We start from the raw sequence: 70556 nt of genomic DNA, 5'->3' as shown, positions 1-70556 counted from the left end.
GTTATATGCATTTGGTCTTTTCTGGTCTTTCCTTATATTTTTATGCTACTGTCCTGCTAACCATTGAATGCAGCCCTTGCTTCGTAGGTCTCTCCCAGTGTCCCTGTCCCTGCCCTGTTCTTGCTGTAGCTGCTGGTGGGTGTGTATGTGGGGGTGGGGGTGGGGGCTGGGGAGTCAGGGACCAGAGCTTCCTCTGGAAGCTCAGAGGGGACCAGGCGTTTTCACCACAGCTGAGCAGGTGGGACAAGCACCCCCAGCCCTCCGGCACTCGGGGCCCAGCGGGATTTTGCCAAGGTGTCGAGGGCTGGCAGGGCCATGTGGCTGTTTGATTTCCCCCCACTTCCAAACTAGTTGAAATTACACACCAAGCATCGATTTAATTAAGTTTTCCGGTGTGTGGCATAATTAGGAAGACACACGACTGGAACAGGGTGGGCGGGCCCATCCCAGTTCCTGCCTGTTAGAATTCTCAGCCCTCAGGCCACAAAATATGGCAAGTCGTAGGATGGGGGATGCAGGAGATGGAGAGCCAGCCGGAGCTGCCACCTCGCTCCGCCAGCTTCTGTCTCCAAGTGATGGGAGGGGGGCAGGTGGCCCTGCCTCTACAGGGACTCTCCCCCACACCTGGTGCCAGGCATTGAACTTGAGTGAAGCTCAGGGAGCTTGTCACCCTCATGGGGACATCAGAAGGGACAGTATGGAGTTAGAGAGGGGCCTTGTTGTTGCGGTAGGATCAGTGCTTTATCTATAAGGACGTGCTCCCGGGACAGAGTCACTCGGGGCCTGTTTGCCACAGGGACTGACAGCCTCTTGGCCATGATCTAATCACAGATGGACAGTGCCACAGACACGGAGCCCTGTAGAAGCCTAACACTTTCATCTCTCCCACACATTCGGGCTGGACCACCACAGGGCAGACCCATGGCTTGGCTGGTGCTTCTCCATCCCTGGCAGGCACCCTCCCCAAGGAAAAGAAAGCTCCGTGCTCCCACCCACCTGGATGAGGCTCAGACTGTCCCCACGTCTGCCAAGCACCCTTTGGAATCTTCCAGTCCAAGGACATCTGCAGAAACTGAGGTCCAGAGTGTGGGGGGGGAGGGCACGCAGGTCCCAGATACTGACTGAGCGAGGGAGAGAGAGCTGGAGTAGCCTCCCTGTTTCAAAGCACCTCAAAGCGGAGTTCCCGTTGTGGTTCAGTGGTAATGAGGATGCGGGTTCAATCCTGGGTCTCGCTCGCTCAGTGGGTTAGGCATCCAGCATTGCCATGAGCTGGGTATAGGCCATCAGCAGCAGTTTGGATTCGACCTTTAGCCTGAGAACCTCCATATGCCGTGGGTGCTACCCTAAAAAGACAAAAAGTAGGTAAATAATGAAAAGCACTTCGGATGGCCCACCTTGTCCAGCCCGTCTCTTCCCTGCATGAACCACAATCACCTTCTTGCCCCAGCTCCTGGCTTCCCTCCTCCTGCCTTGGCGCCCCCAGAGCCAGGCCCTCCTCCACTTCGCCTGAACGCCGGGACTGCCCACTCCCTGACCCTGTCCTGAGCCCCCAGGAACACAGATCCCCAAACCCCGACTCCTCTCCACACCCCCTCTTCTCTCCCCTGACTCAGGCCACCCTGCGGGCCCCTCCTCTGTCCCTCCCAAGGGGCCCTGCATCAGGACTGTTCACTTCCCCAAGGCCAAGTTCAGGACACAGATTGAAATCGAGAGCATGAACATTTATGAAGCACTTACTGTGTGCTTTACAGGAACGGGTCCCCAAGTCACTGCTCCTTCTGCCCACTGCTCCTTCTGCCCACTCTGCCATCCACCCTCCTGTCTGAAACACTGAGGCTCAGAGAGGTGACACAACTTGTCCAAGGTGACACGGGCTACTAAATGGACTGGCTAGGGTTTGAATCCCAACACCTCACCATAGCCCACAAGCCTACATGGTGTGCAACAGCCCTTACCTCCAACCTCCCGCCCCTCCTTTATCCGACTTACGCATCTGCCCAAACATGTCCCATCCAACCTGCCATCAGCCTCCCACCCACCCCCATCTATTCCCTGGTCCAGCCCCCATTCATTTTCCCTCCTTGGTTGGCCCAGCCACTTACACTTGCCTGGAGGTCCCCTTCACCCTCTCCCACCTCCTTTCCCTCTGCACCTGGCCTTGTCCTTGCAGTGCCAACTCCTCTGCCCCCAGGAGGGCGCCTCCGTGCCCACCTCCCAGCCAGCCCAGGAGGGCGTTGCTGGTCCAGCATCTCACTGGGCTCTGCCATCCCCGAGCTCACTCTCTGCAGTGGAGGGAACAGTGCCACCTCAGGGGCACACGCAGTGGGGTGTGCCTTGGGGACCCAACTAATTTTAACCTTAGGAAAAAGACAAAGGTGTCCCTATTTCCCTCCTTGAGGAGGGGAAAAACACGTGTGTGCGCATGTGCAGGCCTGTGTACCTGCATGTGTGATGCAGAGCATCGGATATCAGAACGCTGCGCCTCAGGCATCATCCGGCCACATCTGCTGCAGCCCCGTGTGCTGACCTCCTGGCACCCAGCGCCCCGAGTTTGCTCAAACCCCCCCAAATGCTTGGCAGGGCCCTCACCTGCCTTCCTGTGCCCAGCAGCGTCTCAGTGACCTCTGACCCACCCTGGGAGGCAGCCGAGCAGAGAGAGGAGAGGGAGAGCCTGGCTATGGCAAAAGCCGGGCACCCTCAGGCCAGCTAATGACCCCTGTGGCCCTCAGCCACGTCCCCTGACAAGTGGGGAGGCAGACATGCTGCCAAGAGGAGGCCAGATAAGGCTGGGAGAGCACGAGGCCCACTGCTGGTATGTCCCCTCCTCTCCAGAGACAGGCTGACACGCCCAGACTGGCTGCCAGGCCAGATAAACGGGGGCACGGGACCCAGTTCACTCTCCACGGCCTTACCTTGGGGTCTGGGGCCCTGGTGGTAGCATGAAGCACTTGGAAATTCCCTCCTGTCCCCCCTCCCCATCCTTTTCCCTTCCTGGGCAGGATCCGGCCTCTTGAAATTCTGCACACTAATAAAATTGTAACTCATTTACATCCGAGATGGGGAGTGAGTGGCAGCGGTTGTCATGGAGACCATCTCCAGGGCCCCTGCTGCCTCCGCCTCTTGGTGCAGCCAAGAGATCAAGAGATTCTGGCTGCAGCTCCGCAGCTGGGGCCAGACCTCGTGCCTCCTGGGCACCCTGCCCTCCCTGCCGACACTGGGCAGGCCCCTAGGGGATGGGGTGGGGGCAGGCACCCTCAAGCACACACCAGACTCTGCAGCTGTTCTCCTAAGCTCGGGCTGAGCGTCGGCCCCCTGCTCCCTGCTTCTCGCACCCTGGGGCCTCTGCTGGCTTTTCTTACTTCCAAAGGAGGTCCCCAGGGACACGAGGCCCTCTCCCTAGCACTCAGTGATGGCACTCAGAGTGCGGTCAGCTTCCAGGGAAGGGACAGAGCAGCAGAGCCCTGAGTTACCAACAAACCTGTCCTCCTGGGGTCCCCTCTAGACCATCCTGGACCCCCAAGGGTCCAAAGATGAGGCAGTGCACTCCTCCTTCGTCTCCTAGAACTAACTTGCCTGACATCAGGAAAGATGTCAAAATAACCAGTTGGTAACTCTGCGCCAAGCCCCTCACATGGGTGATGGCATTTAAACGTCAAACAACCCAACGAGGTGATATTGTAATCTCTGTTTTATTAGTAATGAGAAGGTCTCAGCGAGTTCGGCAGACCACACCCACGTTCAGACCCCTGGCAAGCATCCGGGCCAGAGGCAAAACCAAGTCTCCTGATTTTGAAACTATCGTGGCAAAGATGAGAAACTGCCTCCAGGGGAGCAACCCAACAAAATAACTATAGCAAAGCAGGGCACGTGCCACCAGAGAAGGGGGAGAGGGCACAGAGGGGCCTTCCGGAATCATGGAACCTAAATTGGGTTTTGAGGGATGAATAGGAGTTTCCCAAGGGGACAAGCAGGAGAAGAGCATTTAGGCGGAGGGAACATGTACAAAGGCACAGAGGTGATAAGCTGCCTGATGCTGCCAAAGACCATTGGCTGGATGCCGGACAGTCATGTGGGGAAGGGAGGAGGTCAGGACTCAGCCAAGCTAAGCCCCCTGCAGCTTATCCTGCAGATGAGGGAATAAAGAGCAGAGAAAAAGCAGGACCACCCCTGGCATTTGTGGGTCCCAAGGCAAAATGAAAGTCCAGGTACCAAATGTCTAGACATTTACAGGTTAGTAATTTGGCTTGAAAACTACTTTCTGAAAACCTGTTCTAGGGAGTTCCCGTTGTGGCTCAGCAGGTTAAGAACCTGACATAGTCTCCATGAGGATGCAGTTTGGATCTCCGGCCTCAATCAGGGGGTTAAGGATCCAGCATTGCCATGAGCTGTGCTGTAGTCACAGACACGGCTCAGATCTGGCATTGCTGTGGCTGTGGTGTAGGCCAGTGGGTACAGCTCCAATTCGACCCCTAGCCTGGGAACTTCTATATGCTGCAGGTGCAGCCCTAAGAAGAATTTAAAAAAACGAAAACTCGTTCTAGCCATCTTCCTTGACAACACACCTTTGCAGCACTCTGGAAGGTCATTTATATCCGTGTGTTCTCTGGGTTTTGAGCCAGAATGTGAGAGTGGGAGTCAGCCGCGTCCTGAGCCCCTGTCCCGGGCCTGAAGGGGGATTTGTGACATTCAGGGTCCTGGATTGCTCCAAATGAGCTCCTCTCGACCCAGGAAATCAGCCTCTTAAAGGACAGGTCCCCATATGGCCACATTTGAACAGGGTCTCCAGGTGACAGTTGTGACTAAAAAGATGGAGCAGCCTCTGCTGAAGAGAGTGAGCATCTGGGGGTGGCGTGGGGAGGGTGGGGGAACAGGATCTGATTTGTTCTAGAAAGCTGTCTCCAGAGCGATCCAGAGTAGGCCAGACAGGAGAGGGGGCAGGACCAGGGTCCAGGTGGAGAGGTCGAGGCCAATGGCAGGTTGCTGGCAGGGGCAGTTTGAGATTCAGGATCTGGACTGGATGCGGCCGGGTGCTGCTGAGGTGAGTAAGGATCCAGAGTGGATTCTTGGGGATCATAAAATCGAATGAGGCTGCAGGAGGTCTGGGCGCTGGGCAGACTTCCTCAGGCAAGAGCCTGCTCCCCTCTGCCTGACCCCAGCCTCCCTGGGGCCCCCTCAGTGTCATGCTGAGGGTCGCCTCGGACCTATGGGGGGGGAAAAGAATGAAAAGCTGGAGTTCCTATCATGGCTCAGCGTTTAGCGAACCTGACTAGCATCCATGAGGATGTGGGTTCGATCCCTGGCCTTGCTCAGTGGGTTAAGGATCTGGCGTGGCCGTGAGCAGACACCTAGCCTGGGAACCTCCATGTGCCGCAAGTGCGGCCCTAAAAAGACAAAAAGACCAAAAAAAGAAAGAAAGAAAAGTAAAAAGAATGAAAAGCTGGTCCCTCTCCCCTCCCCCACCCAGTCCCCAGGAGCTCCCAGCCACTCTGCAGAGGAGGCTGGAAGGAGCTGAGTGGAGTCAGCAGGCAGGGTAGGCTTGTTCCAGGCCCGGGTTCAGGGCAGAGGGGAGCTTTCCCACGGCAGTAGGACTAGCCTCCCTTCAGAGAGCAGTGGATCCCCCCACAGTCCACGCCTGGCCACCCCGCTCTGGAAATCATCCTGGGAATGAAAATAACAGCCCCCCCAAACAACAGCAGCAACTCTTAACATTGATGATGGAGAGGGTTTTTGTTTGTTTGTTTGTTTGTTTGTCTTTTTAGGACCACACCTGAGGCATATGGAGGCTCCCAGGCTAGGGGTTGAATCGGAGCTGCAGCTGCCGGCTTACACCACAGCCACAGCAATGAGGGATCCGAGCCTTGTCTGTGACCTACACCACAGCTCACGGCCACGCCAGATCCTTAACCCACGAGCAGCGCCAGATTCCAAGCTGCATCTATGACCTACAACTCATGGCAATGCCAGATCCTTAACCCACTGATTGAGGCTGGGGATTGAACCCACATTCTCATGGATACTAGTCCAGTTCATTACTGCTGAGCCACCATGGGAACTCCCTGATGGAGCATTTCAGGCATGCCAGACACGGAGCCACCCAGCAAGGAGGTGGCAGAGGCGACAGAGGTGCCCAGCAGAGGGGATCAAACTCGGCCCCTGCCCTCAGAGTGCTCACAGTCTACTGGGGGCCGAGACCGCTCCCAGAGGCATCTCTGGCTGCATCTAGAAGGCTCTAGAAGGCCCGTGCCGCTCTAGAAGGCTATGCTGCCAAGCGCCAGCTTCTCAGACATATGGGACTAGACTGTATTTATCAGCAGCAGGAAGAGGGAGAGCTCAGAGGAGCTGCTGGGGAAGGCGTGACTCGAGCTGAATGCTGAACAGCAGTCATGTTTAAACAAGTCAGAAGTGGAGAGGCCTCCTGAGTCGCGGGTTACAGGCTGGGCGAGGGGTGGGGGAGGGACGCACCAGGAACAAGGAAGAGGCCAATGGGCTGGAGCCAAGTGCAGAGGCACAAACATGCTGTCGGCCCGGGCCTGGCACGCACCTCCATGCTTCTGCATCCAGACATAGATAATGCGACATGGAGGCGTCCACTGTCGTCAGGCCTGCCGAGCCTCCCATTGTTGGGGATGGGGAGATTAGGGCCCTCTGATCTCCCCAAAATCCTGGGAGAGAAGTTCACATGCCCCACCCCCACCCCATGCCCAAAGCCCCATAACCTCGTGAGAGATCAACAGTGTAGCTCCAGCCATTAGCTTCACCCAGCTGTGCCCCGCCTGCGCCTGGCAGAGGTCAATACCCCGGCTTCAAACCTTGCTCCTCCATCTGCTCTGTGACTTTAGGCAAGTTTCTTAACCTCTCTGAGCTCAATTTCCTTATCCATAACGTGGGCATAAAGACACCAGCATGTCTCAAAGTGTATTGGTTTCTAAATCTTAGTTCTTTCAAACCCTGAACAGGTCGGGTGTGGCCACAGACAGGTCTCATTCTCACCACTCCTCTTCCTCCAACAGAGGAGCTTGGCTGAGACTCTCCTGTGACATAGACGTGGTTGCTGGTAGCTTTTACTTTTTACATTCACATTTACGAGGCACTGAGAGTCATTCTTTTGTATAAGATATGAGATTTAGGTTAAGATATTTTTAAACTTTTTTTTTGGCTGTGCCTGTAGTATGCGAAAGTTCCCAGGCCATGGATCGAAGCCATGTCACAGCAGCAACCCATGCCACAGCAGTAGCAATACCAGGTCCTTAACCTGTTGGGCCACCAGGGAACTCCAAGATTAGGGTTTTTTTTTTTTTAAAAGAATACCCAGTGGTTCTAATATCATTTAAAAAATCCTTTATCCATTAAATAGAATACAGTCTTGATATCTCCCATTTTGCTAGCCTTACTACCTGATCCTTTGTGCTACTCATTCATCAATTTAATAATTACTGTGGGACAAACACCAAAAAAAAAAGAAAAGAAAAGAAAAGAAAAAGAAATATTGGCGTTCCCGTTGTGGCTTAGAAGTTAACAAACCCAACTAGCATCCATGAGGACACAGGTTCGATCCCTGGCCTCACTCAGTGGGTTAAGGATCTGGCATTGCCATGAGCTGTGGTGTAGGTCACAGACTCAGCTCGGATCTGGCGTTGCTGTGGCTGTGGTGTCGGCTGGCGGCTGTAACTCCGATTGGACCTTTAGCTTGGGAACCTCCATATGCCGTGGGTGTGGCCCTAAAAAAACAAAAGACAAAAGAAAAAGAAAGAAAAAAGAAAAAGAAATCTTGACCCTTACCTCACCCCATACTCAAAAAAGAATCAGGAGTTCCCGTCGTGGCGCAGTGGTTAACGAATCCGACTAGGAACCATGAGGTTTCGGGTTCGATCCCTGGCCTTGCTCAGTGGGTTAACAATCCGGCGTTGCTGTGGTGTAGGTTGCAGACGCGGCTCGGATCCCGCGTTGCTGTGGCTCTGGCGTAGGCCGGTGGCTACAGCTCCGATTCGACCCCTAGCCTGGGAACCTCCATATGCCGTGGGAGCGGCCCAAGAAATATCAAAAAGACAAAAAAAAAAAAAAAAGAATCAACTCAGAAAGGACCATAACTCATAGACCAAATCTCTAACATAAACCTTTTCGAAAACAAAGGAAGAAGCCTTTGGGATTGGGATTAGGCAAAGCGTTCTTAGATATAACAATAAAGTACAATCTGTAAGAGGAAAAGTTGATAAATTTTAATTCATCAAAATCTAGGAGTTCCTATTGTGGTGCAGTGGAAACCAATCCAACTAGGAACCATGAGGTTGAGGGTTTGATCCCTGGCCTCGATCAGTGGGTTAAGGATCCAGTGTTGCCGTGAGCTGTGCTGTGGGTCGCAGACACAGCTTGGATCCCGCGTTGTTGTGGCTGTGGTGTAGGCTGGCGGCTACAGCTCCAATTCAACCCCTAGCCTGGGAACCTCTCCGTGTGCCGAGAATGCAGCCGTAAAAAGGCAAAAAAAAAAAAAAAAAAAACAACAGTTTTTTTTTTTTTTAAAGTGACTGTTAGGAATGAAAAGACAAGCTGCAGATTCTGAGAGAATATTTGCCAATCACATTATCTGACAAAGGGCTTGTATCCAGAATATATAAAGAATTAGCAAAATTCAATAATTTCAAAACAGTCCAATTTAAAAATAGGCAGATGGACGTTCCCCTGTGGCTCACGACGTAACCACACGGCATGGCTTCTGCAGTGGCTGTGGCTGGATCCCGGGCTCGGGAGTTTCCATGTGCTGCAGGTGCCGCAGCTTGTTTAAAAATAAAGAAATAAATAAAATAAACATAGGCAGAAAACGTGTATAGACATTTCACCAGAGATATAGAGATGAGAAAGAAATGCAGGAAAAAATACTCAATATTTCATGTCCCCCATCAGGAACTTGAAAATCAAAAGCGTAATGCAGGGCCACTCCACACCCACGGGGATGGCTAAAATAAAAAGTACCGACACGATCAAGTGCTGACGAGGATACAGAGCACCTGGAACTCTCGTACATTGCAGATAAGATTGCACAATGGCACAGTCTCTCTGGAAAACAGGCTGGCAGGCTCTTAAGTTAATCAGACTTTTGCCATATGATGCAGCTGTACTATTCCGGGCCATTTATTCCAGAGAAATGAAAACTTAGGTCCATACGAAGACATCCGTGTTCATAGACCCAGAGGCATGGATGTTCACAGCAGCCTGATTTGTAAAAGCCCTGACGTGGAAACAACCCAAATATCCTTCCGTGGGTGAACAGAGAAGCTGAGACATCCAGACTGTGGACTATTCTTCAGCAACAAAAAGGAACAAACGATTGGTACCTGCATCACCTTGGATGGATCTCAAGCCATTATGCTGAATGAAAAAGGTCAATCTCAAAATAGCACATACTGCATGAGTCCATTTTCTAAAAGACAAATGGTGGGGAACAGATCTGTGGCTGCCAAGGGTCAGGAGCCAGGGGAGGACCACAAAAGGACACCAAGAGGGAATTTGGGGGGGGTTGGTAGAACGGTTTTGCATCCTGCTTGTGGTGGTGGTTACACATGATAAAAAGTTATAGACATGATAAAATTCATAGAAGAGTACTCTTAAAAAAAAGATATCAGGAGTTCCCCTCATGGCTCAGCAGTAATGAACTCGACTCACATCCATGAGGATGCAGGTTCAATCCCTGGCCTCGCTCAGTGGGTTAAAGATCCAGCATTGCTGTGAGCTGTGGTGTAGATCAGATCCTGAGTTGCTGTGGCTGTGGTGTAGGCCTGCAGCTGCAGCTCCGATTCGACCACTAGCCTAGGAACATCCACAGGCCACGCATGTGGTCCTAAAAAGACAAAAAAAAAAAGAAAAAAAAAAAAAGTCAATAAAAATGCAATTTCAAAAAAAACAAAAACAAAAACCATGTAAGGCCTGGAGTTCTCAGATAGCGTCTTCCTGAAGCTCACACAGGCCACAGCTCTCCCCTCGAGCTCCTCTGAAGGGCTTAGAAAAGGGCAGCACCTCCCCTGTGGAATGCAGCCTGGGAAGTAGAGGGCTGGCTGAACGGCAGCTCCACCAGCCACCTGAGCAGCACCTTTGTGCAGTGAACAACCTACGCCAACGTCCATGTGGGCCCTAGAACCCCCGTGTTTTCTTCTCAGCCTCTGTTCTCCCTCCCAAGGATGGGGCTTTAACAAGCAGCCCCCAGGGAGCGGGGTGAGGGTGGGGGGCGACGGGTGGGCTGTGCATTTGCCTTGACCGGCCCGGCTGAGGCCTCTCGCTAATGGCTGTGAATGCACTTAATGCTGAGGCTGCAGAGCAGTGCTTTCAGGGCCTGGTGCTTAATGGCTTACCTGCCAGGGAAAAAGAAGGATGGCCAGTTAGCCAGGCACACAGCCAGGACCAGACAGATAAGAGGCAGTGGGGCAACTCATCCGGGTCCGGAAACCTCCCTCAGACCGGGGAGGTTGTGAGCAGGTGCGGGAAGGACCTGCCTGGAGAGACCAGCTTTGCCTGAGCTTGGGCTGGGCTGGGCCTGACTCACTGCTCACCTTCTTTGCTCATCGACAGTGGAGGTGTCACCCCTCGGGGAAGAGGGCTTTGAGTGGGTCCAGCCACATCGTCTCCGCCCCAGGGAGCTCCCGCTAATGACCACGGTCCCAGCAAGTACCTTCTGGGCACCTGCTGGGTACATGGTCTTGTGCTCAGGGGCACCAAGTGGCAATAATGGAGCTCCTGCTGTGGTGCAACGGGATCAGCAGCCTCTGGGGAGCGCTGGGACTCAGGTTTGAGCCCCGGCCCGGCGTGGTGGGTTGAGGATCTGGTGTTGCTGAAGCTGCGGCTTAGGTTGCAACTTTGGCTCAGATCCGATCCCTAGCCCCAGAACTCCATATTCCACGGGGGGTGAAGGGAGGCAAAAAAGGAAAAACAAACAACAATAACCAAAAAAACAAAGGGATGATAACGACAAAGCGCCCCCCCCCCGCCCCGCCCCCAGCAATATGAACAGCAAGTAGTTTCCAGAATGCACGTGAGGGATGGGCCTTAACCCTCCTGAAAACCCCCGGAGACTGGTCTGGTCTGTTGCTGCTTTCATTCCACGCTGAGCAAGTTGAGGGTCAGGGAAGTGAGGCCAGCTTGCCCAAGGCCACCCAGCCTGAGGCTCTGGCCCCAAGCCTGTCTGTGAAATGGGAGCTTGACCTGCTCGACCTGCTGAACGGCGGCCCCTTCAATCCCATAACTTAACTTTTCTGAGCCACAAGTGTCGATGGAGGTGAAAGGGCACTTTGCACTCTCATACATAAAGGAGACCCCAACGCTTCCGACAGGTGATTCTTCAAGATCTGTTCAGGCCCCACCTCCTCCAGGGAGTCTTCTTTGACGCCCTCCAGACAGAGTCAGGATACCTCTGAGAAAGAGGATTTCTCTCTTTGCCTTGGGAACCAAGAGCAAGCTGATTTTGCCTCCTCTGAGGGTGCAGCGCAAGAATAATATCTGGGACCCCAGCAGCCAGTGCTGCCACCCTAACTGGACAAGGTGACACCATGAGGAGGACAGAGGAAAAAAGAACTGTGGAGAAGCCAAGTCAGAGCCTCAACATGAACCTCTAGATCAACCCATACCTGAAACCCACAGCCACATCTGTACTGTTCTATTATATGAGCCCATAATTTCTATTTTGATTGGATTTTCTGCCTTTTGTAGATGAGAGGGTCTGTACAGATACAAGAATTCACCACGTGCGGGCAACAGCTATTTCTGAGGGCAAATAATGATGGAACTTTCACTCTTCAATGTGTATATTTCACATCATTTGCAGTTTTTTTTTTTTTTTTTTTTTTTCACTTTTTAGGGCCACACCCGCGGCATATGGAGGGTCCCAGGCTAGGAGTCCAATCGGAGCTACAGCTGCCAGCCTACACCACAGACACAGCAACGGCAGATCCAAGCCACATATGCGACCTGCACCACGGCTCATGGCAATGCTGGATCCTTCACCCACGGATCGAGGCCAGGGATCAAACCCACAACCTTGTGGTTCCTAGTCAGATTCCTTTCCCTCATTTGCAGTTTTGCAATGAATATGCAGCAAAATCAACGCTGCTGTTTCTCCCTTGAGCAAACAAGTTGGCCATGAGCTTGTGGCTTGAAGAATCAGTGGGTGGCAACGTCAGTAATAAAAGAGGAGTGAATGGGGGGGGGATGGTAGTTTTAACTTGGTGCCCAAGAGGCTTCCGTTGGGCCCCCACATGGGGACTTACAGGGTTTGGCGCTTAGGAGGAAGAAACTGAGGCAAAGGAGAGCCAAGGTGGTGGGGGAGGCTGCAAAGGTGACACATCAGAGCTCACGGCCAAGGCCTTCCTCACCAGCAAAGGAGATGACGCTTCTCCTCCCAGGATACCCCCTTTGGGGGCTGTTCCAGTGCCTCAAGCACCCCTGTTGTTGGAACCGATGAGTGAGGCCAGCTGTGAGTGGCAGAACACATCAGGCAGAAGTACATTTCATAGAGGTGGCCTTCCAGCCACCTTCCATTAGCACAGGTGGCAGGGACCCCTCAGATCCAGCTGACAAGTTGATTCCTCGAGCCTGAGCTGATGCTCTGAGGATGGTGTAAATTACAGCGGCAACATGCTTCCATCTGATGCTTTTCGCTGCTTAGAGTGACATCCCACCCGCAATGTGCTTTGCCCACCAAGGATCTTGAGATGGAGGCCAGGCAGCCTTTGGCCTCAGCCTCACAGAGAAGGAAGTTTAGGCACAGAGAGGCCAAGCAACTTGCTCACAATCACACAGTGAGGCAGAGTTTGCTGAAGTTTGAACCCAGTTCTGCTGCCTCCTGACCTGGTCCCCTTTCTATTGTCCCCTGCTGGTCCTTACCGTAGGGGTTGGGGCAGGGAATTGTTTTAGATGGAGTTCAGCCAATGAGGCCTTGAGGAGACCCCCCCCACAGGACTGGGGAGATGGGTGGTGAGGAGGCTCCGTGAAGGAATGAGTGGAGGGACCCCAAGCAAGGGACTGGGCTTGGGCCCAATCCCCACATCTGCCCTGGGCCCACCAAATGTCCTTGCCTGTGATTCAAGTGCTTTATACTGGTCATCACCTGGAATCCTCAAACATCCTATTATGAGCCCATTTTACGGGCAAGGAAATGAAGGTTCAGAAAAGTTAGGTAATTTCCCCAAGGTCACACAGCTAGGGAGGAATGGAGTTCTCTGGCCCAGTGGAGACCAGAGCCTGTGCAAAGGCCCTGAGGTGGACCTTAGGCCCAGGGTGCATTAAAAGTGTTATAATGAGGCCAGCAGGCCAGGGCCAGAAGGGAAGAAGAAGAGATACTTCTTGGTCCCATCCGGGTCCCACTCTCTCAAGCAAAAGGCTCCAGCCTTCGCAGGATGTGGCTTCCTGCTCAGTGAAGCAAAGCTCCATCCATCCTGGCCTCGGGTTCCTGTTTGGAGGAGAGAGGGCCACAGAGAGGCCTCTGGTGTCAGGAGAAGCAGCAGCTTCAGGGGAGAATTGCAATTTTTTTTTTTAAGACATGGAAAGTGAGAGAGGTCGGTGATGGTGGAGGGGGAACGCCAGCACAGGGACCTAGCGATGAGGGCCGGCCTTGTCTCCTGTCTGCTCCACACCCCCCCCCCACGCCCCATCTCCTAGGGTAACGCGGGCTGGGGTGCCACTGGGGCCGAAGGAACCTCGGGCAGGGCTGAATTGGAGGCGGTCGAAACCAGCTCTTAGGCTCCTGCTGGGCACAGGACAGCTGGGCCACCTTGCGCCTGACGCCAGGCGGCGGGGCCCCGCACATCCCCGAGCGCCCTCTCCGCGGGCAGGGGGCGCATCCGCCGGGAGCCTGCGGGCACGCGCGCGCGCGGGCACACACCCTCCCCCAGCACACGCGCTCACGGAGCCGGCGGAGGAGCCGAAAGGAAGCAAGAAGTGAAAGTGAGCAACCTCTAGTGAAAGAAAAAGACATGCACAGACAGCTCGGGAATTTATGCCGGTGGCGGAGGCCTGGGCGCGCGCACGCGGCGCGTCCCCGGCAGCCGGGCTCGGGCTTGGCGGCCCTGGCAGAGGCATCGCCACCCGGGGCCGGGCCGTCCTACGGCTGGCGAGGCTCTGCAGCGACCCGGGCTTCCTCCTCCACCCCACCGCCTGCACGGACTGCCCTTCCGGGCGGCTCCCAGGAGCGCCAAGACCTGCAGTGGTCGTGGCGCAGGTGGCCTTGGCAAGAGCCGGTCTCCCGGAGAGGGACCCTCCCAAGTGACCGTCCAGGGGCACCAAGGGCCATTTGGCTGATGAGAACCGCTCCCAGGCAGCGGCCTTGGGGCCTCGGGAGCCCCCTCCCCCATCCTTCCCTTCCAGAACCCGCTTTTCCAGCTCGGCAGCAGCGTCAGGTTTCTGGCGTGTGGATTGTTTTCCACCCCTGGGGCTTGGGTGGGAAGAGCGAAGACAGGAAAGCGGTTGCCCACGTCGTGTGTTCTGCCGTTCCCGCACCGCCTCCTCCAGAGGCGCCCCGGGGACCCTCCTAGCTGAAACAAACACAGAAACCGGGCCGTCTTAACAAAAAAGGCGCAGATGCTGGGGCGCTTAGCAAGCCGGGCCTTTTGGACAAACATGAGGGAGAGGCCATGAACAGTACTGCTATTTGCTGGAGCTCTTGGTGAGCAGTAAATAGCAAGCAAGTCTCAAGACCCAGAGAAGGGCGTGGCTTCGTCCCAGTGCCGAGCAAACTGGTGGCAGAGTTGGAAGACCCATCTGCCGGATGAGGTCCCGGGGGGGGGGGGGGGGGGGGGGGGGGGGGTGTCCGGCAGAGTATCCCTCACTGAGCTGGGATGCAGAAAGAAAACACCCGTCCCAGGCCTCTCAGAGGAGCCAGAGAAATAAACAAGCAAAATACGGTGTGCTTAGAGCTGGGAAGAGGCGGGAGCCCGGGAGACATGCCAGGGGAGGCCAGAGAAGGTGCTCCCTGCAAAGGCAGGGCTGTGGGAGGACAGGGCAGGCGCAGTTGGCTGCGGACCCCAGGATCCCCACGTTCCCAGGCTCCGCAGACACCCAGGTTGCAGAGAGTCTGCGACACCACCAAAGTGGAGGTGAGGGTCCCACAGAAACATGAGACCGCTTTGCACTCTCCAAGGATGGAGAGACAGAGGTGGAGCGAGCAGCCCAAGGTCACCCTGCTGGCTAGACTTTGGGCTGGGCCCCAACAGCGCAGAGAAGGTGCTAAATAAATGGCTCGGGGAAGACTGGATCCCAGGAGCCACGCCCCTCCCTCCCTCTTTCCCTTCCTGAAAATCTTTGTTGAGTAGGTGATATTTATTTATTTATTTATCTATCTATCTATTTTAGGGCTGCACCCATGGCGGATGGAAGTTCCCAGGCTAGGGGTCGAATCCCAGGCTAGGGGTTGAATCAGCGCTGCAGCTGCTGGCCGACACCACAGCCACAGCAACATGGGATCTGAGCCACGTCTGTGACCTACACCACAGCTCATGGCAACGCCGGATCCCCCACCCACTGAGCGAGGCTAGGGATCAAACCCACTTCCTCATGGATACTAGTCAGATTTGTACCTGCTGCGCCATGGCAGGAATTCTGAGTACGTGATTATCAAGACACAAAAGTGTTAAGATAATTTTAGCTGTTGGTCAGGGGTGTAATAGAGAGTGACTCTGTGTGTGTGTGCACACGTGTGTACTGAGGAGAGGGCCTCTGAGCTGAAGGATGAGCAGGGGCCGGGGGAAGGTGATTTAAGGACCAAATACACGGGGCAGAGGGAATGGAAGTACACCAGGCAGAGGGAATGGCACATGCAAAGGCCCTGAGGCAGAAACATGCCTGGTGTGTTGGAAGAGCAGAAAGACAGCTACGTGGCTGGAGCAGAGGGGGCAGGGGGGTGCAGGCCACCGAGAGGAGTTGGGGTGTGATTTCAAGGACATACCTCACATGTGACGGGCGTGGAGCTGCTGGAAAGGCTGTGGTGGGAGAACCCACCCCCTGACCGCAGTGGGCCGGGGAGACCGATCCAGAAGGAGCACATCTGCTCCTCACTGCCCTGGCTCCTTCCGCTGCAGCATCTTTCTGGGAGCCCATGGCCCGGGAGGGAGGGCGCTGCTTTGGCTTACCTTCGCCTTGGTGGTGACGCCTAAACCGTGCGTCCTCTGGGTCACGCTGGTCTGCTGCCACCCGAGGAACGTCTCGCCATCGTCACCATCGGAAGCATCGTAGTGCATCTGTCCCGCACAGGTCCCGGGCCAAGCCTGTGATGTGTGGCTGTGCGCTCGGTCCCCACTGAAGATGCGGCAAAGAGGCCACGGCATCCAGCCAAGGTTGATGCTTAATGTGCCCTGAGTCCGCTTCAAGGCCCAGGGAACGTCAGAGCTGAAGCCCAGCTAGAGCCAGAGTCTTTGCTGGGAGTGGGAGAGGTGGGGGCTGGCACTGGATGCCGAGAAAAGCAAAAAGCAGAAGGTAGGCTGCAGGTCACAGAGAGAGAGCAAACGTGAGTGAAAGATGTTGACACTCCTCCAGCTTTGAGCAAGAAGTAGCATGCACAGTTGATGCAGGTGTGCACGCGTGCGTGCCTGTGCACACGCCTAAACACATACCTGCACGCACTGGCATGTTAAACATGCATGGATCCAAGTACATGCACATGTATTCACCACACACACACACACACACACACACACAGCCCCGAGGGCTTTGTGCACACACACACACACATGCTTGCGCACATGGACGCGAATGCACTGTACTCACACGTGAGTACACCTCAGCGCATGTGCACGTGGACACAAACGCAATCCGTGCTCACAGAACCTCATAATAGACCATCTGCACACTTCTTTTCTTAGCAGTTATTGTGGTTCATTCATTCATGCAACAAACATATGTTGAGCCATTTTCAGTGCCTGGCCAGGGGGTGGGCGCGACACACCCAGACGAGAGGACGCGCAGTCCCAGCCTGACATTCTAGGCTGAGAGAAGACAGACAGGAAGCTGTGGGCTAATAAAATCTTGAAGGACGGTGGTCAGTGGGGCCCTGGAGGAGAAGCACAGGGAGCTGGGGGGCTGGGGGACGGGACTGGAGAGCTGGTCTGTGGGGACTTCCTAGGGGAGCTGTTTCCCAGAGTGAGGGGACTGGGCTCTGGTCAAATGACGAGTCATGAGGGGGGTTGGCGGGAGGGAAGAGGCTAGGACAGGCTTGAAGAGCCTGGGGTTGGGGGGGGGTCTGCTGACCCAGACAGGCCAGCTCCCACCCAAGAGTGACCACATACTGGCTCCCTCCTGCCTCTGGGAGCCCCCAAGGCTGCTGTCACCACTCCACGCCCCCACCCCCAGCACCCAGCACAAATGTGTGCTGGCCCCTCAAACAGGATCCTGGTCCGAGGTGCCCACCTCTCTCTCCCCTTCCCCTCCCCTCCTGTCCCTCCCCATCCCCAGCCCATCCCTCCCTCCTTCTCTCCCTCCCTCTCTCTCCTTTTCTCACCCACCCAGCCCTCAGTTTCCCTGTCTGGGCAATGGGTGGATACCAGCACCTTCCTCAGAGTGGAGGGGAGCCTGCCACGGAGGGGGCTTGGGCCCCTCCCCGTTTCTCTAAGCAAAGATCAGCCCTGGCAGGGGGCCCCAAACATCCCCAACCTCCCCTGCGCCCTGTCATGCCCCCACCTCCCCCACACACCTAACTTCCCTACAGCAACCCCCACACCTGCCACACTCGCCACACCCGCAATGCACATCTCCCATATACCCCCATCACACCCATCCTACCCCACGCCCCACACACAGACCACCTGCTACACACACACACACACACACACACACACACACAGCCACAGCCACTTTGGGCAGCCCAGACAGGCTCTCCCTCCCCGCACAGCCAACCTCCCCCTCAAGTCCTGGGCTCCGGGGCAGGGCAGTGACAGCAGCCCGCGGACCCCCCCTGACCCTGGCTGCAGGGCTCTGCTCATTGATCCAGAGATGCTCTTTCCTTTTCCTCAGGCGCTTCTCTGAAGGATGGAAAAATCGATGCCCACGGAAGAGCGGGAGCAGCGCTGGGGAGGAGACCAAGGGCAGCGGGGGAGTCAGGCGCCTGGGGTCCCGAGGCTGCGGCGCTGGCCGTTCCCCACCGTTCAGAACAAAGTCAGAGGCGGGTGTGGTCAGCACAGGCCTGGCCGTGTGGGTTTGTTTTCTCTTATTTTGTTCAGATTTCCGAAGCTCTCTAGGTTCGTGTAGAAAATCAAGATGAGTGAGTCCACCCTCGGAGGTATCCTCCCTGCTCACGTGCATAGTAAATCCTTCTGGCCTTTTTCCTCTGCACGCTGAATGTGCTTTTCATTTTTGCAAAAATAGGACGTGCTTGACTGCTTTTTTTTTTCTTCTTTCCTTTTTTCACTCAACACTCTGCCACCAGCATCCTTCTGTGCCATTACCTGGTAACCCGATGGCTGCACCAGGAGTCGTCCCATTGCGTGGTGGACATGTGCACAGCACGGGGCTTGGGATCCACACCTTGGTCCCTCGGCCACGTCCCCTGGGGCAGGTGACCTCCACCTTCTGACGTTGCCATCCTCCTCTGTGTGGTGGGGCTTATAGCCTTGTGGTGCGAAATACATGAAGAAAGAGGCAGAAATTACTCCTTCCTTATGGAATATGTGGGAAGCCTTCCATCCCTGGGGGAATTATGATTCTTTATCTTTGTCCAGCTAAACCATCATTTACTTAGCTGACCCTTTATCATCGAACATGTAGGTTCTTTATTCAAACTCCCTTAAAGAAGGAGTTCCCATCGTGGCTTAGTAGTAACAAACCCAACTTGTATCCATGAGGATGCGGGTTCAAGCCCTGGCCTCGTTCGGTGGGTTCAGGATCCGATGTTGCCGTGAGCTGTGGTGTAGGTCGCAGACTTACCTTAGGTCTGGTGTTGCTGTGGCTGTGGTGTAGGCAGCGGTTATAGCTCAGATGAGACCCCTAGCCCGGGAACCTCCATATGCCGCAGGTGCAGCCCTAAAAAGACAAAAACAAACAAACAAACAAAAAAAACCAAAAACACACACAAACTAACTAAAAAAAAGGCTTTAGTGGATCTTCTTTCCTTCCCTCCTTCCTTCCTTCCTTTTTTTGGCACCTCTGAGTTCCTGGGCCAGGGATCCGATCAGAGCCACAGCTTCGACCTGTGCCACAGCAATGCCGGATCCCTAACCCACTGTGCCGGGCTGGAGATTGAACCTGTATCCCAGCGCTCCAGAGACGCCACCGATTCTGTTGCACCACGGCAGGAACAAATCCTCATTTATTGATTTTGACTAATTTCTAGGAGGGAAGTTACACATGTTAGGAAAGGTAGACTCGTTTTAGGACCAGCCTGTCTGCGTACAGTCTCACTGCCCTCCTGAAAACGTTCTGGTGGCACCGAGTGTCCCAGGACTGCTACGAGAAACGATCACCAACTTGGTGGCTGAAAATAACAGGAATTTATTCCTTCACGGTTCTGGAGGCCAGAAGTCCAAAATCAGGGTGTTGACAGGACCACACGCCCCCCAAAAGCTCTAGGGAAGAATCTGTCCTTGTCTCTTTCAGCTTCTGTCAGTTGCCTGCCTTCCTGGGCTTGTAGCCCCATCGCCCCAGTTTCTGCTTCTGCAGTTACACAGCCTTCTCCTCTGTCTGTCTCTTTCCCACGTGCCTCTTACAAGGACACTGTTCTAGGGAGTTCTCTTGTGGCACAGTGGGTTAAGGATCCGGTGTTGTCACTGCAGTGGCTTAGGTCACTGCTGAGGCACGGGTTCGATCCCTGGCCTGGGAACTTCCACTTGACATGGGCTCAGCCAAACAAACAAACAAACAAATAAAAAACCCCACAAGGACACTGTCCTAAAATCCAAGATGGTCTCTTCATCTCAGCATCCTTATTTTAATTATGTTGGAAAAGACCCTTTTTTTCCAAATAAAGTAACATTTGTGGTTTCCAAGTGTTAGGACATATTCATAGCTTTGGGGGGCTCCATTCAACCCACTGCATGCTCCCACCTAGGAAGAGGGTCATATAAGTTTCCTTTCCCCCCTCATCATATAGGATTTCCTCATCTTTTTGAAATGTTTGCCTAATTTGATAAGGAAAATTTTACTCTTATTTTAAAGGGCATTTGTTTCATTTCTTTTTTTTTTTTCTTTTTTTGTCTTTTTGCTGTTTCTTGGGCCGCTCCCGAGGCATATGGAGGTTCCCAGGCTAGGGGTTCAATCAGAGCTGTAGTCACCAGCCTACGCCAGAGCCACAGTAATGCGGGATCTGAGCCATGTCTGCAAACTACACCACAGCTCACGGCAACGCCGGATCGTTAACCCACTGAGCAAGGCCAGGGATCGAACCCGCTACCTCATGGTTCCTAGTCGGATTCATTAACCACTGCGCCACGATGGGAACTCCTCATTTGTTTTTCTTTCATTCTTTCTTTCTCTTTTTCAGCTTTACCCACAGCATGTGGAAGTTCCCTAGGCCAGGGACTGAATCTGAGCCATTGCTGCAACAAAGCAGGATCCTTAAACCACTGCAGCCAGGCCGGAAATGGAACCAGTGCTACCACAGAGATAAGCTGGATCATTAAGCCACTGTGCCACAACGGGAACTCCCTCATTTGTTTTTCTTATTTTTTAAACTAATTCTTGTCCTTTGCCCCGTTCCCTATTAGGTGTTAATTGTCTTCTGTGGGTGTGTGAGAGCTCTCTGTAGATTAAGGCTATTGAATCTTTATTATATCTTGTAAATATCTTCCTAATTGGTCACATCTTTTTGTTTTGTTTTGTTTTTCATAGTTCCTCAATGTACATAACTTTTAAACATTTTTGTAGTCAAAGCTTCGAGAGAATTTTACTATCAGTTGAATAATTAAACATGCTTTTCCCACTCCCATTATTTTCTTCTAGCACTTTTACAGTTTCGCTTTTATATTTAAGTTTTTGTTATCTCTGCAATTTATTTTAGTTATGGTGTATATTATAAGGCTAATTGCCTTCCCCCTTCTAATTATTGCACAGTTGTTTTAATACCATTTAGTAAAAAGTCCATATTTTCCCTATTGATTTTAAATAATACCGTTATAATATATTCAGTTTGGCTTCTGGTCCCAGTGACCTGGCAGATGAGCTAATGGTGACACTCCCCTCACTCCTTCTTCTGAGGAACATCAACCAAGTTCAGCAGCAACAACGAGAAGAATTTATCTTGAAAGACAGAATGGCAGATGCACAGGTCCTGGAAGCTGAGAGGGGAAAACCAGAGCCAGAAACTATTCCATAACTGAAGACCCCCCAAAAGCCAAGATCCTCAGTGGTGAGGTGCTGACAGCTCAGACTAGAAACCACAGGACGTGATGATCTACCATGAGGGAGCATTAGCACAGCCTGAAACTGAGTTCATAGCACAGTCTGAAAGAAACTGTAACACAAGTGTTCTATAAATTATTTAAAGAAAAAAAGGAGTTCCCATAATGGCACAGCAGAAACGAATCCGACCAGGAACCATAAGGTTGTGGGTTCGATCCCTGGCCTTACTCCATGGGTTAAGGATTTGGTGTTGCTGTAAGCTGTGGTGTAGGTCACAGATGCAGCTCAGATCCTGTGTTGCTGTGGCTGTGGTGTAGGCCAGCAGCTGCATCTCCAATTAGACCCCTAGCCTGGGAACCTTCATATGCCACAGGAGTGCCCTAGAAAAGGCAAAAGACAAGACAGGAAAAGACACCATAAGAAAATTAAAAGACACCTTAAAAAAGAGGCATATTTGAAGGAAAAAAAAGCTCTAAGAATGAAAATTTTCAGTGGGTGAGTTAAATGGCAGATTAGATACAGCTGAAGAAATGCTCATGAACTTAAAGATAGAACCAAGGAAATTACGCAGAATGCATCCTACAAAGATAAAAAGATAGAAAGACCAAAAAAAGAAGCAAATAGGATAGAGTGAGGAAGTCTGGCATATATCTTAGAGAAGACCTAAAAGGAGAGAGATTATGAGGAAAACAGAAGAGAGATCACATTCCTCATGATACTTTCTGAGAATATAGTGATGAAAGACGCAACTCCTCAGGTTGAGAGGTGTATCAACCCCAAGAAGCATAAATAACTGTAGAGCTATACCTAGCTATAGATACTAAATATGTAATACTAAAGACAAAGAAAATGACTTAAAATGACCAGGAGGAAAAGCCATCCTTTTAGCACTTTGGAGTCTTCAAAAAACATTCTTAGTATTATTGTTAAAGGCACTTTAAAGGTGGAAAATTGAGGCCCAGAAAGTTTGGCTAATCTTTATTACTTCATATTATTTCAGCAATTTTTTTTTTTTTTTTTTTTTTGCTTTTATTTTCAGGGCCGCACCCACGACACATGGAGGTTCCCAGGCTAGGGGTCATATTGAAGCCATAGCCTGCGGGCCTACACCACAGCCACAGCAATGCTAGATTTGAGCCACATCTGCGACCTACACCACAGCTCATGGCAATGCTGGATCCTTAGCCCACTGAGCAAGGCCAGGGATCAAACCCACAACCTCTTGGTTCCTTGTCAGATTCGTTTCTGCTGTGCCACAATGGGAATTCCACTTCAATAATTTTTGTTATATTGATGACCCCTGAAGAATCACACTCCCTTGTCAGTACCCTTTTGTGATGTGGCTTTATTGCTCCTCCCTTTAAAAGGACCATGTTGCCGCAAGGGAGAATCTATTTCCGCCCCCCTCGAGCCTGGTCTGGGCTTGAGACTTACTTTGATCAGTGGGATGCAGCCGAGATGATGTGGTAAGACTTCCAAAGCTAGACCTTAAGGAGCTTTGTAGCTTCTACTCTTGCTGTCTTAGATCACTTCTGCCATCTTGTCAAGAAGCCCAGTATAGACCTCTGGTGGAAGAGAATCAAGATGACCTACCTGATAGTCCTCACCAATTGCCAGGCTTTTTTCCCTGAACATTTTACTCCCGGCAAGTCCCGATGAGAGGAGCCACATGAGTGACCCTAGGCAAGATCAGAAGAGGAACTTCCGGAGTTCTCATAGTGGCTCAGTGGTTAACGAATCTGATCAGGAACCATGGGGTTGCGGGTTCAATCCCTGGCCTCGTCCAGTGGGTTGGGAATCTGGCATTGCCATGAGCTGTGGTGTAGGTCGCAGACGCAGCTCAGATCCCATGTTGCTGTGGCTCTGGTGTAGGCTGGTGGCTGCAGTTCCAATTGGACCCCTGGCCTGGGAGCTTCTATGTACCGCAGGTGAAGCCCAAAGAAAGAAAGAAAGAAAGAAAGGAAGGAAGGAAGGAAGGAAGGAGGAAAGAAAGAAAGAAAGAAAGAAAGAAAGAAAAGAAAAAAAAAGAAGAGGAACTTGCCAGCTGAGCCCAGCCCAAAGAGCAGAATGGTGAGCAGTAGCTAACTGTGTACAAAATTACACAATGATTAATGGCAGGGCCAGGATATGGAACCTAGGCAGCCCATACTCCAGGTCATACACTTTGACTATGATTCCACGCAGTCCACAAAGAAACAACAAAAATCATCAGAAACAATAAAATCCAATCTTCAAGATGACGAGAGGAATTCCCATTGTGGCTCAGGGGGTTAAGAACCCGACATCGTGTCTGTGAGGATGCGGGTTCGATTCCTGGTCTTGCTCAGTGGGTTAAGGATCTGGCATTGCCACAAGCAGCTGTGTAGGTCACAGATGCAGCTCAGATCTGGCCTGGCTAAATAAGAATTGGCTGTAAAAATCAATAATAATAAAGACAAATATAGACTCAAAACAAGACAGACACGAGATAGAACAAAAATACTAGGTAATCAGACATGGAAATTGGAAGGTATGATTGGACTTAAATCACTCTAAGACTCTGAACCATCTGGGCCAAGGTGGAGAATATGGATTTAGATTATGTTATATCAATTATGCACGATTAAATTTTAAAGAGAGGAGTTCCTGTTGGGGCACAACATAAATGAATCTGACTAGTATCCATGAGGAGGTAGGTTCGATCCCTGGCCTCGCTCAGTGGGTCGCAGATCAGGCATTGCTATGAACTATGGTGTAGGTTGCAGATGTGGCTCAGATTTGGCATTGCTGTGGCTGTGGTGTAGGCTGGCCGCTGCGGCTCGAATTCAACTGCCAGCCTGGGAACTTCCATATGCCACAGGTGTGGCTCTAAAAAGATAAAAGGCAGAAATGGAATGTATAACTTTTAAACTGATAGAGGGAAAAGGGAAATAAAGAAAATTCAATCAGGCCAATAGAAAGCCAAAAAGAGGAGGGAGGGAAGAAAGCTATTGATTTTTTTCATGTTTATTTTATAACTGACCACTTTTGTAGACCTCTCCTAATATCTAGTTTTTCATTTGCTTCCCTTGGGTTTTCAAGTAGACAGTTTTTCACAAATAGGATAATTTTGTCTTCTTTTTAGCGATTGTCCTTTGGCTTATGTTTCTTTCTTTCTTTTTTTTTTTTTTTTTTTTTTTTTTTTGCCATTTCTTGGGCCGCTCCCGCAGCATATGGAGGTTCCCAGGCTAGGGGTCGAATCGGAGCTGTACCTGCCAGCCTACACCAGAGCCACGCGGGATACAAGCCGTGTCTGTGACCTACACCACAGCTCATGGCAACGCCGGATCGTTAACCCACTGAGCAAGGGCAGGGATCGAACCTGCAACCTCATGGTTCCTAGTCGGATTCGTTAACCACTGTGCCATGACAGGAACTCCTGGTTTATATTTCTTGTCTTATTGCATTGTCTAAAATTTTCAGAGTCACATAAAATTATAGAAGCATTATTAAGCATCCTTGCCTCATTCTGGACTTTGCTCAGATGCTGCCAGTATTTTACCATTAAATATGATCTTGGCTTTTGGCTTGAGATAGATATTCTTTGTCATCGAATTAGTCAGGATAAGTAGATTATGCTGCAGTAACAAATCATGTCAAACTATCATGGCTTGAGAAGCTAATTTCTTGTTCCTATTAAGTTGGCTGTGGGTTCAGGCAATTCTCTAGGACAGCTGAGACGGGCTCAGCATTGCATTTCCACATCACCGAATGCTCCTGTTTTTACTGAAGCAAGGGTTATAGAATTGGAGAGTCTTGTATGAGCAATTAAGTGTCTCCACACATTAGCTCACACGACCCTGCTTCACCCCAGTGAGAAGTAGGATCCCAGCCTGGAAGGAGGACGGCAAAGATTGGCAAACATTGCTGATGTCACCATAACCATGTTGACATTAGCATCCTTTTATTGCTAATTTTAGACCTGGGACCCTGAAAGACCCCCGCAGTCAACTTGAAAAGCCATTCAGCCTTGGCTCTTTGATGAGTAGCAGAGGAGGCTAGCTTAAAGAAAAAAGTGAAATCAGGCATTTGCAGGCCCCGATAGCGTCTGTCTCCACTGGTGCTTAGCTCTGCACGTTTCCCTCTTTAATTCCTTGAGGTCTCCAAATCCTTATAAGGAATCTTCCCCCTTTTCTGAGTTCATTTGAGCAGATTTCTGTTTCTTGTGCTCCGAAGAATCTCATCCAGGGTAATTTGCTTGTGCTTTAGTTAGGATTTTTTTTTTTTTCTTCGTATCCCTAAGCAAGATTGGTCTATAGTTTTGTGCTATCTGCCAACTCTTTGTTTTAAAGTTATGCTACATTCTTAAGATGCTTGGGGAAGTTTTCCATCTTTTCTGTATCCTGAAACAGAATGGTTGAAATATTTGAATGTTTGCCAGTAAAAGTACTGGGACCCAACTCTTTCCTAGGAAAGAGTTCTTTCCCTACCTTTTCAATTTATATCATAGTCATAGTGTTTTTGGTTTTCTACTTGTTAAATTGGTTTCAGTTATATGTATTTTCCTATAAAGTATCTACTGATTCCTTTTTTTTTTTTTAGGGGCACACCTGCAGCATATGGAAGTTCCCAGGCTAGGGATCAGAGCTATACTGCCGGCCTACCCCACAGCCACAGCCACGCAGGATCCAAGCCTCATCTTCGACCTACACCACAGCTCAAGACAATGCTCAAGACAATGCTGGATCCTTAACCCACTGAGGGAGGCCAGGGATCAAACCCACGTCCTCATGGATACTGGTCCGATTTGTTACAGCTGAGCCGCAGTAGGAACTTCCTGCTGATTCATATTTATTGTCATACGATTTTACTTAATATAACTTAATTTAAAATTTTTTGTTCCCGTTATTGGGCATTTGTTTCTCTCTGCTATTATCATTGTATCTGCTTGAAGTTTTCCTAATTTATTAGACTTTCCAAAAAACCAAGTCATAGATTTAGCTTTCATGTCCATTTTTTTTCAATTCTCTAACTTATTAAATTCTGCTTTTTATCTTTTGTTACCTTTCATTCTTCCTTATTTAAAAAAATCACATCATGGAGCTATGAATTTTCCTCCCTGATACATTTTAACCATCTTCCCAAATGTTTAGATATGTGGTATTTTATCATTTTAAAATAGCCTGTCATGTAGGTTTTATTTAGAGTTATTTATAAAAGTGCTTTTTAATTTCCAATTGATTGGCTTTTTAATTTAAACTTTTTGTTCATAATTTCTAGCTTAATTGCACTGTGGTCAAAGAATGAGGCTTTCACTATGTCTGCTTTGGGGATTATATCGAGTTTTTCTTTATGGTCTAATATATGATCAATTTTCATAAATGTTTGATGGATCTGGCAAAGAAATGAGTATCTTTTATTTGTCGGGTACAAAGTTCAATTATTAAATCAGCCTTATTAATTATATTATTCTCATCCTATACACACCTGGGAAGGGGAGGCCAATATTTAAACATGTCAAAGACAGAAGCATGGTAAGTCTCCTCCAGGGGTTTTTTTGGTTGTTGTTATCTTTCTTTGTATCTAAGTTATTGCTTCTCCTGTCAGATTTAATGCAATACAGGGTATAGAAAATTGTGACAATCGGATCTTTATTGTAACTTGTACTCGTTATCAATACAAAGGAACTGTGTTCTATCTCATGCTTTTTGCATGTGATTCTTGGTCTGCAATGAACAGTACTACCCTTGCTTTCCTTTCCAAATTGTTTTCTTTCTCGGCTGCCCTGCAGCACATGGAGTTCCTGGGCCGGGATCAGATCCAAGCCTTACTGTGACCTAAGCCACAACTTTGGCAACGCCAAAGTGTAGGACCAAGAATTGAACCCGAGTCCCAGCACTCCCAGGATGCCACCAATCCCACTGCACCACAGAAGGAACTCCTATCCTTGCTTTCCTTTGACTTGAACTTGTCTCATATAACTTTGCTCCTTTTTTTTTTTTTTCTATGCCATGCCTACAGCATGCAGAAGTTCCTGGGCCAGGGATTGAACCCATGCCACAGCAGTGACCCCAGCTGCTGTAGTGATAATGCTGGATCCTAACCCTCTGCACCACAAGGGAACTCCTCCATCTTTTATCTCTGTTTCATGTCCTTTGGTTTTAAGCGTATTTCTTATAAGCACCGTATAGTTAGATTTCCATTTTAGTTTTTGTTATATCCGATGTGAGAGTCTTTGCCATTTTACCAGGAAAATGTCATGCACTTACAGTCACTGTTAATCCTTACTCTGGGAACTGCACTTCCCTGGGAAGTCCGGGCCGTTTCCTCTTTATTCTCTCAGCTGCTTCCTTTTGTTCCTGCATTTTGTTTTAGGGATTCTGAATTTTTGCTTTTGGCTCTTGCAGACTTGGGTGAGTAGCTATTTCATTTCTAATTGCACTCAAAGTTATCTTACACTGGAAAAAGTCTTTCATTTGGAGCTGCCTGATCATCCCATTGATGTGATTTAAATAAAGTTCTAGACCAGGAGTTCCCGTCGTGGCGCAGTGGTTAACGAATCCGACCAGGAACCATGAGGTTGCGGGTTCGATCCCTGCTCTTGCTCAGTGGGTTAGGAATCTGGCGTTGTCTGTGAGCTGTGGTGGAGGTTGCAGACGCGGCTCGGATCCCACGTTGCTGTGGCTCTGGTGTAGGCTGGTGGCTACAGGTCCAATTTGACCCCTAGCCTGGGAACCTCCATATGCTGCGGGAGTGGCCCAAGAAATGGCAAAAAGACAAAAAAGAAAAAAGAAAAAGTTCTAGATGCAAATGGTTAGATCAGTATTTTTCCATTGTATGATTTGTCATTTAAGAATAATTTTTGACATTTGTATGTAGTCTTGAAATGATATATACAGCACCTCTTTAGATTCACTGTTATGTTGTTGTTTGTTTGTTTTTGTTTTTTTACTGGTTGCAATGCTAATGTCTAGACTTTTTTTTTTTTTTCGTTTTTTTTTTTTAGGGCTGCCCTCCTAGCACATGGGAGGTTCCCAGGCTAGGGGTCAAATCAGAGCTGCAGCTGCCGGCCTATGCCACAGCCACAGCAACATAGGATCTGAGCCGTGTCTGTGACCTACACCACAGCTCACAGCAACACTGGATCCTTAACCCACTGAGCGAGGCCAGGAATTGAACCCGTGTCCTTGTGGATGCTCGTTGGGTTCGTTACCACTGCGTCACTGCAGGAACTCCGCATGTCTAGACTTTTTAAGCCACAGGAGTTATCATTCTTAGACTCCCAGCTGATAAGAGCATACCTTTTAGTACTAAATCCTGGCTCTTTCCCCCAAACCTCGTAAATATGGCCCTCTTATCACTTAGTATCCAGTATGACACAATGTAAGCCAGTCTGGCTTTGTTCTTTTGTAAGCAGCTCACTTTCCTTCCTGGGGCCGTATACAAGTTGTCATTATTCATATAAATTACATTGTTTTCCAGAACATATTTCAGGAGAAGCCTCTACTTACTTCCACCAGAATGCAGTGAACCTTTCAATCTGCAAATTCAGATATTTTTGTTTCTTTTTTAAGGTGCAGGTAAGTGTTCTTCACTTATCTCTTATTCTAGTCTTTTCTTCAAGAAGCCCAGTTTTTGGAGTTCCCATCGTGGCATAACTAGGAAATGAATCCGACTAGGAACCATGAGTCATGGTCTCCCTCAGTGGGTTAAAGATCCAGTGTTGCCGTGAGCTGTGGTGTAGGTTGCAGACGTGACTCGGATCTTGCGTTGCTGTGGCTGTGGTGTAGGCCGGCAGCTGTAGCTCCAGTTAGACCCCTAGCCTGGGAACCTCCATATGCCATGGGTTTGGCCCTAAAAAGAAAAAAGAAAAAGAAAAAAGCCCAGTTATCACTTTCTCATGCTTTGTTTCCATCTCTCGATTTCTGTCACATTTTTTGAACACATCTCAAGGCTGAACTCTCACCACTGATCTCATTTCTTGCATTTCAATTTCTGCTTTTTCCTGCCTCCAGTGTGGATTTGAATTCTGCTGCTGTGTTTTTTTCTTTCCTTGCAATCCTCCCTAACCCCCATCTGCTGAGTTTCCAAGGGCTGCTGTACCAAATTCCCCAACCAGGGGACTTAAAACAACAGAAATGTGTTCTCTCGTAGTTCTGGGGGCCAGAAGTCTGAGGTCCAGGAGTTGGCAGTGTTGGTTCCTTCGGGGGAGCACTGAGGGCAGAGCTGTGGCATGCTCCTCGCCTGGCTTGTGGTGGCTGCCAGCAGTCCTTGGCTTGGAGCAGCATCACTTTAATCTCGGTCTCCTGTTTTTCTCCACTCTGTGTCTTCCCTTCTTCCTCTATGGACACTTATCTTCGGATTTAGGGCCACCCAGTTCATCCAGAATGATCTCATCTTGAGAGCCTTAATTACAACCACAAAGACCCTTCTTCCAACTAAGTTTACCTTCACAGTTACCAGGGGTTAGAACCTGGACGTATCTTTTTTTGGAGACCACAATTCAAGGCACTACACCATTCACCGTCCATGTCCCTGCCCACCCCCGTTTAAATATCCATATGCTGCCTTTTCACATCGCTCAGGGCTGCCCTGTGCTTTCCTGCTTCTGTTCAGCAGAGCATGTCTTTCCATCGAAGTTGCCACATGGTTGCCTGATGTCTTCTTCTGGTTGCTGGAGGACATCACTGTCAAGTGCCCGCTCTTTGGTGTTTCCGAATGCCGCTGCCCTTTCCCTGTTCAGCAGTGTTTTTTCCATCCTTCGTTGTGGACACTTTTGCCTCCAAATTGCCCCTCAAACACAGAAACATGAATCCACCCTCCGCGATTAGCAGCAGACAGGTTGTGTAGATGGCCACTGGTCCTGTCTTCTTACTTGTTTGATGGCTCCATCCAATTCTCAGTGTTTGATCTGGGCCACACCCTTGCTCAATCCATGTCCCAGTGTCCAGCAGGCTCTGCCAACGGCAGCTCTGATGAACGAAATCCACATCCCTTCCTGCCCCGCAAAATGGTTCTTGGATTTTCTGAACAGGTGAAATAAGCAAAAGCCCCAGCATACACCGCTGCTGGGGAATTTCCTCTTCTTCACACACACCCTCCTATGATCACCCCAGAATCCATGGGATGGATTGCTTCCCAGAATCTGGTTTGCTTCCCAGAATACCATGCACCATGAAAGCCCCCTGCCCTGCCCACTTTCTCTGAATGACCAGGAGATGTTACCCCAATGGCATCTATGGGAGAGGGATGACTCTCTCGTGTTCAGACCGGCAAAGATTCCAGGTCTCTGATGGAACAGGTTCTGAGCACCTTCCTGCCTTTGTCCCTGGTCTCTGTGTCCTGCGCTTTCTCCCCAGCACCGCCCCGGCCCCCGCCCCTTCTCATCAGTGTGGCTCAACCCAGATTCTGCCATGAGGTTGGCAGCTGGTTTCCCACACTGCGTAAGGAGTCATCTTTCCCGGTGTCTTCATGGGTGTTTGGTGGAAAAATAAGAATGGCTGTATCAGGGTTTCTATATAGAACTCCACGGGGTTTTAGGGCTTGCTTTTTTTGTTTTTCGTTTTTTTAAGCCCAGATTCACTCATTCATTCACATATATTTAATTTTTTTTATTTTTATTTTATTTATTTATTTATTTATTTATTTATTTATTTATTTATTGTCTTTTTGCTATTTCTTTGGGCCACTCCCGTGGCATATGGAGTGTTCCCAGGCTAGGGGTCCAATCGGAGCTGTAGCCACTGGCCTACGCCAGAGCTACAGCAACGTGGGATCCGAGCCGCGTCTGCAACCTACACCACAGCTCACAGCAACACCGGATCGTTAACCCACTGAGCAAGGGCAGGGACCGAACCCGCAACCTCATGGTTCCTGGTCGGATTCATTAACCACTGCTCCATGAGGGGAACTCCCTCATTCACATATATTAAAAAAAAAAAAAAAAAAAAAAGGAGGGCCTTCGCTGCTTGTCAGGATAAATGAGCTACTGATCTGAGACAGTTCGGCTAAGGTGGAGGAATAGGGCAAAGCCCCAGGCCCCACCCCTTCCTCCTTCTGCTGTGCGAAGCCGACTTCCCGAGGGATCGCTTCATCTCAAAGAGCTTGTTTTGGGGCTCCCACATTAGCAGTTTGTGAAATCAGGCACATTTATCGAGAACCTACTTTTGCTCCAGGCACCAGGTAGTCTAGAGGAGAGAAAGATAGAACCATCAGGATTCCTGCCCACATGGTGCTCAGTCTCCGCCTCCCTGCCTTAGAGCATGGCTGTTTGTCACCACGGTTTGTGATGATTATTTGATGAGTCACCTGGCTGGACGCCTGTCAGATTGGGAGCCCCCACAAGGGCAGGGACAGTGTCTGGATCCTGGGTTGTTAGCACAGGCTGCATGAGTGGGGCTGCCTGAAGGACGGGCCATCTGAGCTGGGCTCTGAGGGGTGGATAGGAGTTCGGTGTAGATAAGACAGGTGAGAGCCAAAAGAAGAGTGAAGTCTCTCTCTCTCTCTCTCTTGGTCTTGTTCTCACTAGTTTCTGCTGCTACATGGAGAAAGTTCCTCTCTGGATTTCCTTAGAGGCTTAATAGCCCCAGGTCTGGGCAGTGCTCAGAGGAGGATGGAGTCTGTAGGAAAGACCCCCAGCTCACCTAGGCCTAAAAGCTAAGCTTGGGAGAATGGGCAGAGGCCCGTGTTGGCCTCCTCTGGGCTCCCTTCCTTTATCTTTTTGAAGCAGATATGTGGTGTCTGTCCCGCCGTGGCAGCCTTGGGTTGGCATAACCAACAGATACATTCATGGCTGGGCCTCCTGGATGGGAACCAAAAGCCATTTGCTACGGAGGCAAGATTTGAGTCTGGCCCAGCTGGGTCTTCTCATCTTTTATATGCCCCATCCTATTAATAATTAACGGTACGGTAATGAGAGTTGCTTTTAATAGAATCTGCTGCCATCACCGCATTCTCCTCCCCGCCAAGGGTTTCCCCCAGAAGGATTCACGCTGACATGCCCGTGCTTCCTGCCACTGCGCGGGAAGACCTCCCGCCAGTGTCCTTTCCAGCCCCTCCTCTCTTCCGGCCCAAGCCCCACTCCGCATGGACCTGGAAGCCCCTCCACCATTTCCATCGGCTCCTGAAGCCCCGCCCACCACCCCCTCAAGGTTCCCACAGTGGAGTGAGGCTGCCCCAACCACCCAGGCCAGCCTGGTGCTGTCACACCTCACCTGTCACCGGGGCAAACTGGTCCCACCGGGCAGGTTCAGGGCCAGCCAGAAAGTGCCATGCGCTCAGCCTGGGGCGGGTGTGAGACCCACACTGTGGCTACAGGAGCTGATTCTCTGGACAAAAAACTCACTTACAGCAAAGGCCAGTAGGCCAGGCGTAGAGGGAAGGGCCTGGCCAGGCCAGGTTAGGTTCCCACTATTTATGGGACCGTGGAGAGAGTCGTAGTTCATTCACCTGCAGAATGGGGATGACAATGGTCCCTATCCTCCCAGAACGTTCTGGAAGGGAGGGGAGTGACAGTGGGGGAAGCAGAGTTTAGGGAAACTCCTTCGTACTCGCTCCTGGAAAGCAGCCACAGGGCGCCCAGTGTTTTGACTATCGCCATGCCATCACTGCGCCCCTATTTATGATGTACCCACACCGTGGCACTCAGCTGCTGTTGGAAAGGGGGCTTTGGGTTTGTATCTGTGCCTAGAAACCTCCTGGGAATCCTGAGGAAATGCAGAGATTCTGGGACCCAGGGCTGAGAAACTGCCCTTTTTTTTTTTTTTTTTTTGGTTGCTCCTATGGTGTGCAGAAGTTCCAGGGCCAGGGATCGAACCCACGCCATAGCAGCACACCGAGCCAAAGCAGTGGCAATGCCGGGTCCTTCCCTCGCTGAGCCACCAGGGTACTCCTGAGATGCTGCGCTTCTAACAGCTGCCCTGTGGGGCACTCCACTCTGGGTACCAGAGGATGGAGGCCTTGGGGTGGCAGAGAAGGTTGCGTTTTGCTGGTGAAAGGAAGCACCTAGGTTGCAAACCACGGAGTCCTGCGTTCCTCTTGCTGGGCTCAAAGTAGAGTTGCTGCTGCACGCCCGGTACAAAGCCTGGAGGCTAGAGGCTCAGGCGCTCAACAAGTGCTACCAATGAGGGATGAATGAGCGAGCATTTCAAATTTTCTCTTTGGTTTATCTTAATTTCGAAATTATCCACAGTTAGCATGTATTACTTTTGTAAATAGAGAAAAATGTTATTCTTTTTTTGAAAAAGAACAAATGTTCTCTTCTTTTCCCTACAACGCAATCAGGGTAATATTCAGCCTCGAAAGACAGGGACCTGCAGAGACGAGGATCCGTGTGGATTCTGGCCTCACTCCAGAGCCTATGAGCAGAGCTGTGGGGGCTCCAGGGCTCTGCACCCAGCGTCCCCGTCCCCCATGCCCCTGGGAGGGGACCAGCCACAAGGCACTGGTGAGGATGCAGAGGGAGCCAGAAGCCCTGGGAAGACCCATCACCCAGCTCCCTATAGGGAGTGGGGCAGGGGCCAGCGGGGATGAAGCCTCTCTCTCCTTTAAGGTCTTTCTTGGGGCCACTATGTCCAGAAAACCAATTGATGAGGCTTTGAAAATGAGCTGGAGTTTTTACTTCCCGGGGGAGGCAATGGTGAGCCACTGAATGTTCCAGGTGAAAACAAAATGGCTCCAGTTGGGGGGCAGCTGGGAGCAGAGGGCTCCAGTGATAGGAGACCTAGACCCAGGCCAGGAGGCTATTACCACAGGCCAGTGGGACAACAGAACAAGGACCACAGCAGCGACAGTGATGGGTAACCTCTACTCTACTCCTGTGACATTCAAGGACATGACAATCACCCTTCACTTCATCCTTCCAACAGCCCCAGGACCGTCGTGCTAAGGTTCTTTCCATTTTGCAGATGGGAGAACTGAGGCTCTGCCCCACGAGAAGGCACAGGCAGGCTGGGGACCCAGAGGGCGGGACTTCAAACCAGGGGCCCACGGAGAGCATAGAGGGAAAGGCAGATGGGCCCCAGGGAGACTGGGGCGTGAGGCTGGAGCAGGGGTGGGATGCAATAGGACCGAGCCGTCCTCCACCAGCACCAGTGACCCCACCTCTCAGGCAGAGCTTGAGTCAGGCTGGAGGATGAGAGACAAATGAGACACATGGCCCCTCCCAGACAGTCCACACAGACAGACAGACAGACCCTGGCAGAGGGGCCAGGAACACCCCCCTGGAGGAGAGGAAGCCCCAGATGAGTCCCAAAGAATGAACATGACCCGATGACATAGAAGAGAATTCCAGGAGTTCCCACTGTGCCTCAGTGGTAAAGGACCCGACTAGTATCCATGAAGATTCGGGTTCAATCCCTGACCTTGCTCAGTGGGTTAAGGATCTGGCATTGCTGTGACTGTGGCGTAGGCTGGCAACTGCAGCTCTGATTCGACCCCTAGCCCGGGAACTTCCATATGCCATAGGTGCAGCCCTAAAAAAAGAAGAAGAGAATTCCAGTCCTCTGAACAGCATGTTTGTTCAAGGGCACAGAGGTCCAGAAAGTTGCTGATCTGGTTGGAGCCGAGGTTCAGGCTGGGAGTCAGAAGGTGGCCAGGAACCCAGCGTCTGGAGCCTTCAAAGCCAAGGAAAGGAGCTGCTTCATAAGGGCCATTGGAGCTACTGGGTCATCATGAGCTGGGGTGACACTTCACCAGAACTGCAGGGCCCTTTATGGAATGGGGATCGCTGGGGGCCATCCTGGAGGGGCTCCTGGAAGAGACTGGTGTGGATTCTGGGCTGGAGACGGATGATGGCAGGTAAGGTGGACAGATGGGCAGATGTGCAATTCCCGGTGGAGGCAGGGTAGCTACGGGCAATGGGAGGTGAGGAAGCAGGATGGCCAGTGCAACCTGTGGGCAGTGGTTCCCAGGGAAGACGATGACGTTTTGGGGGCTCACTGGCTCTGTGGGTAGAGGACCACTTGCCAGGGTGCCCTGGACATCCAACAACTTCGCTGTGTTCCTCCAATGGGGCTGCTGGGAAATTGTGCCCCTCTTCCTGTGACTCCAGGCCCCTGCAGGGCTCGGGCTGGAACCTCTGATGGGGTAGAAGGTGCACAGCGCAAATGATGCTGGAGCTGCCCTGAGCTGGAGCAGGGACAGCGTCTCGTCAAATCGTCCCTCCAGCCTCTCTTGGTCATTTGCAGAGACGGGGAAACTGTGGCCATGGATCCACGGGAGAGGCTCAGAGATTGTCCCAGGCACTTTGCTGGTCCAGACCAGGCAGGGGGTGGTGTTTGGCTCTCTGGAAGCTGGCCCTTCCTGTCTGCCTCTGCCCGGGGACATCAAATAGCGGGGCATGGCGGTCCTGAAGCCTCGGCGGGAGCTGGCCCTGGACCAGGAACAGGAGAGGGAGGGGGAAGCAGCCAGTGAGTGGGGGAGGGGACACAGCCTGGCCTTCCTGAGCAGCAGGAGGCCCCTGCTTCCTGAAGAGCAGACAGCCCACGCTGCACAGGGTCACGTAGGCGCTGCACCGGCCAGATCAGCCAGAGACTGTGGTGCTGCCCGCTGGCCCGCTCAGCCAGCAGCCAGGGCTACAGAGTTTGAGCCCTGAGGGCTAAAAGGTCTAGGTCTCTAGCTCTTGATGCCATGGCTTTTACCAGGTTAATTCTTACTGAAACCAGGGGCTGGGTACGATCACTGCCCCCATTTTACAGATGAGGACACTGAGTCCCCGAGGAAATGATGGGAGCTGGAGCCTGAAACTTGCAAGGTGCAGGGCCCTCCTACCCAGTAACCATCCAATAAAGATCAGCTCCTTGAGTGGTATACACACACACACACACACACACACACACACACGCATGCACCATGAGTAAGCTAAAACCAAGCTCAGCCAGGGTGGAGACTGGGTTGAGGTCACACAGTTGGGCTGCAGGGCCCCTCCCCCGCCCCATGCCAACCATCAGCCTCCCCACCACCCATCCCCACAGAGGGGAGTGCCAGGAGGCCCAGGAGAGGAAGCCCCTGTCTCAGAGCCAGGAGGGGAGAGGAAGAGAGAAGTTCTGATCTGAGCAGGTGTGGCCCGGCCCAGCCTGCTGGCCCTGGCCGGCAGAGCCGGGCCGTTCACCACACACCCAGATGCCCCAGAAAGGTGGCAGCAGCCAGAGCCAGCTTCCTCTCACCATAGCCACGTTGGTACCCAGGAAGCCGGATCTGGAGCAGTGTTCCAGAAGCACAAAGGGGCCTCAGTCCCCCAGCCTCTCAGGCCAGGTACCTGGGCCCCCAAGATGAGACCCAGCCTTGGCAGTGAAATTAAAACCATCTGGGAGGAGTTCCTGTTGGGGCGCAGTGAAAATGAATCTGACGAGCATCCATGAGGATGTGGGTTTGATCCCTGGCCTTGATCAGTGGCTTAAGGATGTGGCGTTGCCATGAGCCGTGCTATAGGTCGCAGATGAGGTTCGGATCTTATGTTGCAGTGGCTGTGGTGTAGGTCGGCAGCTGCATCTCTGATTGGACCCCTAGCCTGGGAACTTCCATAGGCTGCGGGTGTGACCCTAAAAAAAAAAAAAAAATGGCACTCCTATCACTGAGAGGTGGGATCCACTCTTCCCTCCCTTCAATCTGGGTGGGCCATGTGACTCTATGGCAGAATTGACACTGGAACAGTTCCAGGAGGAGTCCTTAACTGGCCTGGCAGCTCCACCCCCGCCTGGTGGAACCCTGAGCATTGACACAAAAAATCCGGTCTAGGTTGATAGTGTGTAGCAGGCAGCAAGATGAGGCCATCCTGGGTGCCCAGCCCAGTGGCACGTCAGGGGACCCCAGCCCCAGCTGCTGTCTGCCTGCAACTGCGGGAGAGATTCTGAGAACCGCCCAGCTGAGCCCTGTCACCCCCAGCATCACCAGGGAGACAGATGAACCATTTGAGGCCACTGCACTGGGGCTGGTTTACCACACAGCAGTGGGCGGCTGGCACAGAGTCCCGTAGATCCCCTGGGGTGCTCATGGGTCTCCGCCCCAACTTCCTTGCCCACCACACCGCGCCAGACCCCTCCGGCCTCACCACATTCGGGCACTCTGCTGCACCGTGTCTTTGTTCAGAATGCCCCCTCCGCCTTCTTTTTATGTGGGAAGATCTTTCTAGACTGAGCTCTTAGGAGGCCTCCCCTTTGGGTATTTTTGTTTGTTTGTTTGTTTTTTCAGGGTCACAGGTGCAGCATATGGAAGTTCCCAGGCTAGGGGTCAGCTGCCAGCCTACCCCATGGCCGAAGCAACACCAGATCCAAGCCTCATCTTCCACCTACACTGCAGCTCAGGGCAATGAGGGATCCTTAACCCACTGAGCGGGGCCAGGGCTCAAACTCGCATCCTCATGGATACTAGTTGAGTTGGTTTCTGCTGAGCCACAATGGGACTCGGAGGCCTCCACTTTGAAGGCTTTTTTTTTTTTTTTTTTTTTTTTTTTTTTTTTTTTGTCTTTTTGCCATTTCTTGGGCCACTCCCGCAGCATATGGAGGTTCCCAGGCTAGGGGTCCAATCGGAGCTGTAGCTGCCAGCCTACACCAGAGCCACAGCAACGCTGGATCCGAGCAGCATCTGCAACCTACACCACAGCTCACAGCAACGCCGGATCATTAACCCACTGAGCAAGAGCAGGGATAGAACCCGCAACCTCACGGTTCCTAGTCGGATTCATTAACCACAGCACCACAACGGGAACTCCTTTGAAGGCTTTTCTAACAACCATCAAGGCAGCTGCAGCATCCCAAGGCTAGGATCGCCTGGGCTCACGCTTGCCAAGCTCTATGAACTGGGTCGGGTTTGTGCCTCAGTTTTCTTAACTGTAGAATGGGGACAATAATGGTACCTGCTGCTTGAGGCTGTCGTACAGACTTAAGGTAACAGGGGGAAAGCCTATGGTAGGTGCTGTATAAACGATGGCCACTTTGAGATGCTCGATACCGCCGCTGGCAGAGGGCCTGGCACTGGGAGAGAGGCATTTGCACTCTGGCTCCCTGAGACCGGGCACTCAGTCTCCAGAGAGAAGGGCTCCTGGACGCCCCGGACTGCCTCACCCAGCACAGCTTTGTGAGGTTGCTGGCGTGCCAAATGGGTTTGGAGGCGGACGAAAGGCTGAGAATGCTCGATGGTTCCACCTGGGAGGATCCCGGGAATTAGGGAACAGGGCTCTTTTATTTTCACTGAGGCCCAAAGAGATTGTGGGCCTGGGCGAGGGTGGCACAGCTGGTTCTGGGACTGGACTCCAGGCCTCAGGGTCCCATCCCTGAGTCTGACATGGGGGGGTGTCCCCTGAGTCTCGGAGACTGGTCTTCAGGGACTCCTCTAAGCCCTCTCGTGCCCTCCGGCCCCTGAAGCCCCCCTGAGGTGCAAGTTACCCCAAAGCCTGATCTCTGCCTCCTAGGGAGAGCTGCTGGCTGCACAGCCGGCCCGAGGCTCAACCCCGCTCTCTTTTCTCCATTTTCCTATGGGTGCCATCAGTTAGGGAATGGCAACTGGGCCCCCACAGTGTGCCAGGCGGAGATGCAAGCCGTCCTGCGTACCCCAAAAAACCACAGGGGAACACCAAACCGGCATTAGGGAAGACATGGCGGGACGCTGTAAATGCCCTGGGTGCCAGGGCAAGAATGTGCGAGAGCCTGGGCCCCAGACACGTGGTTCGAATCCCAGCCACTCCTCTCACTAGCAGCAGGGGGGATCCCAGCCTCACCTTACCCATCTGTACCCTGGGGGAGTCAGAACCCTTCCAGCAAGGATGAGCTCCAGTGTGGAGGGCCAGGGCAAGCCCCCTCCTCTAAGATCTGACAGCCCCTGCCTCTACCTCCCTGCCCTTTCTTCCTGTCAGTCCCCTCATGGGTCCAGGTTCTAAACCCACTTGGGGCGTCCTGCAGCTCTGGGGATAGGGAGCATAGAGTCTAGAATCTTTGGGGAGAGCCATGGAGTTCTAGAGAAATCCTTGCTGCAGAGGAAGAGTGGCTGGCATGGGCAGGCCAGGCCTTGGGTTAGGGACCCACTGGTCTCAGACATGCAGGCTCAGGGTTGGGAGCCCTGGGGTTCTCTCCCAGTGTTTGTGGGGATGAGTTTGTGGGTTTGTTGCACAGAGGTGTGTGTGTGTGTGTGTGTGGTGTGTGTGACATTTGCCTAGTGTGGGGAGCTGGGGACAGGGAGGGGGTGGCCCTGCAGCTGTCTCCAGCCCTGGGAGAGCTCTGCAGCCAGGCCAGTCCCTGCCTCTGCAGCAACCCCAGGACCCTGACGTGGGAGGATTCCTGTGGCCGGATTAGCGCTGAGAACTTCAAACCCAGCCCGCCTGGCAACAGGCCTGGAGCCCAGGCTTAAAGGGGCCGCTGAAATGATAAATAGCCATCTTCCCAATGACTCCTCTCCTGCTCCATCTTCGCGTCCAGCCAGCTTCTGGGAGGGAGGGGTAGCGCAAGGGGGGGCTGGCACCTGTCAGAAGGGTTGTGCTCAAACAAACCTGCAGGAGTTCTCACAGTAGATGCCACACTGGCTTCACGTTGCAGGGAGCGAGGAGTGTGTGCCAAGAGACCCTTCCGGCTGGTGACCCTGAGGAGTCCTGCATTGTCAACAAACTTGCTTCCCTCTGCCCAGCTCCCTCGTGCCTCTGCGGCCGGCTCAGAAATGGCTTAAGGGAAGGGGCTGGCATTCGCCTCCAGGGTCTAGGCAACAGTACCATCCATGCAGCCTCTCGGAACACAGTTTCCCCACACCAGGAGGAGGGGAGGGGGCTGAGGAGGAGAGAGAAAGGGAGCAGGCAGGACCCATTCTGGGGCAAGCACCAAGCCAGGTGCTGTCAGGGGTGGGATCACCTCTGAGCCCAGGTCCCAGCTCCCCCAAAGCACGTCCCAGGATGTCAATTTCATTGAGCTTGGTTTTTTGTTGTTGTTGTTTTGTTTTGTTTTGTCTTTTTAGGGCTGCATCTGCAGCATGTGGAAGTTCCCAGGCTAGGGGTCCAATGAGAGCTGCAGCTGCCAGCCTACACCACAGCTACAGCAACACCGGATCCTTAACTCACTGAGCAAGGCCAGGGATCCAACCCAGGTCCTGATGGTTTCTAGTCGGGTTCCTGCCACTGAGCCACAATGGGAACTCCTTGATGAGCTCGTTGAACAGCTAATAACACCCGGCTCTGGGTCCTTTCCTTGCCCACCAGGTACCTCCCTGTGAATTACAGGTTGGACAAGGGCAACGGCAACTGTGACAGGCGTGGAGGGTTCGCCCTGTAGGCAGATGCGGCTGCAGCCCCCCTGCGCAGATGGGAGACCCAGGCACGCTAGGTGTGAGGGAACTTGCAGCTCAAGATCACACAGCCAGGACAAGGCCCAGGAGGGACTAGAACTCAGCGCTGCCTCATTCGACACCCTTAAAGGCTACCTCTTAAACTCTCCCGTTGCGCGTGCCTGCAACTGACTTCCCCATCTATTGATGAACCGAAGGACCGATTACCCGCAAGGCGCCTCCTTCCGCCCCGGCTTCCAGGGGGCCCCCTCCTGCCCCCGCCACCTCGCCCGCGTACCTCGACCACCCACAGAAGCTGCGTGGGAGGGGCGGGGCCGGGGCGGGGCCAGGGCGGGGCTCCCGCATCTCGTCCCCGCCCACCAGGAGCCGGCGTCCTCATCGGCAGCCCGCGTGGCTCTGCAGGTCGCCCGCCCCGTTGTCAGGGAAACGACCTCTCCCCTCCGAGCCTTCAAAGGGCTCCCCCCACCCTTGTGTGCGGGGAGCGGGGGGGTCCAGGGATAAGAGAGACTAGGAACTAGGAAGAAAGAGACGAGGGAGAGACACCCAGAGGCGGAGAGACAGCTAGAGGGAGAGACAGAAACACAGGGGGAGAGACAGAGATCAGCCGTCTACAGAGACAGGGAGAGAGATCGTGGGAGAGGCAGCGTCAGCACAGAGTTGGGGGGGAGGCGGAGGGCCCTCCCCCCCCCAAAGAGAAAAGACTCGGGCCAGCCAGGGGGAGAGTCAGGAGGGGGCGAACTTGTGAAAATAAATATTTATACATTGAGAGTTTCTAAATTCTTTTTGCATTTCCGCAGTAAATTATTCATCTGTGCATCGCCCTCTCTCCTAACTGCTTAGGGAACTGACGGGGGGGGGTGTCTTTCCGTGCCCCCCACCCTCTACTTCACCCCTCCCTCCGCCCACTTTCCCCCTCCCCCCTCCTTAATCCTCTCCTTCCTGCCCCTTCCTTCCCTCCTCCTCCCTCTTCTCACTCCGTCTGCTATACCGACTCACCCCTCTCCTGTCCCCCCGGCACCCCCCCCCGCTCCTCCTGCTCCCCATCTCCCCCTCCCTTTCCTGTTCAGGTGGGAGCTGGGCACTCAGGTGGGAGCTGGGCACGGAGGCAGGCGGGGAGGGGCCATCGCCGGAGGTGACCAGCTGCCACGCTCTCGCGTTCCTTCCCTGCCTTAAATAAGAATAATCGGCTAAGTCAGCGGGGCTGGGATTAAAAAAACACTCGTCGCTGGCAGTCTGGCACCCCCAACCGGGACCACGGAAATCTTCCTCCAGAGAACTGGGGACCCTGGAGTTGGGGGCAAGGTGGGAGCTTGGTCGGGAGCGGGCTGCGGTCCCAGGAGGGATGGAGCTGGAACCAGAGACCACACTGCTGCCAGGGGGCCTGGACAAGCCCCTCAGCTTTCTGAGCCCAGGGTTTCTCCTCTTTGGGATGGGCCCAGGGACTTCCTGTTGTCTAGGGCCAAACCGGCTCTCAAGTCTAGAAGTTTTCAAGGTCCCTCTGACCAATCCCCACAGCTTATCAGGCACAGAGGAGAAACAGGAGAATATGTCTTGAAGGTATGAAGGGAGTTTCTAAAATCAGGCAAGGGGGGCGGGGAGCATGCCAGCCCCTGGGCATAGTGGGCCGTTCTGCTCTCTGTCTGTGGCCTTGAGCAGAGTGCCTCAGTTTCCCCATCTGCAAACTGGGCCAGCAATGCTTCCCTCCCTTTGACCAAAGTCCAAGGTCCTACCCCTGCAAACTGCTGCACACCACACACATCAGAGGCTAAGTGGTGGTTGTTCCCTGCTCCATGTCATCTGTGCCCAGCTACCCCCCCATCCCATCCTCCCCACACCCCTCTCATCGAGGGCTCAGTGGCTCCTGCCCCATTTTACAGATGAGGAAGCTGAGGCCCAGAGTAGGGACTTGCCCCGGGTCAAGGGGCTGGACAGTGGCTGATGGAGCTCCTGGCTTCGACGACACAGAGAGGTGTCCTCACCCAGCTCCCTGTGCTTCCCACAGGGACAGCGGAGGCCAGGTCTGTGCTGCCTAGAGGGAGGGTGGCCCTTGGGGTCAGAGTTCCCCGGGCTGCCTCAGCCTGGTGACCTCAGGCCCTACGGGACCCTCAAAAATCCCCTTCTGTGATCTGAAGACTTTGCTTCCTTCTCTCTTTTTACATAAGCACAGTGAGAAGGGCATGGGCAAATGACACCCCTTCTGGATATGCAGCTGCCACCTCTACCTCCTGTGACCCAGTGACACCTTGCTGGCCTATAGCAGTGGCCTTCAAGCCTTCCATGGACCCCAAGGACCATTGCGGGAGGGGACAAAGAGGGTCAGGGGGGTTGAATTGGAGCTGTAGCCACCGGCCTACACCACAGCCACAGCAATGCCAGATCCAAGTCCTGTCTGCAACCTACACCACAGCTCATGGCAACGCCGGATGCTTAACCCCCTGAGCAAGGCCAGGGATCAAACCTGCATCCTCATGGTTCCTAGTCGGGCTCATTAACTGCTGAGCCACGAAGGGAACTCCCGAGATTCCTTTTGAGAAGGAATAAGGTACAAGGTTGCGACAGGAAGATGCGTGTGAAAAACCAGTTTGAAACCCAGCATTATAAATAACGAGGAGCCATTTGGGACGGAGAATTGCGGCTTCCTGAGGTCCCCCCACTTACCTAACCCAGCTCTCCCCCAACCACCACCGCACCCTGAGGGTGAGCAGACAAAAACAGCTTTGCAAGCACAACCTCAGCAGGCCTCTCTCAGGACTCAAGGGCTCAGCATCCTTTGCGAGGTCACTGCGTTTGGTCATTCAAGCAGGCCCGCCAAGGGGGTGCCGTTGTACCCACGGTGTGGATGAGGAAGCAAGGGCTCAGAGACCTTCAGTAATTTGCCCGAGGCCACACAGCCAGCTCAAGGCTCAACCAGCACCGTCTTGGGTTTGGCTGACTCAAAACCCACGTTTCTGACACAGACCGCCCTGCCCTGAAGAAGAAGCACAGTCACCCATGGTCATTGTCCCTTGCCTGTCAGCTTCAAGCTGTCCCCTAGAATGTCTTTGGGCAGCAGGAGAGCTCATAGAGCCTCACCAGAGGTCTGAGGAGCTGCTGATGGAAACAGCCACGGCCCTGGGCAGAGCTGCCCCCACTGTGGGCACTGCCATGCTCTCCATGTATCCGGCTCTCAGCTGGGGACCACTCTGACCCAGCCGCAGGGGACAGCTATGGTTGCCACGCTCCCTCATGGATTTGTCCCCTAAGTGCCAGAGCCCTTATGGCTCCGGGAGGCCCCCAAGCAGGGCTGCTAGGCTTCCACGAGCCCATTTTCCTTAGAACCCCCTCCCGCCCTCATGTCCGTGTTGGACCTGGTTCTGGGGCCACCACCGCCACGCTGCCCCGAGTCAGGCCAGGCTCTGGTTAGTCCTGAGCTACAGCCTCTTCCTTCCTAGAGCTGGAGGTCCTCCCTGGAGGGGGTTGATGAAACAGCCTGGGCTTGGCCCACCTGCCACATCCCAGGGAGACTTAGACAGGTGGAATCCCCCTGGGCCAAGCTGGGAGATGCTCTAAGTTACTGCTGTGGTGCAGTGGGATCAGCGGCATTTTGAGAGTGCTGGGACGCGGGTTCGATCCTGGCCCAGTACCCTAGGTTAAGGATCCCGTGTTGCTGTAGCTGAGGCTTAAGTGGCAACTGCGGCTTGGATCTGATCCCTGGGCTGAGAACTCCATATGCTGTAGACAGCCAAAAAAAAAAAAAAAAAAAAAAAAGAATCCACGTTGCTGATGGTCGATGGGGGTGAGAGACAGAACACCAAAGCAGAGAGACCCTCTCAACCTTCCACCAGCTGAAGGTACCACGGGGCAAACTGGGCCAGGTCTCAGCCTCTTGGTGTCTGGGAGGCGAGGGGATAAAACCCCTGCTCCCGGGTGTGGAGCGAGAATGGAACCCTCTTTGGAGCCGGGCAAGGCACCAGGTTGGTACCCAACCCTGCAGGATCTGCTCCCCGGAGCTGGAACCGAAGCTTCCAGTCTGGAAGCAGAGGGGCCAGGGGAGGCCCGGGCTAGGCTGTGGGTGAAGGATGCTGGGGGAGGGGGACGGAGAGGGGAGAAGAGAACCAAGAGCGACTTTCAGTCCCACTCCGGTGACTCATCTACCCCACCTTGAGCGAGAAAGGTAGAGCTTTCGTTATCATCATCATTAGAGGGGGGTGGTTCGAAATGTCTAGAAGCTGCGGAAGAGGAAGACGGCTCACGCACACGTGAACCACAGTGAGTCATCCCTGCGTGAGGAGTGTTGGTGATTTTTATCTTCTTGCTTGTAGTTTTCAGTGTTGCTTGAATTTTTTTATTCTACAAGAAGAGTGTTTTGGTGTTTTTTTTTTTTTTTTTTAACAGAAACAACAGTGATGTTACCAAAAAAAAAAAAAGAATTTTAAATCAACAAGACTAAACACTGAGTACCAAGATGCCCTTCCAAAGAGATGAAGCAGTTATGAACACCACCAAGGGAAAATGTAAGAGGCTGATGGTCCTGCAATCAGAAGGACAGAAGTACCAGACCCAGGGAGTCAAGGAAGCAAAGCTGAGTTTTAAAAACTTGCTGAAAAAAATGCTCCTGGGGAACGTGAGTGCCTTTGAGAGGAGTCAGTAGAGGAAGGATCCTTGAGGTCTCCGGCAGAGTGCTGGGATCTTGGGACCCAGGACGATTCAGCGCAGGCTGAGACTGAGGCTCAAAGGCTGCTGGCTGGGCAGCCGTGGGCAAGTGGCTGGGCTCTCTAGAACTCGGTGTTTGCGCCCTGTAAAATGGGCTTGGCACAGCACCAGTGTTGGACCGGCCTCATAGAGTCAAGCGGGGAAGCGCATCCCTTCTTCCTGCTTCCCCTCCTCCGTGTCCCCTTTGGAAACCCCTACCCCCGAGCCCAGGATGGAAAACTCACTGGTCTCCATTAGCAACTGTTCTTAAAAGCCCCTCCTGACCCTGGAGGCAGCACCTGCTGCCAGAGTGCTGTCAGATTGTTGCAGGCACCTGCCCTTTGACCAAGCGATTCCATTTTTAGGTATTTAGACCACAGAAGCACTCACGGTGGTGACAAGGGAAAACGCACAGGAAATTCATGGCATCGCTGTTTATAACAGCAGAACTTTGAAAGATGCCTAGACACCCATCGGAGGGATTGATTACATAATGGGAAGGCACCAGCCAATGAAAGAGCAAGAGGTATGACAAATACATACCTGCTCCTTCAAGGAGTGAAAAAGAGCAAGAAAGCTTCGTTCGTATTTCAAGAGGGGCAGCCGGTACCCACCTTGGTTGTCAACGTGCAGAGTAGCCCTGGTTGCTATGGTAGCCCTAGACAGGGACCTGGGGGCTTGGGTAGGAGGAGGGATGAATTCTAGCCTTAAACCCTTCTCTCTTTGCCTCAACTCACTGTGAGCATGGACCCCCTGGGGAAGCCATCTGCTGGCCTTCCTCCCACTAGGATGCTGAGTAGAATCTTCTGGTGCTCACCCATCCTCAGTTCTCTCCTCAGGACCCACCACCCTTGTGGTGGGGTGAGGCCATGGGACCAGTGCTGGCCAGTGGGTTTTTGGGGGAAGTGATGCGATGCTCTCGTCCCTGTCTCGGCGATGCCACAAGGCCCCTGGGCAGCCTGGCCCCCTGAGCTGTCACATGGAGGGCAGCTGCCCTGGAGAATCACCTGGACTCACGGGAGACTCTTGTTGTGTTGAGACACTTCAATGTGGGGCTCATTTGTTACTGCAGCACATCCTAGCCTTGCTAACTGATACAGATATGGAAAGTCACATTGTGGTTCCAGGGATGCCAGAGGCCTTGGACAGGTCCCTTGACTCCTCCGGGCCTCGATTTCCCTGTGTGTGTGGTGAGGCAAGGGGTCTTTCCTCCTCTGACCTTGGCTTGTGAGGTTCATGTTCCCAAACCCCAACAGCCTGAGTCTGCCAGTACTTAGGGCCACTGGGAGGACCACGGGAAGGGCGTTACGACATTCTCGCAGTGGCCCCAGGAGGGGGACACTGTCACTATCCCCATCTCCCCATGAGAAAACTGAGGCTCAAGAAGACGAGGTCACTTGCCCAGAAACCCCAGCATCTGTGATTCTTACCTGCTCTAATGACAACTACCATCTCATATTTTCTTTCTTTCTTTTTTTTTTTTTTTTGTCTTTTTAGGGCTACACCTGCAGCATATGGAAGTTCCCAGGCTAGGGCTTGAATCAGAGCTGCAGCTCCTGGCTTACACCACAACCACAGCCAACTCAGGATCCGAGCCGTGTCTGCGACCTACACCACAGCTCACGGCAACCCTGGATCCTTAACCCACTAAGCGAGGCCAGGGATCAAACCTGCATCCTCATGGATACTAGTCGGGTTCATTACCACTGAGCCGCCATGGAACTCCTAATATTTTTTTTCTTACAAACATGACTTGAAGGAAAGCCTACCACTGATAACTTGGGAGAACTTAGAATAAGGATTTTTAAAAATTTTACCATCTTAACCATTTTCAAGTGGAAGTACATTCATATTCTTGTGCAACACTCAGCACAGCCATCTCCAGAACTCTTTTTATCTTGCGAAACTCTGTGCCCACTTTCTCCCTCCCCCTCTCCAGGCCTTGGCACCCACCATGCTCTATAAATTTATCCAGTCTAGACACCTAATATAAGTGAAATTATACAATATGTTTTGCTTTGGCTGCAAATGAGACATATGCAAGGTTCTGGGCCGGGGATCGAACCCAAACCTAGGCAGCAGCCTAAGCCGCCGCAATCGGATCCTTAACCCACTGCACCACAGCAGGAACTCCAAAGTCATGCCTTTTGTGTCTGGCATAGTTCCCTTAGCCTAATATCCTCTGAGGTCATCCGGATCGCAGCAGGTGTCAGAATTTCCTTCCCTGTTAAGGCTGAATGATGATATGCATGTACCTCCTTTTGCGTATCTAGTCATCCGTTGATGGACCCTGGCTTGTGGCCATCCTTGGGCTGCTCCGAACAATGCTGCAGTGAACACGGGTGTACCTATATCTGTCGGAGACCCAGATTCGTTGGGGTGTACACCCAGAAGTGGAATCGCTAGCTCAGATGGTCGTTCTATTTTTAATTTTTTGAGGAGCTGCCATACTGTTTTCCACAGCGGCTGTACATGCCCATCCACCGTCCACAAGCTTCCAATTTCTCCCCGCCCTCACCCATACTTGCTATTTTCTGGATTTTGAGAGGAGCCATTCTGACGGTCACGGAGGGAATAAGGATTTTCCCAACTGCCCCTGGTCCTGCTTCCACAGGAGGAAGCAGGGGGCCGGGGTGCCGGTCCGGGTCTGGGAATATTGTAGCCGCATGTCAGAGTCCTCAGACCCCAGACAGGTGAGGGGGGCTGTGCTTCTGGGGCTGCCGTGTGACCTCTGCTGCCACGGGACAGGCAGAGGCCCCAGCCCGGCTGGCTGGGGTCCCACCTTCTCCAGAACCTCATCCTCTCGTGTTGCAATTCCTACTTCCTCAGTTCAGCAGGAACTGAGCTGGGCCTTTCCAGCCCCGGCTGACCCTGTGACCTAGTGTCCCCACCCAGGCCTGGGACACAGAGCAGAGAGGAGGCCGCAGCACCTGGGGGCGGGGGCAGGGGGGGCGGCTCCGTCATCAGCGTGTCCCCTGGCCTTCCCTTTGTGTGGGGGACCAGAGCAGACTTTGGAGCCAGACAGACAGTCTGAGTTCCCTCTCTGCCGCTGGCCAGCTGTGTGACCCTGAATAAGCCACTTCCCTTCCCAGCCCTCCCGTTTCTCATCTGTAGAATGGCAGAAATGGGGCTTGGCACCCCAGGAAGCACTCACTAAGCATCTCCCCAAAAACCCAACATCCTCCTCCTCCTCCATAACATCCAGACGTATAACCAGGTCATGCCTGTGCCAAACAGCCCAGGACGCCCCACTGCCGGCAGGAAAAAGTCCACCACACCATTACAGACTGGTGGGCACTGCCTGGACTGGCCTCTGCCCATATTGCCAAGCTCCCCTTCCCCTCACACATCACATTCCAGCCACCTGGGCTGCCCTCCTGTCCTTCAAATACCTGGCGCTCCTTTGTGCCACTGCCCTTTGCATCTGCCCTTCCCCCTACCCGAAATTTGCTCCCCGAGATTCCACTGCAGTCCCACAGTTTACTCCTAAAAGGCTCTGTCTCACTTCAAATATTACGTCTTCAGAGCCTCTTCCACATGGGAACCCTGGGCTCTCTCTCTCTCTCTTTTTTTTTTTTTTTTTGTCTTTTTGCCTTTTCTAGGGCCACTTCCTGTGGCATATGGAGGTTCCCAGGCTAGGGGTCTAATTGGAGCTGTAGCCACCAGCCTACGCCAGAGCCACAGCAACATGGGATCCAAGCCTTGTCTGCAACCCACACCACAGTTCACGGCAACTCCAGATCCTTAACCCACTGAGCAAGGCCAGGGATCGAACCCGCAACCTCATGGTTCCTAGTCAGATTCGTTAACCACTGTGCCATAACAGGAACTCCCCTGGGCTCTCATCTTGCCCTTTAACCATCCCCACCACAGTGCTTCCCCGGGTGCTCACCGTACTGAAATGCGAAATTATTTGAGGAACGACCATCAGCCTCCCCACGTGAGCTCTGTGAGACCAGCATCACGCCTGTTTTGCTCCCCGTTATCATGTAAGCACAGAGTTGAGCCCCCCCCCCAATATTCATCAAATCAAATGATTCGTTTCCAGACTCTACCTGATTTGGGAACCTCAGATTCTTTCCAACAAAGACAATCCATTACCCACATAACGAAACGAGCTTTAACTTTCATAGCTTGGTAAGCTTTTTCCACTCATTAAATGAACAAATCTGAGAAAACCCTCAGTTACATCCCGTGTCCTAATTTTTCAGCTCAGAAAAATATGGTCACTGCACTCAGAGCAGCTGCTCACAATTCCTGCTGTGCCTCCTCGCCCGCCGCCCAGCCTCCGGCCACCCCTTCCTCAGAACATGTGGGGAGGCTGCGGGGAGGATGCGGGTAGCTCCAAGGATCACCCCTTGCTTGGGGATAAATGCCAGCCATGAGTAATGGCGGGTTGCGAGGGGAAGTGCAGACGCAGATTCAGCTCCGTCAGCAAGACCAGTGAGAGCCAAGGTGGCCCCTTGCCCGGGGTTAGGGCCTGACTCAGCTGGTCCACACAGAGCAGCCCCCCCAACCAGCTGGGGAGCCAGGGTGCAGACCCCAAGGGGGCCTCAAGGCAGGGCATCCAGCGATGGCAAATGAAGGCTTAGGCATTCATTGATTGCTTGTGCTCTCTCCCTTGTCTATTTCAACAGTCTATTGTTTATTGTCTATTTCAATGGTCTCCCTGGAGCCATTACTGTGAGCCCAGCTTGGTTTGGGGAGGTCTTAGCAAGGCCAGGGCAGGTGTTCACTGAGGGGCTATGCTGCTGTCCATTCACAAGGGTTCTCAATGGAAAAACTTTCTTGACGAGGTGATGCAAATAGGCTACAGATAATCACCCTGAGCCCCATTGGTGCTGATCCCGATTGGGGGCCAGCTCAGGGACAGTGACACCTTGAGGAGGCCTGGAAGAAGGGTGGGCTGTCCCCAGACATAAGCAGGTGGAAGGACTTAAACATTAGTCACTGTCCAGTTGGGCTCCCTGGACATGGAGGGGGAGCCCCAGAGTGAATGAGACCCGCCCACAGCAAGGACCTGAGCCTGGAAAAGAAGGCTGGTCTGGGTGGGGGTCCCGAGCTGCTGGGGACCTCAGAAACTTCCTGAGCACCCCCATTTTCTAGGTCCTCACAGGGCTCACGTTCCAGTGGGGTGAGGAGAGTAGACAAAGTGAGACAAACAGGCAGCTAGATGGGATGCGAGAGGTGACAAGGGCAAAGGGAGGAAGTAGGGGAGGGCTCCTGGGAGGGGCGGGGGCGGAGCCTATGGGGGGGGAGACTCCTGGAGAGGTGGCTCAAGGGACTGCAGGGCCGGGGGCACTTGAAAGAGTGGCAGAGACGGAGAGGGAGGGGGGATGGGGGGTCCCCACACTCACTCTACACGCAGGGAGAGCTTCTCCAGAGAGCTGTGCGCCCCTTGCTGCCTTCCCAGAATTCCCAGCTCACCCGGCTGCCACCAGGCTACACCCCCTCCCCCAAGAATCAAAGTCCTCCTCATCTATGCAGAGCTTCAGGGGGGCTCAGCCTTTGGGGATCCCCACAGCTGCCTGTGAGGTGTCCTACCCTGCCTTCTGCAGCTGAAACAGCAGAGGCTTTGGCTGGAAAGGGGAGCGGGTTCCGGCGGGGACGGGGAGGCGAGAGGCCTAAACCACAGGCAGCTGGAAATCCTCGGGGACATTGGCTTTCCAGCTGCTTGCCCGCCCAGGACAAGAGTTCTCAGCGGCTGTCACAGCGACACACACATGCACGCTGCCACGCACCTGTGTCCATGGACACACTCATGATCCCACCCTCACACACACACACACACACACACACACACAGGCAAATGGATAAACACAATGACACACACACACAGACCGACACACAACCACACTGGGCGTGTGCACACACACACAAGCCCGCCTCTCCTGTAGGTCTGAGCTATGTGCTCCGGAAGGGCCATCTCCTTAGGCTGGAGCCTCCTCTGGGAAATGTTTGCATCTTCCTAAGATCCTCCAGGCTGCCCCCCAGCTGCCAAGTCGCCTAAAATGCTGAGAAATAAAGAAAGATTCCTTGAAAATGCACACCTCAAATTTTAGGCTTACACTGTTTTGGAAAATTGGGGCTCAAGCCTCAGGCTCCGGAGAATGCAGGCTTGTGTTACCAGGCAGGTGGGGACAGGTAGGAAGCTGAGGGCACAGGAGGAGAGGTGGGGCTGGAGAGCCAGGGTTGTTGAGCAGGAGGTGAGTCTGGGGAAGATTCCACGCTCGCCCCACCTGCCATGGCTGGGAGCAGACCCCACGGAGCAAGAGCTGGCCAAGGGCTGTGGGGTCAAGGATACTGCTCCGAGAGTCCCACCCCACCCCCTACTCACTCTGCCACCCTCCCCAAGGATCTTGGCTCCTGTGAGCCTTAGTTTCCCCATCTGTACAATGGGTGTGATCTATCTCGTGGGGCTAGTGTGAGAGTTACATGACATCCATCAGACCTAGAGAGTTATAAGCCCTGGAAGCCCCAGAAAAGAGAGTTGGGGGGGGGAGGCTGGGAAAAACTCGGCAGCGGCCTCTCGGGCGTAACCGGCCTGAAAATAACCGGCATTTTCCTTTTCTGTGCGGCTGATGCAGCGCTTCCCATAGGACCGCGCCTGCTTATCAGGAGCAAAGCCGCTCTCGCCGCCAGAAGGTGACTGTGGGGGCTCGGCTCCCCCCCTCCAACCCGACTCCCACAGAGGAAAACACTGAATTCCCTCCTCCTGGTTCAGGTTTCAACTCCCCCCGCCCCAAACAATTTTGCATATATTTAAATCTCTTCTGCGGTTTCCAGGCTTGAGCCGCCCCCTCAACCCCCCCGGAAAAGGGAGAAAGAAATTACAAAAGCCCGTCATTTGTCTCCGTCCCCGCACCCCATCTATCAGGGCCGCCGAGCCCGTCGCCTCGAATGATGCGCGCGCCCGGACGGCGCTTTAATGGGGCGCCGCGTGTGACTGTGCAGCGCGGCGCAGCGGCCGGCATTTGCATACATATTAAACGGAGCAGTAAAAAATGCAGACATGCAAACCATTTGGACGGGCTTCTTGGCGAGCCTGCCAGGAAATCAATCTTCTGGTTTCTTAAAGGAAACCTGCTCGGGAGGAGGTGGCGAAGCCTCGCCGCCCGACAGCCCGGGGAGGGGGGCGGCCGGCATCTGTCCCTCTGTCCGCCGAGCCCAGCCGGCGGTGGGGGTCCTTTCCGGCCACGGCCGGCCTCGGGGGAACCGAGGATGGGGAGCCAGGGGACGCAAAAGCAGCATCAATCACCCTGGGCGTGCGTCCTGACGCACGGCTGTGTGCCCCGGAGTAAAAGACTTGGCCCCTCTGAGCCCCTGCTCACCCAGCGGTAGTGATAACAGCACAGCGCCTATCCCACTGCCAGTCGGGGCTGGAGATTGTTCCCTCACTTCCTGGCTCTGGGGCTTAATGACGAACCCCAGGTTGCCCGTGCCCTCTCTACAGAGCCTGGATCCCCAGCCAAGTGTGGAAGAGATCCGCTAAAAGCCCAGGTTCTGGAGGCAAGTGGCCCGAGTTCCAAGTCAGCTCCACTCCTTACAAGCTGGGTGACCTTGACCAAGTGCAACAACCTCTCTGTTTCCTGGAGGGGGAAACGGGGATCAATAGACCTCCCTCTTGGGCGTGTTGTTGGAATAAAGTAGGTCAGTCATCGCCTGGCTCACGGTAAGGACTTAGCTGCAGAGCAGCGTGTAGCAGGGTCTTTGGTGTTACTGGTGTGGTTTTTCAGGGTTGAAATCCCTCTCTTTGTCTGGATGGCTTGGCGAGCCGCTCCTGCTGCAAGCCTCCTTACCTGTAACCGTGGTGCTTGATTTGCACAGGAACTTCTAGCCGGTGTAGATCACCTACCCACCCTCGGAAGATGTGGGGTCCAGGGGCTCAACTGCTGATTCCAGCCAGCCAGGGCCAAGGCAGCGCCTCTGAAGGCTCTGAGGCCATCGCCCCCCCCTCCCCGGCAGTTTTGGCAAAATCCGGGGCCACAGTTGAGCACAACCTGAGCCGGCCCCAAACAGAGCAGACATTTGCGGGACCAGGGGAAGCAAGCGGCCCAGAGCCTCCGCAGAACCAGAGCGGTCCTGCGACTCCATCTCCCCCCCCCCCCCCCCGCCCCGTCTCTGACTTCCACTTTACAGACAAGGAAACTGAGGCTCAGAAGGAGGTACGTGGCCACCAAGCTTGACGGTGATGGAGCTGGGATTCTAATTCGGTTTGACGGACAGCAGAGGCCGCCTCCCAGAGGTCTCCTGTACATATTGTGGGCAGAAGGGTCTCATCCTGCCCCGTGAGGAAAGCTGCTTTCCCCCCAAAGTAGGTGTGTGCTGGTGGGAAAGGGAATGAGTTTGGGGCCTGGGCTCACCCTGATATTCAAAACTCATGAAGGTCCTTCCTTGAAGGGGCCTGGAGGGAAGGAGGAGGAGAGCTTTCATTCCTCTCCTCCACCTTCCTGGAGGGGAGAAATGGAGGTGCCCAGTGTCCCCAGGACAGGCTGAAGTGATAAGTGCGGGTGGTGGTGGCGGGGGTGGGGGGAGCCTGGTGCCAGGGGAACAAAGACGTCTGAATCCAGGGCGTGGCCCAGTTCAGTGGTGCATCCCTGTGTGACCTTAGGCAAAAGCCTTACCCTCTCTGGGCCAAAGTGGCTCCCTCTCTGTTTCCCCTCGGAAGCCCCTCCCTTTCACTCCTGGCCTCCAGGCTTTCTGGGCCTCCGTCCCTCCACCTCCCACCGGAGGGCCCAGAGTCCCGGCCGCCCCCACTGCCTGGCAGGCGGCAGGCGGGTGGAGGAAGCCGGCAGGGTGGGGGAAAGGCAGGAGGGGCAGGAGTTACAGGAACCGGCTGGGCCTGGGCGATTGCTCAACTGGGGAGCCTGGCCCGGCCGGCCGGCCTCCACAGGCCCCCACTCCACCAGCCGCCCGCCCTCCTAGCCCTGCATTGCAAGCATTCCTCGCCAACCTCGGCTGCTGCAGCCCCGGAAGGGGGAACTGCCGCAGACAGAGCACGAGGCCGCCAGAAACACTTAACCCCTTCCTGCCTTCCAGGCAGAGCCTTCAGGCCGGAGGATGGGGCTGGGCTGTGGGTGCCCAGGTTCCCAGACTCAGTTCCCAGACTCAGGAGTGACCCAGTCAGGTGCATTGCTGGCAACCGGATCAACAGGCTGCACGTCGGATGTCAGATTACACCCAGTCCAGGATTCACTCAGCAAACATTTCCGGAGCTCTCCCTGGGTGCCAGGCACAGCCAGGAAAATCCAACAGAAAGGGGCTCACCCAGGCCACATGCGAGTGGGGGGAGGGGTGTGGGTCTCTCACACACACACACACACACACACACACTCGCGTGCATTTGGGTTTTTTTAGATTTTTTTTAGATCATTACAATGACGAGGGCTACAAAGAAGTGCAGCGGGAGCCCGGGGTTTGAACTAAAGTCAATTAGGCAGGGAGGGCTTCCTGGAGGAAGTGACATTTAGCAAGTAACAAGAAGAGGAGACAGTGTGCCAGGCAGAGGATGTGAGGTTCTAAAGAGGAGAAGCTGGCACCATTCAGTCCAGTCTGTGTGTCCAAGGGAGAGAAGGTGACGAGCCCCTCGGTGTGCGAGCTTGGTCTGTGCCTGGCCCCCAAAGGCCACAGGGCCACTCTCAAGTTTGGACTGTCTTCCGAGGAGAGTGAGGAGCCACGGAAGGGTTTTTACCTGGAGAATGACATGGTCAAGTTCAGCTCCAGTGAGAAACAGAAGCTTCACAGAGTAAAGGGAGCTAGCGTGGTTCCAGGCACAAACCAAATATCCGCAAAGACCAGAATACCTGAAACTCACCAAAGTGCCACCAACAGGAGACACTGCAAATGGCAGCCTGGCAGCTGGGCCTGGCACCTGGGTCTCCTGGGGCCCCAGGGCCACTGAGGGCCACTCGGAGCCCTGCCACCCCCAAGGCCGGCCAGAAGCAGCAGGGACCGGATCCACCCCCTCACATCCCAGACACCACTCTGCAAACACCCGGAGCTCCATTAATGCAGCAAGTAGAGTGTTGAAGCTTGGGAGGGGTGGAGAGACGTCCAGGGCCCACAGTCTCCTCACTTCAGAAGGAGAAACTGAAACCCAGAGGCAGCAAGGGTTGGCCGGGGCTTCTAATGGGGTCACAGGGCACGTGAAGCAGCTGAGCCGATCACGTGGTGATGCTCGGGCACGGGGCAGGGGCCGAGGGGCAAGCATCCAAGATGCCCACAGCGCATGCCCAGAGAGAAGGCCAACAGAGCCAGCCTGTCTGTGACCTTGGCACCCACAGAGGAGATCCCAAGATCTCTGGACACCCCCCCCCATCAAAGCCCCTTCTCTTTCATGGGAGCTCGCAGAGGCCAAAGGAAAGAGAGATTCAAATCCAGAACCGCTTGGAACCGGGCAGTCATTAAACCCAGCTGGTGGAGGGGGGGTCTCACCATCAGCTCCCCTAGAGCTTGAAGGAATGAGCCTGGGGACCAAGGGAGTTGGTGAGAAAATTCGCAACTGCATTGTTTCTGCTGTAGACCCATTTCCTGGAGTTCCTGCCGTGGCACAGTGGTTAACGAATCCGACTAGGAACCATGAGGTTGTGGGTTCAGTCCCTGGCCTTGCTCAGTGGGTTGAGGATCCGGCATTGCCGTGAGTGAGCTGTGGTGTAGGTCGCAGATGCTGCTCGGATCCTGCGTTGCTGTGGCTCTGGCATAGGCGGGTGGCTACAGCTCAAATTCGACCCCTAGCCTGGGAACCTCCATATGCCGCAGGAGCGGCCCAAGAAAATGGAAAAAAAAAAAAAAAAAAAAAGACGCATTACCTTTCCCTTTCCTTCTCCTCCTCCTCCCCTCTCTCCTCCCCTCCCCTTCCCCCTCCTCCTCCTTCTTTTTGGCCATGCCCATGGCATATGGAAGTTCCCAGGCCAGGGACCCAACCTGCACCATAGCAGTAGCCAGAGCCAGAGCAGTGACAACATTGGATCCTTAATCCACTGAACCACCAGGGAACTCCCTTCTTCTTACAAATGAAGTGTTACTTAGAACACCAACATACCAAAGAGATGGAAACGGGGCTGCTCTGATCGGAGAAGAAGGGGGTGATCTGGGACCCACCCCTTGCACACCCACGCGCAGGCTCTGGGTCCTCCTGGCCAATCCCAGGCTCCTAGGAACACGCTGAGGCCAGCAGGCAAGCCCAGCCCAGGATTTCAGGGATGAGGAAAACGAGGCCCAGAGAGGTAGAGGCACTTGCCCAGAGTCACACAGCACCAAGGGACAGAGCCAAGTGTCCCCAGGCCAGCCTGACCCAAACCCCTCCGTCAGGCCAGGTCCGAGCTACAGGATCAGGAGCTAGGACCACCATTCTTTTTTCTGAGCAGCATCTCCAGACCCGCTCTGTTTGTTGGGACAGCAAACTCAGCCAGAGCTCTCCAAATCCTGCTCAGCGGGTTGAGACTTCTGAGGGGAAAACACGCCCAGGTCGCTCCCTCTGTTCAGATCATGCCCGGACAGGACAGGAAAGGGCTGGGCCAGCTCCAGGCCCACACATGCCCCCAGCAGAAGGAGGGGCTGCGTTCCTTCCAGCCTCCTGGGATCACCCCTGAGCGCCCCCTACCCCCCTGCCCCCAGCAGCAGCTCCCATCTGTTTTATGGTTCTGGCTCCCTTCTTGGTCACAGAGCAAGGATCCTTCCAGGCAATGGCACTTCTGCAAAGGTTCTTTGAACCTAGGGTGCCACCGCCCTGGTGACCTGCCATCAGCTCTGTCATGACAGAGCATTCCAGAACCTTCTGAAGCCTCATTGCCATCAGAGGAGTTGGCCATTATCACCCCAACTTACAGGGGGGGGGACCTGAAAAGTGAAGTCACTGGCCTGGGTCACAGAGCTAATAACAGAAGTGGCAGGCCTGGCAGGCAGGTGTCTTGAGCACCCAGGTGTGTGCTCCTCACCCCTGGGCCACCCCTGGAGAGGTGACCCTTTCTCCCAGCACGAGGCTGGGGCTAAACCAGAGAACCCTTGGCTCCACCTGACTCCTCGTATTGTTAGCGTGCGTGAAATAAATATCTTATCTCACCTATTTATTACGTGTTTATCTTTGGCATTATTCATCCATCCTGAGTTCACTCCTCCTCCAGTTTTCTCCACGTGGGTTCAGACGGGTCACGGATTTTTCTGCACATTTCCAGGAGGCAAACACGCCTGGATCCCTGTAGCCATCACTGCAAAAAAAAAAAAAATCTCATTTTATACATTTCATTAAAACCAGCAGCTTAACCTGGAAATATGGCAGAACTTGCTGCTTGGGGACAAGGCCTGCACAGTGCCAAGAGGCCAACGAGGCAGTGGGCACTGGCCGAGGACTCCGTGAATGGGCCTGGATGACTGTTATTGCTGTTGCTCACAGGGGGTCGGTGTGGCTGATAAATCCCTGGTCTCCTCCTCCTTCATGTCGCAGGTGAGCAGGGTCATGTCTCAAGGTCACTGACTGGCACTACATGGTCAGAAACCAGCTGTGAGAATGAGGCACCACCTGTCCTTGTGCTGGAGAGATGGTTACACAGCCGTCAGCCTGCAAAGATGGTCCCTCTCCACGGGATTCTGACTTCCTTCAGCCCTTCCCACAACGCACAGCGCTGCCCTGTGGGACCAACAGGACACTGTGGAAAGGACTGTACCTGCGTCCTGAGGCCACGTCCTAAAAGACACTGTGGCTTCGGTCTTGCTCTCTTCTATCCATCTGGGGGGAAGCCAGCCACCATATTGTGAGGGAGCCCAAGCAGCTCCGTGGAGGAGTCTGTGTGGCAAGGAACCGAGGCCTCTAGCCGACAGCCAGCACTGCCCTGCCCGCCAAGTGAGTGTACCATCTTGGAAGAAGACCCTCCCGTCTCAGGCAAGCTGTCAGGTGACTTCACTCACAAGAGACCACAAGCCAGGACCAGCCAGGAATGCCACTTCTGAATTCCCGACCCACACTTTGAGATAACATATTCTTACGGTTTTCAGCCACTGAGTTGGGATGCTTTGTTTTGCAGAAGTAGGTAACGAACACAGAAACAAAGAGACCTTTTTAGTCTGGAGGACCTGTCGTGGGCTGGGTTCCCAAAGTGTGCTCCTTGGAACACTGATCCCAGGTTGTGCCCTGGAAAACCTTGGTGTGCAGGGTACAGGCAGGCCGTGGTCTTGAGTGTCTTCTCCAAGATTCCCAGTGCACTTTGGCGTATTTAAGCAAAAGTGGGCAAGGAAGCTGTTTTTCAGGAGTCTTTGTGAATCTCTGGCATCAGAGCTTCAGAGCCTCTTTGGGAAACACGGCCAAACTGCCGTGGCGGTGGGCTGCTAGAGCAAATTAGACCATTGTGTGTGATACAAAAAGCAAAACATTCCCAACCTGATGTGCCGAGTGTGCCCTGCAGTTACATACAGAGACGGCCTGGCCAGCCCCCCAGGATGGACAGTCTGCCTGAGATCCTTTTCCAGCTGAGGGGCTAATGTGGGCTGGGCCCTCTCTGATTCCACTAGCCTTAGAATCAGCTCAGGGGTACGGGTCAGGCGCTGAGCCCGTGTCTGACTGTGGACCTCAGGGCATGCGGGGACCATTTGGGATTCCGATTTTGGTTCCCAAACTCTGCAGCTCCGGCTCTCTCGTCCCCTCCGTAGCCCGCTGACCCTCAGGCCACGCTGCGCCCTTGACCTCCCACCCCTCGTGTTTGCCACATCGTCTGGAATAGCGCCTCCGTGTTCACTCTTTCTCAGTGGGAACGCAACCACGGTCTTAAAACACGAACCACCGGAAAACAGCATTTGATACAGAAAAAAATCATTTCACAGGCGATTTTTTAAGAGCCAATCCACCCCCTTCAGCAAGGGAAGGCTGTGCTCAGAAACCCGCATTCTTTCAGGCCCCTGGGGCTGCGTGGGGGTAGGAGCAGAGATCTTGCTGCGTGCTAGGAGGCAGAGGCCTTTTCTTCTGTTGAAAACATAATTTTACCCTCATGTTGCTTCATCTGTCCTTGACTGGACGTTCTGGGGGGCTCTCACGCCTTTCTGGAACCATCGCTTCCAGACGCCAAGTGGCCGGCCGTCCGGTCCGAGGCCCTGGTGGGGGCACCTCATTACTCAGTGTGGCCCTGGCTGCCTTACCTGAGAGCCCCGCCCAGACCTGCTGCATCAGAGCCTGCACTAGCACAAGATCCCCGGGGGATTCCAGGCGTGTTAAGGACAGGGGTGCTCAGGTGTACCCCAGAACTGCCGGCTCAAGGGACCCTTGGCAAACCCGCTAATGGGCCACCACGCCTGCCCGCCTCACTCCCCTTCCAGGCTCCCATCACAGACAGCGTCTCAGAAGCTGAATTTCCTGAGCCCCATTTCCACGTGCACACTGCATACCCAGGAGTTCCCGCTGTGGCACAACAGGAATGCGGCGTCTCTGGAGCCTGGGACGCAGGTACCATCCCCCACCCGGCACAGTGGGTTAAGGACCTGGCGTGGCCGCAGCTGCAGTGTAGGTCAGAACTGTGGCTCAGATCTGATCCCTGGTCCAGGAGCTCTGAATGCTGCAGGGTGGCCAAAAAAGGAAAAAAAAAAAAAAAAAAAAGACACCCAGCCCCTCCAGAGTGCTTCCAACCCAGGAGGGGACGCCATGGGACTCAGAGGTTCAGAGAGGGAAAGCCATCCACCCAAGATCACACAGCCGGTAAATGGCAGAGACAGGGGACCTTCCTTGATGGGGAAATAGGCGTGGCTGCGGGCATTGTCAGAGCGTAACGCACCATCCACATCCCAACTGGCTTAGCCCAGTGATTCCCAATCTGGGGTTCCCTGGGGGCCCTCTAAGGCTTTCCTGGGATGAGAGTGTCTCTAAGCTATTTACGGCCTCTTGAAATCCCTGACGGACACTGCACCTGACGGAGGGCCAGGCCACCACGGCCTCCATACACCATCCCTTTCTTTGCTTTGGATGGGGTTCTCTACCAGCCCGCTGTGGGGGTTCAGACTCTCCCGGCCAGTGCAAGTTGCACAGGCATCTCATGGATGCCCCTGATGAACCCAAACTGAGAAAGCTGCTGTTACTTAACAAAGGCAGGTTTCTTATAGCACCAGCCCTGGGCCTTGGAGCAAAAGCAGCAGGAGGAATTTTTCTGGTGGGAACAGAGAGAGGAATTAGCTTAGAAATTTGAGTTACGGGGGGGGGCATTTGTTTCAACGATTTTTGGCAGCGGGCCCCCGCTTCCTTCTATTTTCTTTAAAATGCCCCGCCCCCACCCAGCCCCGATGGGCAGGGTTGAGCCACCTGGGCTTGCAGCCCGGGTCTTCTCGAGGTGGTCCCGCGCCACGCTCACCACGAAAGCAGTCCTGGAGGATGACGTGTGGGCTCCTGTTGGCAGGAAACCAGCCACAGACCAACTTGAAATCTGCAACCAGACGAGCGTGGGCCCTGGCGTGCAGCTTCCACCCATCTCGGCTTGTCCAAGCGCTCGACCGGACGTGTGCAGATGGGTGGCGCTTCCATTGCTCCTTCTAGGCGGACCCCGCCCCTCCATCCCTCCCTCCACCCTGTCCCCACCAGAGAGGTGACCTATCGGAGGTTCTGGTCAGGAGCGCTGAGAGGCTAAGGGGCAGGGCTCTGAGGTCCAGTAGATAACAGAGGGGCTGCAATCAAATGTTGCCTTTACCCCACGGCCCCTTGCCTGGCGCTGCCTCCATCAGGAGACGCCCTAAAGATGTGAGGACCCCAGAGGTCCTCCTTCCACGAGGGACTTGGAGTCACCTTTGGGTTCGGGATTGGGGGTGGGGGGCACAGTCGCTTCTTAAACAATGATCCTTTAAAAAAAAAAAAAAACCCAAACCATACAACAAACTCACAGTGCAAGTACGAACATTAAAAAAAAAAAGTTATCCTGTGTCTGAGTAGCAGGAGCTAGAGACCCCATGACCGTGAACTGGACCAGCACAGTGAAGGACAAGCCACTGGATTTCCAGGACAACTCCGGAGGAGTCCACGTTGAGGTATTAAAAAAAAAATGCACCATCCATCAGCCACAGCAAAGGGCCAGGGATCGAACCTGCATCCTCACAGAGACAACATCAGGGATCCTTAAGCGCCGAGCCACAACAGGAACTCCTAGGGGCTTGTTCTAAGCAAAATCTTTCTGGTGATTCTTTATGAGATGGACGGGTTACCCAGCCTCCGTGCCCCCGTTACCCCACATGTCTCGCTGGTTTACCCATGTGTCCCCGTCTCCTTGGAGATGTAGCTCTACCCTGGTTTGCTTTTGTGCCCTGAAAGCTCACTCAGTGCTCAGGATGCAAAGTTCTGAGGCTTGGTAGAACACAGTGCCCAGGTCCAAAGCCGGGCTCATCAATTTCTCAAGAAGCAAGTGGCGTCCCCACTCTGTAGCTGTTCCCTCCTTGGAGAAATGATGCTCCCTGTCCCTGTCACCTCATGAGGTGGCTGTAGGATGGCCAGAACAAGTGAACAGGTGAACAGCCCTATCACAGGACACGCCCACACATGGGGTACCACCATCCAGCCGGCCTCGGATGCAAAGCTGGGCGTGCAGCGAGCATGTAAGCATTTTATGGTGTTCAGATGTTTTTAAACCAACATTTCTTAACATATAGGGATAAAAATCGCATATTACTTGTGGAAACTGTGATTTCTGTTTTTAAAGAGAAAGCTTGACGAGTTCCCTTGTGACTCAGGGCGTTAAGGAGCTGGCATTGTCACTGATACAGCTCTGGTTACAGCTGCGGCTCAGGTTCGACTTTTGGGCTGAGAACTTCCTCATGTCTCAGGTTCAGCCAAAGAAAGAGAGAGAAAGAGAGAGGGAGGGAGAAAACTTGACTTTTTCTCTCCATCTACAGCCAGCATTCAAGCTACTTGCCATGCATACCCCCGTTTTACAGACGGGGAGGCCAGATCTCAGAGCGGTCGAATGCTTGACCTCTGTTCCACTGCAGAGGTTCCCAAGGTCATTGATGGAGTCAAGCTCTTAACTGTCAATGTCTTGGGTTTATAACCCCTGGCTTCCCTGAGACCCTCACCTAGACCCCTGTAGAACCGGGGGCCCCATCCCAGAGAGCAGCAGCAAGGATTAAGTGCACCTAGAAATTGACCAGGCGGGGACTCACATAGTAAGGTCACCTCCACGTCCAGGAGTTCTCCAAGTGGGAACCAATGTGACAAGGAAGGACATCTGGAATCAGATCCCACCCAAAACACGGGGCAACTCTGAAAGAACACAACTTCCTCAAGCCTGAGCTAACTCTGGCCAATCTCCATCCAATACCTAAAAAGCAGGGAAAAGACAGGAGGGGGCAGATACAGATTAGAAGCCTCTTGGGTTTTGGTATAAGGCCTGAGAACAGTGGGCAGGGGGTTGGGTGGGAATTCATGCTCTATGGCCTTTTTTTTTTTTTTTTTTTTTTTTTTTTTGCTTTTTTGCTTTTTAGGGCGCACCCGCAGCATATGGAAGTTCCAAGGCTAGGGGTTGAATCAGAGCTACAGCAGCCAGCCTACACCACAGCCACAGCAACGCGGGATCTGAGCTGGGTCTGCAACCTACACCACAGCTCACAGCAACGCCGGATCCTTAACACACTGAGCGAGGCCAGGGACCGAACCCGCATCCTCATGGATCCTAGTCGGGTTCGTTAACCACTGAGCCACCAAGGGAACTCCTCTATGCCCTTCTTGAAGGGATCTCCAAGACAGTCTTTCAAACAGCTGAGTTGGGGATTAGAATCTGGGGTCTCAAGCCCCAGAAACCTAGATTCCCTCCTGGCGAGCTCTCTGACCGTCAGCCTTTTCATCTGAAGCGTGTCCAGCAAAGCTCTACTGTCTGGCTGCTCCCTGTGGAGCTGGGGCTGGGTGCTGGGGACTCGGCATGAGTGGAGAGACCAGCCGGGGGCCTTTACCAAGCCCACTGCCTGACAGGAGAGATGGGGAAGGTGGAACAAACCGGTTCTGATACCAGCGATAAGGAAATAACCCGAGGATGAGAATAATCTCTACCTCAAGCTGGTGGTGAGGGTGTGGACGGAATGGGCCGCCAGGCAAAGCCGAGCCCAGTGTCGAGCACATAAGGAGCGCTCGGTCCGTGACAATGGCTTTAAGTGCTGCCGTGGCTGTTATTATGACTGTAACCTGAATAAAACTGGGCTGCCTTGGGGTCCAGTCTCATCACCATGTCACATTCAAGAGAAACACCCGTCTGACACCCCCAAATCCTGGAAAAGCGGTCTAAATCTTCCTGATCTCTCAGAGACACCAAAGGGGAGTTCCTTTGCACACCCCACACAAAAGTCTTCTCGAGACCCTCGGGACAATTTAATTGCCCAGACGGTCTCACGGCAATTGCTCCAGAAACTTCTCCCTTCCATGCACCTCCCTTGTATCCTTCTCAGAGGCTGCTGGGCCAGGCTCTGCCCTCACTGGCCGTGTTGATTAACCACACTCTGTGCCTCAGTTTCATCACCTGCAAAATGTAGGTATCAGCAGCACTGCCTTCGAGGAGCTACCGCAGGGACTCCACGAGATAATGGCTCTCAGGTGTTTAGGACAGGCAGGCACAGCTGGGCTACCCACACGGGAACTCAGGATTTCCCTCTCCTGTCCCTGCCCCCTCGCCCCTTGCATCTCACCCCAGGAAGGAGCTCAGGGTGTGGTGTCCCATAGGCAGCCTGGGCTTTCTGGGACCTAGTATCCAGTGGCAGCTCCACCAACCACCCCACCGAGCACAGGGAAAGGGCTGGTGGCAGGTGGGTAACCTCAGAAACTGAATGAGGAGGGGCAGCCAGGGCTAAGATGGCATCACGAAAGGGCATTTTCCCTCCTCCACGGGAGGCACACACAGCCATGGCTCCCTCCTGGCATGTCCATGCTCAGAAGGTGGGGCCGGGGGCCACCCAGGGACTTGGACCCGCTGTTCACTGGGGAAAGATGATGACTCCCCACCAACAGAGGCCACCATTTGCCCAAAGCCTGGGCAGTGGGGCCCAAGGTGGCTCTGGCCTCTTTCTGCAGCCAGGATGTCTGCCTCTTTCTCCCGAGGGACTCTGGGCCAGGCCCTTGCCAGGGGTGTGGTTCCTGCACTCCCAAGGCTCACAGGCCTGGGTGTGAGGCAGATAAGCAGGGCCTAAGCTTGAGGGGAGACACCAGGGTGGCAGGAGAGGACCTGCTGGGCATCAGGGAGGGCTTCCCAGAGGAAGAGGCACTGAAGGGAAGGCCATATGGAGCAAAGGTCTGGAAGGGAGAGAGTGCTGGGTTCCTTCCCATCTACCCCAACAGGTGCAGTTTGCCAAACTCCATCACCCTGCACATCTCACTTGGTGCCCCCGTCCCGCTCAGGACAGAGAGCAGGAGCTCTTCCTCCCAATTCGCAGATGGGGAGACCAGTTCTGAGAGAGGAAGCCACAACTCCTGGCTGGGACGACAGCCCGCATCTCCTGACTCCCGGCTCAGGTGAGCAAATCGAGATGCAAGACTGGGCCAGAAGCACCCCTGGCATCTGTAAAATTATCCCCCCATTTTGCAGATGAATAAACTGAGGCTTAGTGAGACCACAACATCCCTCCAGTCTCCCTGTTTCTGTCTAGCTCTGGGGACCTAGGACAAGCCTAAGGTGCCCGGATGCCCTCCGCAGGTGGTGGTGGGGAAACCGCCAGCAGCACGGTGACTGGGGCTTCAGGGTGAAAGAAAGAAGGGCGCTGGCCGGGCGCTGAAACCAACACCAGGCAGGGAAAGGCAGAGGCACGGGCCGAGGACGGGGTGGGGGGGACCTCAATGCAAGGCCAGTCTGGGAGGGGTCGGGACCTAGACAGCCCCCTCACTCACCCGGGGTGAGACCCTGACTTCCCAGGACGCATCACCACCCGCTCCAGCTGGGCGGGGACAAGGACCACTGCCTCCTGGCCGCCCAATCAGACGCACTCCCCGTCTGATGGGGGAGGCAGCCAGGGCGGAGGGCTCCCAAGGCCTTCCCCAAGGAGCCCCCCAGGACCTGCCCGGGACTCGGCCACCCACCTCCCACCGCCCACCCTCAGCCTCATTAGCACCGACACCCGGCGTCCTCCCCTCGGCTTTCGGTGGCTCCAGAATTTAAAGGTTAAATCCTAACCTCGTCTCAGCAGTTTCTCCCGGCTTTGCCTACCCAGCGCCAGTTGCTGGTAATTATATGCATCTCCGAGCAGCCAATCAGCTGTCAGACTGACAGATACTGATCTTTTCGTTTTATTTTTAGCTCTGTGCTTCCCCCTCTAGTTGCAAAAAAAAATTCTGTTTGTTCTGTGTGCCGCTGCTTGGCTGCCAGCTCTGCAGCCGGCTCTCATCTCCGCCAGCCAGGCGGGAGCAGGAAGCCGGAGGGGCTGGAACCTCCTGCCCTTCCAGAAAGGGGGGAACGAAATGCACCCGCTGCCCACCCTCCCACCCCCCAGCAGCAGACCCTGGGCTGCGATGGAGAAGGGAGGAGGCTGGAGCTGCCCAGAGGGGCCCTTGGAGGCCAAGGGCACAGGAGAGGAGCTGTACTTGGCCAGGGAGGGGAGCAAGTCCTTACCTGCCGTGGGGATGCTGGGAGACAGAGACAGACAGAGACAGCCGAGAAACAGAGAGACATGCAGAGGCAGAGACAAAGCTCGGCTGAGAACGAGAAAGAGCAGGGAGAGGAAGGGAAAAGACAAGCTCTCACCCCCTGGAAATAGTCTCCCCCCAGAACTGAACAGAAGCTGCGGAGATCTGGGCTCAGCCCTGTGAGCACTGGAGTGGGAGTCAGGAGGGGCTTCCCAGCCGGGCCTGCAGGGCTCAGGCCAGGTGGAGGCGATCTTCAGAGTCCTTTGCGGGGAATGTTCCAGAAGGTTCTGGGACCTCTCTGGAGGCACCAGGAGGCAGGCAGTTGTGGGCCCAGGTGGCAGGAGAGTCCTTTGGAAGGGGCGGAGGAACCTGAGGGCAGAGCAAGCGTTTAGGGCCCAGGGAGTCTCCCAGGCAAGGGCCCTGCTCCCAGAGAGGGGTCGGCAGAGAATAGGCATGCCTCCTTCCATTGTCACCACACTCTACAGTTTGCAGAGCAGCTCCCTTCACTCCAAGGGCCTCCGTTCCTTCACCTCAGGACCAGGTGACACGGGGGGTGGGGGCCTGGCGAGGATCACTGCCATTCTATTGGCCCTGGGGGAGGGGAAGCAAGGGAGCTGTTGGGATTTGTTGGGGTTCAAGCCCCAGGGCTGCTATTTCAGCGCCCTGAGGATGAGCGAATGCCCCTATCCCTTTGGGTCCCAGCATCCCCACCTGGAAAATGGGCCCCAGGCCACCCCCACCTCCCAGACCCACATGGGAAGTGAAGTCACCCTTATGGGTGCTCCTCATGGCCAGGCCCCTCCAGGGCCAGCGCGCTTGCGAGCAGGTATTATTAGCGTCTCCGTTTTGCAGGTGGGGAAACTGAGGTTCATGTGACTCGTAATTGGCAGAACTGGGACCAGAACCCGTCCCCCGTCCCCGTCCCCCCCCCCCTTTGGCTTCCTTTTCTCTGACACCACAGATGGCGTGCTGCGAAAAAAGAGAGAGGAGAGCGGGGAGAAGGGAATTAGGAGACGGAGCGAGATGGAGGGAGGCGGCAGCACCGTAATCAATTACTTGGGCTATAAATTTCTGCTGTTTTGCAAAGTGAGCACACAACCTCGGAGAGGCAGCGCTCCCTGGTCTGCTCGGGAAAAACCAAACAGCCAGGCCCACGGCAGATGCTCGGGTGGTGGGAGACGCAGAGGGAGAGGGGCGAGCTCCAGGGTGGGGTCAAGGGCAGTCAGTATGGCTGGGTGGGGGCGAGGCTGGATGGGGAGCAGCCCCACTCTCCCAGCGGAGCCAAGGAGGACGAGCTTGGGAGCTGCCCAGAGCCCCCTTGGGAAGGGACTCCACTTCCTCTTCTCTTCCCAGCAGCTTCCTCTCCCTTCACTGCTGCAGTGGGAGAATCAGTCCTGGGCGGCCAGGTGGTCACTGCCTTTGCAGCTGCTCCCAGGGGCTGCTGGGAAGGGGGCTCGTGAACTTCAACTTTGACTTCGTCTGTGACATGGGGATGGGGCACCATTCCTCTCTTCGTCGTCTGATGGACCAGCAAGATCTAGGGTATAAAAGGCCCAGCCTGGGGCCTGGCGCACATGTACTGCGAGTCGAGTTAATGTTGCTATAACATTATTCATATGAAGACAAGTGCAGGCTAAAGGTAGTTTGGAGACCAATTATAGTATTAAAGAGGTGGGGGCCGGGCCTCCCTTGGAGGCACAGTGCTGGGGAGGGCGGCCCCCAGTGGAAGGATCATGACCTTGGACCTGTGTCCATCTCCCAGCAGGTAGGGCTGGGTGAGGGCAGGTGGGGATGGGTGGGGGCAGGGATCGGGGTGCACCTTGCACTTAGGAAATGGGACCAGAGCGAGGTGGCCCAGGCCCAGACTCCTGACCTCCAGCTTCCTGGAGCCTGGCTACAGCCCACTTAGGGAATGAGCCCCAGGCCAGGGCCAGCTTCTCCCTCTGGAACCAGGTGCTCCAGGAAAATGGGATTCCAGCCCGACCCTCTCAGGGTGAAATGGCAAGACCACAGCATTTCAGGAGCCCCCCTACATGCTCATCTTCTCACAGTCCCAAGGAAGTTCTGCAGTGAACCATCCCCAGGCTCTGCTCTCAAGGAGCTTTGGGGGACCCCAAAAACTAGATACAGTGGGCACTGCACACTGGTCTCTGGACCCCAGACCCCGGCCAAAGGAATGGGAGGCCAGAGGCTGGAAGAGGGAAACCACAGGCTATAGACATCGTGAAATGAGGGAACGCCAGGTAGAGGGGCCCAAGGGCGGCGGGGGGGGGGGGGGGGCAAGGCCAAGATGGGCGGTAAATCTGGACCCCAGAGAAGATGCCTGGTGCTCCGGTGGGGACCAAGCACAGGGCTCGCAGCACACACTCTCCAGCCTCAGGGATGCCAGGCTGAAGGCAGTGGAGGTGCTCCCTCCTTTAAAGGAGACCTAAGATGGAGTCAGAGCAGCTCCCCCGGATGGAGGTAGTAAACAATGCTGTATTAGTCAGGATGGGCTCACGGATACAACCAACCCCCAACCCCCCAAAAAGCTTGCTTTCTTATTCACGTCACTACTGAGGGCTGGAGGAGGGGCGGGTGGGAGTCCTGCTCCACGCAGTAACTCAGGGGCCCAGCTTCCCTCATCTTGTAGTTCGTCATCTTCGAAGGCCTTTTCCTCCCCTGTGACAGTCTTGAGGAAGGGTGACGAGAGAGTGGGGAAGATGACATAGAAGGAATTTCATGCTCGTAAAAGGGGTGGGGGAGAGGCCAGCCCTCGGCTCACTTTCCATTAACCAGCGCTCTGGCATGTGGCCACGCCCCCACTGCAAGGGAGGCTGGGAAATGTAGTCCAGCTGTGTGCCCAAGAGGAAAATCATGAACCAGAGAGTCTGGCAAAGCATAGCGGTCCTTACCACAGAGGCCATTCTCTTTAGGTGGAGGAGCTGTTGCTCACAGAGCACCCTGTGTAGGGCCCAGCCCCTGCCTTGTGTGCCAGAGCTGGCTATTTGTCCTGTAAGTGCGGAGGCTGCTGGCCTGAAGGTTAGGACAGGCGTTGGAAACCTATTCCTAGTCCCTCCCGAAACTGTACATTAAAGTGTGTGTGTGTGTGTGTGTGTGTGTGTGTGTGAGAGAGAGAGAGAGAGAGAGAGAGAGAGCGAGAGAAAGGAATAGAGAGATATTTTGTGGTCTAAGAAGAACATCCAAAGCTTTCACCAGATTCTCAAAAATTTGCGCATAACAGTTTCAAAAGAAACGGACCATCACCTATGAAGGCAGCAGCTTAACTGCGAAGTTGACGGTACTTGGGACTTAGCAAGGCCTGGATACAGGGTACATTGGTCCTTACGGCCCCACTGCGCAGGAGGAGGTAGAGCCAAGGCTTCTGCAGCTACCATCTCTCCTCTCCCACTAAACACACCCCAGAGACCCCAGGGTCAAGACGGAGAAGGCCTCAATTGATTCTTGACAGTGGATGCACCCATTCCCGTCGGCTGCAATGGCCAAGGTGGCCACAGGCTCAGGGACGTCAGCCCTGGAGGCCAGCTGAGATGCGCAGGTAGAGAAACGGAGGTCGGAGGGGGACCATCCCGCGCAGGGTCGCACAGCGAGGGAGGACAGAGCCGGGACTGACCTTCAGATCCAGTCAGTCGGGTGTCTGGGCTTATAAGCAACAGAAGTGGACTCTGTTTGCCTTGATCCGAAAAAGGCTCCATCTCCAGACCGGGGGGGGGGGGGGTTCAGAATGTAAGGGAACACAGGGGATGCAGACGGGCCCCAGCGAGGATGCAGCCAGGCCCTCCTGGAGAGCAGGGGACACTCAGCGACCTCCCTTGGGGCTGGCCGTCAGGACGAGGACTGAGGGACCCAAGCTCAGGGAAGGCGGGCTGCTGACCCATCCCTTGGCACGGAAGCTCGGAGCATCTGGACCGGCAGCCCAGTCCCCGGATTGCACACACAGGGGGGAGTTCCCCATGAGGCAACTGGAGGACTTTCGCCAGAAAGAGACAGGGTGAGGGTGCCGGGCGGCCAAAACAGCAGATGTCCGCTCTGGCCTCCTGCTCCAGGGTTGTGCAATCGAAACAAAACAAGCACGAGGCTGGTTTCCTGCAGCCCAGAGCTGCAGCCTCACCAGGGAATCCGACCCAGAGGAGGCCCGGAAAACAGAGGCACAGGGCAGATGGGTGTTCCGGGCTCTGACACGTCCCCCAGGAGATGGGCAGCTTCCTGAGGGCAGTGGGCAGGCTGGCGGTTCCACACCAGGCTGGGCTCCCTGGGGGCTTGCCCAGGCTGGTTAAGGGAGCTTTTCACAACAAAGGATGCAAGGCTGGAGGAGGAACTGGGCTGGGGGTTGAGGATTCCAGCTGAAGTCATCGCAGGAGAGCAGGGAGCACTGCCCAGCTCTGGGGGCAGCTCATCTGAGAGCGATGCTCAAGCTGGAAGGAGCAAGAAACCACTGACAGAGAGGGGATGAGGTGCTGCGATGCTGGAGAGGCTACAGTCCCCAGTTCTCCAATCTAATCTCAGGGTCACTCTGCAGGCGCCCCATAGATGTGATTGCAGTCCATAATCGGTTGACTTTTGAGAGACATTGGCCTAGATTTTCGGGGAGGGCCTGATTCCATCATTGGAAAGGCTCTAAGTGCAAAGCAGAGGCCTCCTCGATGGGGAAGCTATTCCACCCACACACAGCGGCGTCAGCCCAGGGCCCAGAGGTCCAGCCTGCCCTTCAGAGTTCGGGCTTGTCTAGCCAGCTCCACCATTGCATAACCAATTCCTTGCAATAGATTCCTTCACATAGATCTCCTGCTGCTTCTGTTTTCCCTGGTTGAAGACTGAG

General features: G+C 54.0%; 1 long non-coding RNA gene across 20 annotated transcripts; it reads right to left on the bottom strand.

The window, feature by feature from the left end:
- On the bottom strand, positions 33460-65878 carry LOC102162054. Of its 20 annotated transcripts, XR_002337794.1 has the most exons (6): positions 65289-65581; positions 60510-60581; positions 59159-60308; positions 58237-58503; positions 57248-57392; positions 54529-54877 (listed from the first exon to the last, which is right to left on the bottom strand). It is a non-coding gene; the product is annotated as an uncharacterized LOC102162054 (long non-coding RNA). The 20 variants fall into 20 exon arrangements; XR_002337808.1 differs by lacking the exon at positions 59159-60308 and having other exon boundaries at positions 65289-65331; XR_002337789.1 differs by lacking the exon at positions 65289-65581 and having other exon boundaries at positions 60510-62295.

Source organism: Sus scrofa, chromosome 1 (genome assembly GCF_000003025.6).
Source record: "Sus scrofa isolate TJ Tabasco breed Duroc chromosome 1, Sscrofa11.1, whole genome shotgun sequence".
NCBI classification, from domain to species: Eukaryota; Metazoa; Chordata; class Mammalia; order Artiodactyla; family Suidae; genus Sus; species Sus scrofa.
The sequence above is the reverse complement of the archived record's forward strand: the minus strand, read 5'-3'. Positions and strand labels throughout refer to the sequence as shown.